The 71,018-nt window shown below is 40.5% G+C and overlaps 5 protein-coding genes and 3 long non-coding RNA genes across 18 annotated transcripts; 5 read left to right on the top strand and 3 right to left on the bottom strand.

The window, feature by feature from the left end:
• Positions 1-15,360: 15,360 nt before the first annotated feature.
• On the bottom strand, positions 15,361-20,983 carry LOC113464871 (uncharacterized). 5 transcript variants are annotated; one of them, XR_003389728.1, is made up of 4 exons: positions 20,631-20,983; positions 17,349-17,560; positions 16,893-17,106; positions 15,361-16,833 (listed from the first exon to the last, which is right to left on the bottom strand). It is a non-coding gene; the product is annotated as an uncharacterized LOC113464871 (long non-coding RNA). The 5 variants fall into 5 exon arrangements; XR_003389727.1 differs by lacking the exon at positions 20,631-20,983 and adding an exon at positions 18,277-18,418; XR_003389724.1 differs by lacking the exon at positions 20,631-20,983 and having other exon boundaries at positions 17,349-17,628.
• On the top strand, positions 17,646-20,620 carry LOC113464870 (uncharacterized). Of its 2 annotated transcripts, none has more exons than XM_026817372.1 (4): positions 17,646-17,905; positions 17,979-18,204; positions 18,340-18,615; positions 18,753-20,620. In XM_026817372.1, the coding sequence occupies exons 1-4, from the start codon at positions 17,797-17,799 to the stop codon at positions 19,420-19,422; spliced, it is 1,281 nt and encodes a 426-aa protein (XP_026673173.1). In that variant the 5' UTR covers positions 17,646-17,796; the 3' UTR covers positions 19,423-20,620. The 2 variants fall into 2 exon arrangements, with proteins under 2 accessions (XP_026673173.1, XP_026673174.1); XM_026817373.1 differs by having other exon boundaries at positions 17,647-17,896.
• Positions 20,984-32,264: 11,281 nt separating the features above from the next.
• LOC113464874 (uncharacterized) lies at positions 32,265-33,684 on the top strand. The gene is made up of 2 exons (XR_003389730.1): positions 32,265-33,357; positions 33,419-33,684. It is a non-coding gene; the product is annotated as an uncharacterized LOC113464874 (long non-coding RNA).
• LOC113464873 (uncharacterized) lies at positions 33,503-38,531 on the bottom strand. The gene is made up of 2 exons (XR_003389729.1): positions 38,365-38,531; positions 33,503-35,406 (listed from the first exon to the last, which is right to left on the bottom strand). It is a non-coding gene; the product is annotated as an uncharacterized LOC113464873 (long non-coding RNA).
• On the top strand, positions 35,402-45,290 carry ple (tyrosine hydroxylase ple). Of its 2 annotated transcripts, XM_018032279.2 has the most exons (7): positions 35,402-35,685; positions 40,362-40,473; positions 40,677-40,736; positions 40,817-40,879; positions 41,665-42,484; positions 43,249-43,612; positions 43,902-45,290. In XM_018032279.2, exons 1-7 carry the CDS (start codon positions 35,620-35,622, stop codon positions 44,064-44,066), a joined length of 1,650 nt encoding a protein of 549 aa, XP_017887768.1. In that variant the 5' UTR covers positions 35,402-35,619; the 3' UTR covers positions 44,067-45,290. The 2 variants fall into 2 exon arrangements, with proteins under 2 accessions (XP_017887768.1, XP_017887769.1); XM_018032280.2 differs by lacking the exons at positions 40,677-40,736; positions 40,817-40,879.
• Positions 45,291-45,848: 558 nt separating this feature from the next.
• Positions 45,849-48,638, top strand: LOC108629538 (uncharacterized). The gene is made up of 9 exons (XM_018032284.2): positions 45,849-46,001; positions 46,078-46,194; positions 46,602-46,854; positions 47,004-47,249; positions 47,310-47,499; positions 47,564-47,772; positions 47,842-48,031; positions 48,105-48,362; positions 48,548-48,638. The coding sequence occupies exons 1-8, from the start codon at positions 45,932-45,934 to the stop codon at positions 48,360-48,362; spliced, it is 1,533 nt and encodes a 510-aa protein (XP_017887773.2). The 5' UTR covers positions 45,849-45,931; the 3' UTR covers positions 48,548-48,638.
• A 232-nt stretch (positions 48,639-48,870) lies between these two features.
• On the top strand, positions 48,871-56,397 carry LOC108629541 (ras-related and estrogen-regulated growth inhibitor). Of its 5 annotated transcripts, none has more exons than XM_018032288.2 (6): positions 48,871-49,699; positions 50,800-50,913; positions 54,561-54,617; positions 55,196-55,269; positions 55,391-55,657; positions 55,741-56,397. In XM_018032288.2, the coding sequence occupies exons 2-6, from the start codon at positions 50,817-50,819 to the stop codon at positions 55,894-55,896; spliced, it is 651 nt and encodes a 216-aa protein (XP_017887777.1). In that variant the 5' UTR covers positions 48,871-49,699; positions 50,800-50,816; the 3' UTR covers positions 55,897-56,397. The 5 variants fall into 5 exon arrangements, with proteins under 5 accessions (XP_017887777.1, XP_026673178.1, XP_026673177.1 ...); XM_026817377.1 differs by lacking the exon at positions 48,871-49,699 and adding an exon at positions 49,847-50,320; XM_026817376.1 differs by lacking the exon at positions 48,871-49,699 and adding an exon at positions 49,848-50,320 and having other exon boundaries at positions 50,621-50,913.
• On the bottom strand, positions 56,323-57,710 carry TfIIEbeta (transcription factor IIEbeta). Its single transcript, XM_018032285.2, has 4 exons — positions 57,526-57,710; positions 57,178-57,442; positions 56,903-57,112; positions 56,323-56,825 (listed from the first exon to the last, which is right to left on the bottom strand). Exons 1-4 carry the CDS (start codon positions 57,585-57,587, stop codon positions 56,505-56,507), a joined length of 858 nt encoding a protein of 285 aa, XP_017887774.1. The 5' UTR covers positions 57,588-57,710; the 3' UTR covers positions 56,323-56,504.
• Positions 57,711-71,018: the final 13,308 nt, after the last annotated feature.

Here is a 71,018-nt window from a genome sequence, read left to right as displayed (position 1 = left end):
CATTCCATCGACGCCATGCACTAGGCGACGTATCAAGAAGTGAATGCACCTCCGCTCCGCGCCGAGAGGCCTTTAAGGCCGTCGCGCGGCGTAGGAATTAATTCGTACCGAAGGAATTTCCTGGTAGGAGCGTAGGTGTCCGAGAATGGCGGTGAAAGTCCATCGAGATCCAAATCCAATTGATCGATTTCGAATCGATATCATTATAAATACCGACCGGTCCGAACGTGACTCGAGTTTCCACGATAAGGTAAGAATGGAATCCGCGCAGAGAGATATTAATTAAAACCTCAGTCTTCATGAACTTTTTAATGGAACTTGTAAAACATGTAAGTCAAAACACGCGTGGCATCGTTGAGAAAGATCAGATGTCACCATATTTAAAAAACATTGTCACATTTTGTCCATAAAAAATATGGATACCGTCGTACCAGAGATTTTTATTTTTAATTTTTTCCTCGATCGGTTCGAATGAGGGGCAGTTTGACTAGTAACGAGGCCTACGTCGCGCGTTATCTCAGTGAAAATATGGTCGATCAGAACGTGCATCATAATTCGTCGCTAATCACCGCTTGCAGAAGGTGTGGGAGGCAAGGCACTGCATGAGAATGTCAGTGAAAGTCTATCTCGGCGATCGTTCCTCTAAGTACGACGATTGTCGACCCACGTATGTATTCTCGCCGCCGCCGCCGCCGCCGCGTGATACGACAATCGCTTCCTGATGAAGCGAACGAGCCATTCGATAGCGCCAAGAAAGATTCCGTTGCCGTCTAAAACAGCGATCCCCCAAGCGATTGTTACTGTCACAGCTACGCGCAACCGACTTAAAGCTTGGTAATGGGATTCCCTAAACATCGTTTAACCGGTATTATACCGCCTTAGAAATATGACTAATACACTGGGAATTTAAGAGCTTCCTCGTTTGCTAACAAATGTCACTGATTTCTATATTATTTCATTTTTTGGATTTCTTCCTAAATCCACTGTACGCCCATGTGTTATAAGAATAACAAAGATACCCTTTGAAGTACATGATTTTTTATTTCTTCAGACCTATACATACGTAATATATACAGTTTTTAATACTTTTTCTGATAGTCGATTGGCACTTCGACATCCTGCATTAACACTGACATAAAAAATGCTTTATTATGTTGTAAAGATAGCACGCGTCGTGTGTGGTTAATGCAGGGACCAAAAAAATTGCAACAATGGATTGCAAAGCTTTTCCTCCTCCGCCTTATTCATTGTATCCCTCCGGCGCACATAAATTACCATACGAGTTTGGCTCGAGTCAATTATACCTCGCGTTAATAAATGAAAACTCTCATAGGTACCCATCACTTTTACTCTCAGTGACACAGGCCCGAGAGAATTCATTCGAGCAAATTCAGTACACGCCTAGAGGAGATCGTTCTCTTTTAAATATACATGTTAAAAACGATCGAATATCGCCAAGTCTCTTTAAAACTGTCGATGATTCGTCGATCGAAATCGGTTCGAATTGCTCTTCGAGCAGAACACGATCAACGTAAGTCAACTGAACAAACAAGCTAGTACTCGATCGATTTGATACCGCGACGGAAACGAGTCCCGCGTTGCGTTTGCAATCGATCCTGATTTATCGATTCCACCGATGGACACGATCGCTCGACCGTAATTTGCATCGGACCACACTGCGATTTGTAACGCGTTCGCGTATAGACGCACGCCCCCCAAAGCTTGTCTGATTTATGAGAATAATTAGAAAACGTATCTGCACGAGACATTCGCGAATATTCTCGCCACGTATACACGCACTTATGCATGTTTATGTACATATACATATATAGTACAATATATATATTTAACCATAGTTAAAACGAATCCGGACGGAAAGGTTCGACGGCTCGAAGGCGGTGGCCTAGGAATTAGTACGCGCGCCTATTAGCCAAGCGCGTCTATAAATAGATAGGCATTAGTAGGTGTAACAAAGGGATGCCAGCGTAAGCGGCCGAGCCCATGCCTAGCTAGAAACCCCGAGTATTCGCGTGCACGCGCGCTCACGCCCGCGATTATCTTCTGCGGGGACCGTCGTTCACGCTTCCTGGCTGAAGCAACGCGAAGCAACGCGCTCTGTTGTAGGTAGGCAGTCAAGGTGGGCAGGGTCAGGAATTCCTAGGCGTGCGAGAGTGTCTGGCACATATCGGCAAGTCGCGCAGCCCGGAAACCAGCCGGAGCTTTCTCGAGGCCGTTCACCAGCGTCCCGCAAGGACGTTGTTACTCGGAGAGGACTTTCGCACCGTCCACGCTAGGATCCTCCTATCGCGAGCTCATAAACGCTCGGCCAATTGCTTGAACATTCCTCGCGGCCACTTTTGTAAATATCGGCGTATAATTTTAGCCACAGTCTCATCTCGTGATAAATAAAAATAGGGAGGAATAAAATTCTTATAAAATTGCTACTTCCTGTTCCTAGAATAAATTTTTTTCCAAATTTTCTTTATGTAACTCCTGATTTCTGTAAATTGTTTTATCGCTTGTTAATTGTTTATTAACGCCCGGAGATAGAAGATTTCGTTAGAATTTGGGTTTTCCCGCCTGGCACCCTCGCGAACTCTGGATTTGCCGCGGACATACTGTTGGCAATAAATACCTGGATGCAACATAATTCTCTAGGTGGACGCTATGCGTCATGCTAGATTGGTATCGGAGACGTGTTATCGCTCGGCGCAACTTTACGGTATAACCTTATACCTTACACGTGGTACTGGAGAAGGGCCCGCCACCCTTCAAGCACCGCGTCGTTCCCGCGACGGTGCCTTAAAATATGTCGCCGGTCCGTTGTATATTTCACGTGTTGAACCTGGATCTAGAACCTAGACAAAAGACTCGTAACGTCCTCTGGATATTTATTTTCTAGGTCTTCTCTTATCTCACTCATATAAAATAACGATTCTACTGCAGATAGAATCCTATCGATGTACCAATTATATAAAATAATGTAATTTTAGGAATTTTAGGAATATTTCATATATGCAATTGTAAATGTTTTATTAAACGAATTATATTGTTAAGAAAATAATATAACTGTTTGCTGATTATAAACAAATAAAGACTGACGAAATGCAAAAATGCTTAATCGGTGATAAAAAGATTGAGAAAATTGAGAAGCCAGAAAAGCAGAGAAGTTTATCATTAAAGAAACGGAATTGATCGCCCATTTGGGAAATCAAGAGGTTCCCGGGTACCAGATGGGCCGCAAAAGCGAGCCGGAGGGGCGGAGGAATTCGAGGTACCTGGCCGCGGCCGATGGAATCGGCGGAATAGCAAAGGGTACCGAAAGCCGTTCTTCCAGCGACTCTGCAAAGGAAGGGACCGCTGTCCGGCACGTTTTTCCAAGCCGCGGGGCCGCGGTTTACAAAAGCCGATGTCAGTTACGCCGATAGAGAGATTCCATTCGGCCGCTCTCTTCTGGCGCGCTGCTGCCGAGCAATATCGATGAACGACGATCTACCCAATTAGTAACCATCGCGAATTCCCATTAGCCCATGCGAACTATCGGCCAATCTGCCCCTGCCTCGATCCACCGCTCTCCGCGTACATTCGTCACCGAAAGTGCACGCGAACACGAAACCGTTTCATGCAGTATTAACCATTTGCCTATATGTAACATAATACGGGATACAAAAAATATGGGAAACAAGAGCCTTCGATGCTTAAACAATACCCTATTTAATATTTGATAAGGAAGAAGTATAAGGATGCTCGTTTTTTTATCTTTTTGCCGAAGGGATGCATGCAAGTGTCTTCATTCGCCTTTATTGGTGCCGACGGTTTTGGCAAATGATGAATGCGCTTGTCAGTATGTCACTGTCAATCCCTGAACCGTTCGTATAGTTACCTCTGTACTTTTGTTAACGAGATACAAGATTATGACCGTAACAATCGGCCCGAATACAACCTAAGGGTACCTTCATACCAGAACTGAAACTGTCACAACGTCCTAAAGTATAATACTAACTATTTTCTATATCATCAAACTCCACAAGGAGTAGATTGACCATTCTGTATAAAATATAGACAATTTCGGTTTGAGGGCTCTCGAAAATGTTGGACTTTTAATAAGAAGAGTCGCTGTGAAGACGACTTAACGAAGTTTGGTCGGCAAAGAAGAAAGTTCGCAATGTCTTCGGGAACGTAGTCGTTGTCCAGTTGGCTCGGCAGATTGTTGACCGTGATTGCAATTAGTAACCCGGCGGGGGCCCTGTATGCCTCGGAAAGGCGCGCCTTTCTTGTCCTCTTTCTCTCTTCTGGCTAATACCACGCCGCTGCCCCCCTTTCTTCTTTCGGCCCTGGCCGCCCCCGAACATGTCAACTCGGGCAACGGGTGACCGGCGCGGCACGGAGCGGCGGACGTTCGACCGGGGCCCAAGAAGAGAAGACGACTGTAATGGACATTTGTTAGGAGAGAAACGACCGATCGAATTGCTCGTCCGGGATTACTCGTCGCATCGGCTCCTCTCCTTCCCTGGAGGCCAACAGACATCGAGATACCGAATCTATTCCGCGTAATTACCTGGAAAGACGCCGACTACGCTTTCAGGCCGCGTAACGTCGCTCACGCATGCAGCCGCCACCGCTGCCGCGGTGAGAAACTCTCTGCCTCGCATTGCCTTCCGAATGCGACGACATGGTCGCGTTTCTCACGTACAAAAAGTTCTTATCGTTAGTTCTAATTTTATTAGATATAATAATGTGAGAATATGAGTTTTTCGAACACAATGAAGCTTCCAGTCGGTTATGAACGACATAGACAGTAGCCTGTGAAGCAAAAAGTAGGTGCCGGGCGTGAAAAGATCAGTAGATATTTAACTTGCAATGCGAGACGATCATACGCGAAATCGATTCGCTCTGGATACACGTTCGACGGGTCTACCGGCGAATGAAATATTGGAACGGTCTTTTATATGCATCGTTCTCCGGTAGTTGGCCTCCGTCAGGGTGAGCACACACGTAACGCGAACGCGTGAGTACAGGTGCACACGCGCGCGCTGCGTAGGCAGGCCCGGTAACGAACAATCAGCGGCGCCCGTTACAACCACGATTTTATGTTCCAATTTGCAAACGTGACGTTAAAGGCTCTCTGCGACGTCGACAGCCGCCAACACCGTGCACCACCGTCATCAGCTCCGTCGTTGTCCTTCAGCGTCCCTCTCCGCCTCCGCTTTCTCGCGGTACCTGAGTACCATCGGCGGCCGTGAGAAGAGATTATATACCAGCCGAAGCACCGTTCTGCCGCGCAAGAAGCGTCGTAATGTTCCCGGTGGAAATAATAGCGCGGCGAATTAACGAGTCCCTACGATGTTCATATGAGGTCTGGAAACTGGATCAATTGCGAGGAACAAGAGAATAACAAGGGAATTGTTTGTTGCTTGAAGAATATACCTGAAGAGTATTCCAGATCTTCCAATAAAAATCTAGTCCAATAAATATTTACTTAATTGTACAGATATAATTAATATTTCTTATGTACAACTGTTAATATTTTATATTACATTACAAGTTTGTCTGTCAAATGATTAGATTGATAGAATATTTGTTTTATAACAGACAAGGTTTTAATTAATTTATCATCTTAATCAACGAGACGCTGATTGGAGGGCACAGGGGAGCAGTAGTTGAGGGCAGGCAAAGAAATAAAATTTAACGGAAACGCATCTGATCTCGTCGTACTCTTCGAATCACGTACAGAATCTGGAACGTATGCTCGTGGATCTAGGAATTCGAGAAAGAAACTTGAAATGTTGCGCGACGGGATCTCGCAAGAAGGTTCATCTAGATCTAGATCAAAGGCTCCGTTGACCCTCTGGCTAACGAAACGTTGGATTTATACCGGCGTTCTCCACTGCCTTTTAAACACGGATGTATGTATGTACGTATTCTTATAATGTACAGCTACGAGGATATAAAGAATTGTATATAGTGAATAAAAAAAATTAATAAAAAATAATCAATTACATGATTTTAAAATATATTAATGATTAATCAGGTTAACAATTGATAATCAAAATATAATATGAAATTGCTTGATTTTAAATGTTGTTTCATACGCGTAAAATGATCGAATTAATTAAATTAAATAAATTGTGCAGTAATTCGCTTCTCTTTCGTGATTATCAATCACGTTATTTTATCAAAGACGTTATCAATCTGCACTGGAAACGGGATTATAGCGGGGAAGTGTCTCCGAGGTACAGACGTCGCGGTCCATTTGCAATTCGGAATTGTTTTGGAAACTAATTTCTACGTCGGAATACAGGGAAAACCGGCGCGTCTGCGAGGTTACACTGTCGTGTACAGAAGCCTCCGAGTAAATTAGATTAGTTCGGATGTTCGTTACAATCGCGAGGACTCGCGTTACTTCGTTACTACGACGGACCACGCGTCAAACTCACCCGGGAGTTACCTGCCTCGGGTTTGTCAGGAGTTTCCCAATTTTTACTTATTCCTATGGAAGTTATCGCCCGGCGAAAGTTTAGATTGAAATAGAAAAAAGGGTGGGACAGGCTTCATTACAAGTTAAATTGTGTGTCTCGTGGACCGCCAGAGGAACGCATTTAGAAGTACAACGGGCAGTCAAAATCAGATATTGAAAACAAGTCTACATTAATCGCTAAGATTGTAATATTTTCATTTTTAATAATAATTTACATTTTAAATTTCATGTAACAAAATCTAAAAAAAGAGATTATTACTAACAGTCATTTATAAAATAACACGTATATCTTATTACTTTAATGAGTGATTTTCTATACCTCTTCAGGAAATAGATATGTATATCGATATAAAGCGTTATTTCACATTTCCCTAGAATTTACACGCTGTAAGTTTGTAAATTAAGCCGTAAACTAATTCCGGCCGCAGAATCGTGAGGGACCGCGGTGTAATCAAACTTCCGGGCGTGAAACTCCGCGGAAGCCACAGGAATACGGGATTGATCACCTCACGCGCGCGCTTCGATTTCTATAAACCCTCGCGTGTATTCGACACTCGACGCTGCGGCGACCGCTCGATGTAATCTGACAATTACAAACGGAATTGCAAACTTTTCTCGTTGTACACAGTATCGACAAAACGAAACTTGCATTGAACTTCCGATCGCGTAGTATACAGCATATACCTACTGCATCTCGTTCTAAGGAAAGAGTCGCTCGGTGATCGATATAAAAATGAAATAAAAATGAAACCTGTACCGAGGGGGATGGTTTACCGACGGCCCTGTAGGACAGCGTGTTCTTGTTCATGTCTTGTCCCGACCGCGCAGTAGCAAAAAAAGGGCGGGGAGAAAGAATCTAAAAAAAAAAAAAGAATAAAAGAGAATGGAAGGCGAGCGGAGTCGGAGATTCGCGACAGCTCGAAGCGCTTGCACGATTTATCTGGCCGACCGTGGTCGCGTTCCAGTCGTGGTCGACCATTAATCGATTAATCAATTAAGCGGCCGATTAATTATCGAAGCCGGTGCGCCGCGCCGGTGTGAAGGCGGCCACGGGGGAGGGGAGGAACCGCCGGTAATTAAATCGTCGCGTCGAGACCAATCGGACGCGCTCGAGGGACCCCGACGAGAAGCCACAAATGATTTTGTCGTAACGAAGCCGAGGAGCACCCTGGCTGGACCGACTCTGCCCAGCTAATTAAGTCTTAGCCGTCTCCGTTTGCTCCTTTTGCCCGATGATCGCGTTCATTCGTTCGGGCTAACCGGCTCGAAAGTCACCACTTCAAGGTTGGTTCACACGAGGCGACACCCCGCCGACCACCGCCGCGAGAGAGAAGTACGTACTTATACTGGTAGCGTACATTGAAATATTATCGCGCTACGGTATCTCGAGTACGCTCTTGTTCTAACCGGGCATTTGCATGTTTCTCATTTGACCGCGACGCCGATCGCAGCTTTTTCTTCACCGCTTCTTGTTACGCTTTCAACGCGCGCGCTCGTTGCATGCGCGGACTACGTTCAGTGAAAACCTCGCGAGCAACTACTTACATACGTCTGTACACAAAATCGTTTTTGTGTAAGGAATAGTAACAAACGAGAACCGTCACATAGAGTAAAATAAAGATTTCTTATTTTACAAATAGAGTAAACAATAAAATGTTAATTTAGAAAACATTTCTTAAAACTTGGAATAACATTTGTAAATAATTAAATTTACAATTAGGCGTTTCCTTAGACTGGAAAGTAATTTGTTTGCAGTTCATGAAGTACAATTTGTTATACTATTTATACAGCAGTTCACCTGTTGATCAAGTCAATATTCTTAAGAAAGTGAGAGGAGAACCCCTGACAGCGAGGAGTTGAACAAAGAAAGACCGATCGTGACGTTGCGTTGTGACCCGCGCTCTGGCTGGCTCGTATCGCGGGGGGTCGACTTTCGCGATAAGTAAAACGGAGACGATAATGCGAAAGAGCGTCGAAAAATGCAGGGATATGCGCGCCCACCACGGCCGTGGGAACCGCAAATAGGGGGCTTTTATCGCCTCGTACAAAAGACGATAACGTTTCTTTTCTCCTCGTCACACGATTTCGCGATGATCCCGAAGTAAACGGGTACTATGTTAATCGACGAATCTGCTGTGATTACTGAACCGTGAGATCTTAAAAGTCGCACCGGTTTCATGCTCGCCCGATCGCGATCTGCGAGTCCCACCGACCGGAGCACACCTGGGACCGCTTCGAAACAGTGAGGGCGCAATCGATTAACAGAAATGCGGGACAGGACCTTATTGTGTTTGATCTTATCGAATCAAGTATTATTTGCACATGCTGATTTTTATGTGCCAACAAGCTGACCTGTTTGATCGTGATTGCTTTCAAACATTTGCTTTTATTACATCCCCTTTACAAAACCGTATTATAAATTATTAAACAAATGCAGTAAAATTATATTATCATTTATAATTGTGATTGGGACAACATTTGCAGGAATATTTGCATAGTCAATATTAATCTAAACAGATATTGCTATTTTGTTTTCTTTCACTTTAGATGTATTTTTTATTGATTTGTAAATTAAATACAGACTGTATGGCAGTCTCTTGTAAACCAATTCCGCAGAGAGTTCGCTTGACCATCTGGTGTCTGCGATTTCCTGTCGGTTGTTGTTTTAGAACAGGACTCGCGGCACCGAACCAAACCAAAGAGGGTGATCGTAAAGGCGCGTTCGCCGCCCGAGGGCCTATGATAAATTTCTCGCGAAATGTCTGACATTAAACCACGACGAAGTTCATCGCCCAGGGCGCGTGCCGTGTGGCGCGTATATTTGTAATTCTAATGGCGAGAGTGTTCGCGGAGAGACTCGAGCGTCGCTCGCCCGATAATGGTCCCGAATGGAATTCGGGCCTCGGAGCTCGAGGCCCTCCGAGGAAGGAGCATCTTCCAAATAGATGTATACCGTACTTAGCCGCGCAGAACGTCCAGGAGGGTAACCACGCGCCCACTCTTTTACGTGAAACCTCGCCGGCTGAAACGCCAGCCAGCCGAAGCCTTTCATCAGTCACGCACTTTTCGAAACCGCGTCGCGTAGCGCCACGTCGTCGGCTCGATTCCATTTAACGGTTTCATAATACGTAGCCGTGTAATATAAACATTACATGGACGCTAATGGCAAGTTTAATATAATAATAAACGATCGGGTATAACAAGCACGGGAAAGAATAATTTATTGTGTGTATGTACGTACATACAAGTAAATAGAATACGAGCCATGCTAGTTACGGTCTAAAGAGGCGCGGTGAGAATTATGCATGTATTATGCATTCATTGTAGAGAAAACGTAACCGACGAATATACGCTGAACCTCAACAGGTTGAAATATGTTCGCTAATATCTATGTAATATAATTTCTATATTTACGTTCTGATACCATATTCATCGCACTTAAATACATGTGTTATTATTATTCAGTATCGAAATTATTTACAGATACCGTGTTCACCCACGACTACTATGAATTGAGTGTACATACTGTGACGCGTCCCGCGTGCTTATCAGAAAGCTTTAACACGGGAACCTTCAACGCCTGAGCAAGAACATCAGCGATATCGATGAGAAAAATCGTGTTTTAACTCGACGATAAATAAAAGATTATTGCGCCGCGTTCAGCGGCACCGGGTCGGCGAGCGGTTGGCCCCCGAGGTTCCCATAAGTGGGACAACTTTACGCAAGTTTTTATATCCCGTGCATTGTCACGGGGAGGACCGGCCCCTTTCTCTCGTTCCCTCGATGCACGCATCTTCCTTTAGGCCAGTCATTGATATACGCCGACCGTAAAAGCGCGGTGCCATGCCGCATGCTGGATAATGCGAAAGAGGAAACTCGGAGGAGAGGGACGAGAGAAAAGGGCGACGAAGGAGACGAAGGCAGAAGGGACGACATAAATAAGGGTCGTTGGTAGTGCGTGCGCAAGTATAACTGTTCTCGAAGCACATGGACCTATTTAAGTGTATTTGTCTCCCTGCAATCCTACTTCTCCTGTGTGTAATCTAATGAAAAATACGATGAGTTAACGTTGTTAAAGATAATATTGCTTTGCTACTCTTTATATTCTTCTGTTTATTATTTCTTTGCTTTAGTAATTAATTACAGTAATATATTTATCAATATACGTATACAAATTGATTATTGATGCTAACGAATTAGCCCCTGATTATTGACATTAACATTCCTTATTGTATAAATCACCACATGTATGAAATAAATGGGAAAGGTATTCTAGTGTAAAATGGCTATAATTCTTAACGTCACTATCCTTCTATTAATCTTTCTTTTACTATAAATAAGCAATAAAATTATGTATAAGCATTAAATGCCCACAACTTTAAATTCCACTTATAATAGATAAAATATTTATCATTAATGTAAGAATTATTATTACAAGCACTGAGACGAACCTACTAGTTATACACGTTACATAGTTCCATGACAGGAATTGGTTGTTCCCAACATGAAATTATATGTTTTTTATCGTTCGAAGTGAAATTTGATTAACGTTGAATAGAATTTAATTAACACTTGGAACATTTTCATAGCCAAGCATTTAATTAAACGATCTTTGATGCTTCTTAAAGTAGATAGAAGTTATCTGAAGGCAAGCGATCTTATGTAGTTAGTAACATTTTCCGATGGGATTGTGATGTCTCATAAAGAGACGATTTATTCGAATTCCTAGTGACAGCCGGGATTCGGTAGGCTCGGTCGAGAATTAAAAGATTATTAATTACGTGTATCGAGAGAGATGTACGCTGTAGGGGGCTCGAAGCAGGAAACGGCTAACGGACGTCCAGTTGGATTATCGTCTTTCCGTGAATTTCCATTTAATCAGGTTCTTATCGGGCCGACTAATCTCACGAGTTTTTAGTTGGGTCGTAAGGACGAATCCAAGCGTGAAGCTGTGAAATTCATGAAAATCCACAAGTGGTAAAACTGCTAACTCTAATATTCACCCACTCTAATATTCTTTCTCTCTCTATTACGCAAGCGTTGACTAAGCGAAGAATAACGTAATAATAATGACTAATCTGAAAGATTTAGTGGCGAACGGTTATGATCGGCACGTGAAAACCTCGCAAAGTTAAATCCTTCGAACAAAAACGTGATGGAACGCTGGAATCTAGTACCAGTATCAAATTTCCAATTGCATTCTTTGGGTCGTCCGATTAATTTTTATGCACGACATATTTTATTTCATTCACCCATTCTCATATCAACGACCGCAAGTATTCTTTCTATGTTCGTGCTTGTCGGAACGATTACTTCCAATTTAATTTAATAAATTAAATTCTTATAATATTATCTACTAATATTGTTGAATATGTTGAACGTACGCTAAATGTTAATGGATAATTTCTACAGAATATCAAATCAAAATTCATTTCCAAATCATCTCTGTATTGCCCTCTCGGTGCTCCGGACAGAAACTGCACAGTAATGATTCCTTACCAACAAGTGCTAAAGCGAATCTCTGACAATCTATCACAGGTATGGTTGCTCTGATTCTGCCGCAGACAAGATAGAAAGTAATATTAACACCTCATGTTAAATATTCAATATTAACGAGCTAATATTTCTTACTTTTGTGCTCCACTAGGTAGCGTGGATATTTGAATTTAATTATACCAAGGAGAGATTACTAGAAGTAAATGCATTCATTTATAGATTACAAAATATAAATATAGTAATTTGTAATTAATATTGTATAGTATGTATTCAAATATATTTAATTTTTGCTGGGAGAACTATATACTATATAACTATTTCTAGAGAACTATATGTTATAGAACTATATAACTATTTCTGGAATTTTAACTGAAAATCAGTACGTAAGATTAAATTGTTAGTAAAACATAATGGCAGAAATAGGAAGTAAACAGTAGAAGTGAGCTGGACTAGTTTCATGTTTACTTAACATCTTTGTAAAAAATTTATGTATGTACATATTGATTGGTAAATGCAATCTTTTCAACTTATCGCTGTCACCGTACATGGACATAGCATGTACCTATCTATCGTTTAAGTATTACAATTTTTTATGAAGTGTATCATTTATGCACCAGTAATATACGCAGTAGGAATTATACACATTGCGTGGCGTTCGCATATTATTAAAAGCAACATGCTTCGCATTAGTCTGCCATTCGTATATATCTTTAGATTTTTATAAGTGATCTGCATTCTCCCACGAAGGTCCTTCCTATTTAATTAAATATAATCGAACTATGTACTTCAATGTCTCTCTTAAATAACTCCTTCTTTACAATCACATACACGTTTGTCGACTTGTTTGTTTAAATTTCGTATTACATCGTTCGCTCGAAGATCTCTGCAGTAGTCCCAGTATTTTCAGAGGGATATTAATATGAATCTTTTAAATCGCTTTCTAGCCGTGTTACGAAATCGTCTCATCAATGAAAACATATCCGGATTATACTCGCTTTCTAAATATAATAATCATACAATTAAATGTTAATATAAAGTTTGATTAAAAAAAAAACTAAGTCCTTTTTCTTTCACGTGCAATAATATAACGTAATGAATATAGTACAGAAGGAACTTAATTGCTCGAAGACAAAGATAAATAAATCCGTAAGGAAATCCTCTTATCTGTCTCCCACTTCGTTTCCCTGAGAGAGTCATCCGTAATACTTCTCAGAATAAGGAGGAGGGTATGGTTCCTGTACTTATGCCTCTGGATTACCTGTCCCTTCATGCACAACGGTAATTACGAATTGCGAATCGATATTCCTTCTTCTCTCCTCTCTCTTCCCTTCTGTCGTTCTTCCTCTCTCTGCTGAACGAGCGGTACATAATCTCGTCTACATATGTATTTCGCCCGCGTTACCAATCGTGATATGCGTTTTCCAGCGGACGTCATCCTGAACCGAGCCATAATTCCTCCGAGGTGGACAGTTAACACGCATACGGCCGATGATTTTTCTCCTGAGCGAGCTGCCCGATGATCTTATTGGTCACTATCCAGGCAGGCCTCCGGTACGTGATATTGTAGCAATCTTATTTGAATTGTTAATACGCGTTGAAAAAATCGCGACACGCCAATGGGTGTGTACGATTCACGTGATTACACGAGCCGACGTTAATTACCGAAGGTGCGATCTCCACCTGTTACCTCGCATGCGTACACTATCCTTATTTCTGCAATTTTTATTATAACCTGATAATAAAAAACGTAATGCAAATTATGACGTCTCATTTGTCAAGTGCCAGGAATGATACTTTAAACGTCAAGTTGTAAATCATAGTCTACGCTAGTTTAGAATATGTCTTAATTTAAGCTGGTTGCATATCACGATAAATATTCACAGCATAGTAATCGCCCTTGATAACTTACCTAGACTGTACCTTTTTTTCCAGAGCAATTAATAATGCATGTATAGTACCATTTGATGCAAATTCTTTTCATTTTAATAGAAGGGTAAATGACGTATTATTTTAATAATTTATCTGTAAGTTTTCCTTTATCATGGAATAATCATCTGTCGTCTTGTTTGACTAATGAAAACCAGTCTTGTATATCTGTTGAAGTATTCTGATTAAATGTGACATTTTTATTGTTCTCTTTGTTTTATAGTAATACGTAAATCATGAATGTGTTCGTTCGTCACGAGTCTAAACATAGAATGAGATCGGGGATAATAAATTACCAGCACGTGAGAGAACTTTAACGGTGAGAAAGACGGATTTATGATGGATATCGTTAAAACCATATCCCTGTTGCATGTGGGTCGGTGATTTAGGAGCAGAAACAGTAGGACGTAACGTATAAGTATTAGCTCCTTCGGTACGATATTGTAATTTTCGTTTCAACAATAATACGGAAAATTGATAGTTAAAAATTGTGCACGCTATTAATTTATTTATACAATTCAATCATTTAAAATATAAGATTCCTATGCTTGTTTATTTAAATATGATTTATTTACTTAATCGTTTCATTATAAATGAAACACCATTCTCCAGTAATTGAAAATGATAGGATTGATTTATGTGCTATGATAATCATTTCTATATTATTATTACACTGAATAATTTCATTAGGAAAACCGAGAAAACTAATAAATAGTAAATCCTACGTATTGACATATTCTCAATCAGATAAAAATCTATCCTTGCATCGCAGGTAGGGCATCTATATAGACTACTTTTAATGTGTGATTTTTATGCCGATATCGCGTCGTTGCAATGTGAGTAACTTCGTCCGGCCGAGTCCCACTCATTACTAACAGTAATTCTAAAATTGTGCTCCGTGCCGTTCAACTCGCACGCACTGTATCTAAACAATTGAATCCGCTTCAGACGCGCTGCTTAACTAATTATGATAATCGCAGCGCGAGTCGATATAATACATAGCAAAGCGAACGCAACTTGCGAGGAGCAATTAGAATAAGCCGTGGCGAAAAGATTTTAATCGGCGTTCGAGTAATATCGTAAAGATTTGGCGGTAAAAAAAAAGGAAACTCCGTGGTGCAATAATACTGCCCTTGTTCTACATCGTTTCTTTGAACAATCTGCGTTCAACCTCGGGCTAAACCGGAGAACAGGAACCCAGGTAGGAGGGGAAAAGCAGTGCGTCTACAGTGTTGAAACTTGCGGCGATCGAAACTCGATGCATTACACGGAACATTAAGAAATTAAGGCCGATGACTGTAGATAAAGTGTAGAATAAAAATCTGATCAAGCAGATCTAAAAACGCTTTTAGCAAGGACATTTGGATCGGGACTGGCTGTGGCAAAGTGGCCGAACAAACGTGAGGCCTACCCGTGCATGGCGATCCTTGGTATAATAATTAATTATTAATTAACTCGATTCATTTATCATTGGCACTTAGGTATATCGATCCTCCCACGGGAGATATTTTGTAATGTACATACCTCGTGTACCTCGAGGCCGTCGGTTATGTAAAACAGACGATAAAAACGATCATTCTATATGAAGGAGCGAGTATTTAAATGTAGATTAATCATCGAGGTATACCTATGTCAGTCGTAATGATACTTATAATATTTGTTCGGTAATTTAGAACCGCAATGAGTTCTTTAAGACACACATTATTTGTATACTCATAATAAAGACGTGCAACTCGTGCACTATTAATTCATATCATATATTCATAATATTCATAATAGTACATAGAAAACATTTATATGCTTTTAATGCCGCGTATTCCATGTAATTAACTGGAAGATTTAATGATTTAGCTCGTTGGATGGAAAGCGTTTCGCACCTTGAAACGTGACGTTAACTTCCGAGATACGATCTTGATTCGTTCGTCTGTACAGTTCCTTTACTCGTATGCTTGGACATCCGTAGTTAGCACGGTAATTAATCCTTTCGATTCTCCTTTCCATGTTTAATGCACAGGGTATCCTCGGTTTTCAACGTTTCTATAATTTTATCGTTCGGTTTCATTCAGTGAAATCATCGTGCGAATACAGATTGCAAGCCTGCTTATTGTACACGAAGGACGATTAATCGTATGTTCTCCGACGAACATTATCGCAATTTTTCTTATTATGCTATTCTATTAATGCACTCTTCTTGAGATTATGCAATACTATCAATTGACGCGTGGCTTTGTTCCATGTAACGCGAAAGCTAGAGAACATCGCAGTCGGATTAAGATGTTCAATGATTCATCCACGCCGACTGATGAATTACCTTCGATAGTTTGCTTTCTCCACAATCTGCTAATTTATACGTTTCATGAAAGATTGATACTAGCTGTAATAGGTAACGTTCTTAACTATGATACTATGTTTAATTTAAATAATTCTATTTGTAATAAATGTTCATTCTACTTTATTGTTCTCAATTTTTTAAACGTATCTCTATTACATTCCATTATCATGAGTACAATAATTCTTTTAAATTTAAATTATATAAAATTTATTTATTTTCATCAATAAGGGAGTTAAGCAAAATTTAAGGAAAACGTGTAATGTAAGTTTTGATGCACTTTTGATTTGAGTTGCAAAAAGTTTACGGTTGTTGCACGTGTTACAGAGAACTGTAGGTATGTGTGGACGTGAGTGTAGGAACGGAAACGTAGCCGATCGCATACGATACCGTTCCACGACATTCACTCGTCTATGAATAATATTAATTATACCAATCACCTCTTCCTTTTGCATAATTACCTTGGGATATTCCTCTGGTTGCATATATTACAGATTAATTCCATGCATAAATAATTAAAATTCGTTTGCCTTTGCACGAGAGTATACATGCACCGAGGAACAAGGCACGTTACCCTTTCCCTTTGAGCGTAATAAAAGTTTAGCTGAAATTCAAATTGGAGTACGTGCAAAAGTGCAAAGTTAATTAATTTTTCAGACTTACCACATAATTAAAAATGAAATTCGCCGGCAATAATTTTCTAAGGGAGAAACTCGAGGGGTTTCAACCTCGACTTCAAATTTAACAGAACAATAGCGCTACGGTTTATTTCACGTAACTCGTTTCTTCAAGGCAAGTGAAAATTTCGTGATTTCTTTTTTTGTTTCACATCTTAATTAATAACGATTTTCCTTTTTCAGTTTCTCCTTTTTAGCTGCTACGTAAATGAAACTATATGAAGTACTTCTTTTGAATTTTTGAAGATATTTTAAAAAATATATCGTACACTCAAGCGTTACAAATATTTATTTGTGATTGACACGTAATTATTGCAATATGTAAAAATGTTAATTAAATTCTAATAACCGATGGCGACGGAAAAATGTTTTCAGTTCTAAATTCCATAAATTCTACGTTTTTCTCGCTGAACTTATACATATTTACATATGTATTACTCACCATCTGTTGTATAATCACGTTGATTATCATAAATTGGTGACTGTTTTTTTGCCACTAGCGATCGCGCATTTGTTCATAACTCACTATACTCTTACATCACACAAAATTAAGAGTACTCCTTAATTGTCATTGCGCAATCACAGTTCTTCAGCATAATTTTTCGCTAGATCGTGACGCAAATTTCAAGCTAACATTTGTATTTTTTTCTTCTCCTGTAATTGTCACGAATCAGTGATTGACAATTATTATTACGCATTGATTCCGAGAAATATAGTTAGATGTATAAATCAAGTAATGTGAGCACAGTATACAATATTTATCAATTCGACATTGACTGCTTCCCTTTCTCCTTTCTCCTCATAATATGCTAGTGCTCGTGAATTTCTAGCGTTGTGAATCAGTTCGTGAGTGTGAAACATCATAGAATGATCAACTACGATAATACAAGATGATTCTCTTTTTCGGAGGCGTATTGGTAGCGTGTGTAGTGTTTGTAGCCTGCATCACTCCACCGTATTGCAGGAGTATACAACGACAGCACAGTGAACGTTCGACAAGTTTATTTTATTAATAATCCAAATCAAAATACATCATCCAAATTATGTATTACTTAGACGGATACACTTTTAGATGAAAACGAGTCGAGTGAAGATGAATCAACTTTGGTTCAGATTCAAGTAACAGATTTAGGAGCAAATGCAGTACACAGCAAAAAGACCACCGGAGAATCGAATAGGGAACACAGCGCAGTCGATTCGAACAAAAATAAAGAGCAAAATGAAATTGCGAGTAATTCAGTTTATTCTGGAGAAGCGCGAATTGTACCAGTTAAAGTTTATACTTATAAACAGCATAGGTACTGTGGAAATAATTGAATAATAAATTTGTTAATACTTAAACTACGTAAATCTGACAACGCAATAAGTACTTCAGTTTTTCGTATTGCATTTGAAGCAAAACAGCATTAATGATTGTTTTTAAAATGCTGCAGAGTATCTGGAGGAATCTGGTCGTCCGTTTTGAAGGATCAGCTCCAGAATATTACGAATTCATCCTCAGAAGTGCATGGAAGCAGAAGAATCGTTCGGGCTCAGATCGAAAGGAATCCTACAAGTTCTAGTTCGATCGAACCCATCGATGCTGTTGTTAATAATCACAATTGTTCAGGACGCGTTCCGATACCGAGCCATGTAACGGATCAAGAAGCCAGGAAGCTGCCATCATCATCCGCCATCATCAAGAGACTGAAAAAAATACTTCGTCGAAGGTTTACATGCGACCTCTTTTATAATCAGCGTAATTTTGCTTTCAGCTTGAAATCTGAGATTTAACAATTCTACTAAAAGACATCAGCTCTTTCGCTTGAATACAATTTTTTTATTTTTATTTTATTGCCATTTTTAGATCCCAGAAAGCATTAAGTAAGCATGTAAAATCTGATGGTAATCAGAGTGTTCCTACTCAGACGTTAAATCAATGCTCGCCCCTGAAACGAAAAAGTGTGTCGACCTCCACGAGGTTAAGCGTGAACGGATCGAACGTAAAAACGCGTAACGGCGAAGTTATCATCAGGCATGATAGCGATAATGACGAAACTGTGAGACATTTGCGGCCTGATTCACATCAATCAAATACAGGACCGTTTCAGGAAATGGTATCCTTGATCAAACGTGAATCAACGAACGGGAATTCGGTCTGCGATTTAAGGATAAGAGGCTTGGTGGTGAACCAGTCTCAATTATTGGAATTATTTAATGCGGCCGAGGGAGTCAGCCGAAATGCGTCGATCGTCACAACCGAGGAGGCGTCGGTACTCACTATAAAGTTCAACCGTCGTAGGGAAAGCAGCGAAGGGTCTTTCACGAGAAACACTTCTTTCTACGAGTGTCCATTAGTGAAATTTTACAGAAATTTACCCCAGATATTTGAGGATTTATCGATCTCCAAATTGTTTCATTCGCAAGATGTGTCTAACAATCCTCAACACGACAGTTGTAATAATCACTTGAGGAACGATAGTTCCTACAAATCATTCCCTAAGATCACCAACAGATTCGAAAAACATGTTCGATAGGAAAAAAATGGTTTATTCAACCGCAGTCGCGTCGAAATTCGATGAAGGATGACGAATATAAGACATCCGTCACATATATGTTTTTATCATTAAGCAGAACTCATTGTCAGAAACATTTTATTCGACGAAGCAATTGTTTTTTTCGTTTTATTCTCCGAACCAGAACAGGAATCCCAACTAAGATTCCTGGTTCTCTTTGCACATTTTCAGATCATATATGTTATGAATTATTATTAACAAAGCGTAAGAATTCTTATGAAAATTCTTGTCATATTCTCGCCTCGCGGATGCTATTAATTAACAACGAGAATGTAAAAGAATAACATTAATACTAATCATGTCAATTAAATATAATGCATATGCTACGTACTTATAAATTAATATTATGTTAAAAATATTTTTATATGATCTTAACAGATATAAAGTTATTAGTTTTACATATCCATTGACTTTGCAAGTTAGACAGCGATAGCGTAGTTAGATAGCGATGACATCCATGATTTAAAATTGTTAGAATACTACGAATTATTAATAAACGATTAACACGTCAAGCATTCGATCATTTTCATTCACTCGTTTTTGCACCTTCCACGTGTATGCGACAATTATTTCGAAGATTCCAACAAACGCAACCAGTGTTGTTTGATCGTAATTAAAAGTCAACAGGATAAAAATTACAATAGAAATCTCCCTTTTTGCTTCGATCCTAACACGTCGCATTGAACGTTATGTAAACTTCAATCAATCGCATTACAATGTACGCTCGCGGCTCGAAAAAATGCCGATTGTGTAATGATAGCACGCGTGCACCGTCTTTTCGCATTGTCTTCTCGTTGAACTATCCTGACAAGATACACAATTAATTAATCGAGACGAGAACACGTTACAGGTATTCTCATTGTTAAGTAACTGGTAACGGTTCTCCTTCCTCGACTACGTTTCTCTCTTTTCAACTTACGTGTCGTCAGAATATTCTATGCGAGAAGAGACGGGAAATTGAATACTTTTATCAATTTAATTAATTATGTTGATCGGCCAAGAGATAACTCGCGTTTCTATCCACACTGACACGATCAGATAATGAGACGCTAACAATCTGAAAACGAATTCCTCTTCGCATACTAGCTCTAAATGGTGATCGATGCTTTTTAATTATGCCGTTTGATAGGAATCAAACCAAAGTGGAACAAACTGTGCGTTTGACCTACCTACTTAAAATACAGAATTTTTTCCTTCTTTTGAAACATCTCCAGTCGGTTTCAATCCTCTCTCGCAGAGTGACACTCCAGTTGTGTAGAGTTACTACGGTTAATGTTGTCAGTATTCAAGATTATATCGACCTACACACCTCCGATCTCGTTACGCAATCACAACCATCCCGACATGAAATATAATGTAAAACATCGATCGTAATATCACATGCAAATAAAACTTCAGAATCGAAGCTTCGTGTCTTCATGCAAATCGCATTGTACAATTAATCAGACTACACGATCTTAATTAATTTAAACCACGCGGAAGGAAGTGATTATAATTATCACTTTTTGCACTTCGCACCTTACGCCTTTATATAATTTTTATATTCATACTTGCATTTGCATTTTTCCATAACATTGCGAATATTATAATCAATGATAATAAGAGGCTTAATTACTAGAAGCAACAAGGATTTTCATTAAAATTTGTGATTGGCAAAATATGTTCAAGGGTCTTTAATTCTTTACGACACGTCTGTGCTTCAATAGCGTTTCCTGCTCAGTCTTAAGTCTGTGAACGTCGTTTCTAGAATGATCACGAGAGTTTGATGGCCATTTTTCTTTGATAATTATCTTTGTTGCTTATACTAACAGCCGCAAGCCGCGGGCTAACAGGTGTGTCATCACAATACTTTGTGGCTAACTCATCTAAGTCGTTCTAGGAAGGGAATACTGATTACTGAGAGATCGACATAGATTCGATCACGTACGCTTGAAACATTTATTCCGTAATTATCGTACAAAGAAATCCAAGATACATTACATAATTAATTTATCTTATTAAATATTGGCAAAAGTTATTAATTTATATTATTTATAAAATAGTGGAATTAATAATAATTCTTGGTTACTCTATTACACATTATTTAAATACTAATATATAAATTTAACTAATATTAAATACTAATAATACTAAGGGCATTGTTTAAACGCGTTTTGTAAGAATCTGATTTTGTTTAAAAATGCCCTAGTAATCTCATTTGGTATTAGAAAAACGTCTGACAAGTAAGATCGTAATAAATTTATATTATCTCCAGAATACATTCCGAAGGTTACAGGAACAGTTATCGAACCTCGTTATCCGACACTTTTTTCAATCTTCGCTTCGCTTTGTGGTTGCACGCTTCACTAGCGTTTCCTGTTCCGGTTTGTCATGGAGTAACAAACAGCTTGCTAAGCGATAGATTTCAGGACCCGTTGCAAATTGGTAACAAATAATCCTTGCCAATATTTGTTTTTGCCAGGAGGGAAAGGCGAAGTGGAATAATGTATCCTTTACTTTGTGTGAGAATTAAACCAACAATTATTTTTATGGACAGTGGATATTGCAAAATTATCGTTTTAAAGCATGTAATTGTATACATCATACAAAGTTACAAACATTCAGTAATACTTTTGTATATTCTTAATTACCAAGAGTTGCGTAATTATGAGTAAACAGGTTATTAAGAAACATAAATCATTTGGATTAATTGCAGAAAAGGATGCAATAAAAAGTTATGTGCGATTCCACTGAAAAATATAATATAATATATAAATAAAATATAATAAATAATAATATTAAAATTTTATTTGTATGTTCATGTCAGTAAATTAAATTTTAATCAATTATGAAATTATTTACTGCTGCTATCAAGGATCATTCCCTACTTCAAAATAATAAATTTTATTACAATAACCAGAAAAGAAAATTCGCTTATTGAATTAGTTTGGAATTAAGTTACATTGCCAATGGACATGATAATTCGCGGTGAACTTGTCGATCAATACTGGTGCGAAGTGTTACGTAATTGATTTATTTCCTTCTAACGATCGATAAGGATAATACACTGCGGTTACCCATTATTATTGTGATATTTTCTCTTTCCCTCTTTTTCTGAGCTAACGCACGTGATTTCAAGACAGCTTGAACGTGGACGTAGGCAGACTTGTCTTGCAGCTGTCCGGACAGGCCCCCTTCGCAGACCTTGAATTCTCTTATCCCGGTTAGGTGCTTGATCTTCCATAGATGGTCGCTTATCTGTTCTTTGTCCATTTATTTAGTTTACCATTACCAGTTTACCGATTCGAGTTTCGTACGATCTAATCCTGAGACACCGTCCACGTTCCGTATCCTTGAAAATTATTAATACTGCTTCGATTGATTATCGATCTCTTCTCTTCTCCTTGAACGTGTCGTTTGTTGATACTCTGTAATTACAGGAGTTACAAGAAGTATTTAAATCCTGTGACGATATTTACGAGCGTGCTGGTTTATTCTCTAACGTTCTAACGGCTGTGACTTGTGTAAGGATATGTATTAAGTTTGCTTCGAAGGGGATAAAACGTTAAACAAGACTCGTCATAATCATTTTCTCAGTACTTCCATTCCCGGATAATTCGTGCATGCATCGGTGTATTTCTTCGTATCAAAAAATATTGCATCTAGTTTTGCAATATCTTGTAATGAAGGTGCAATGTGCATAAGTCTTTATAGTCACGTTTTTCTCTGTTCACTAAACGTCAATATCGTCAAATACATATCTTGTCTTTAATCAATCACCGAACGGAATTATTTAGAATTCACGTCATGCAGCTACACAATTATAAAGTGTCATCGTTGAAAATGTCATCTCCTCTAGAACTCGTTAAACGCGTGGAATTTTTGATCCTTGAAGAGTCCGTTGCCTCGTCGCATTTCCAGGGGGTTGCTGCAACTGGTAACCTTGACAGACTCGTGAATGCAGGTTTTTCGCACACCTCCAACCGCAGTGGGCAAGTAAGAATTGAACATTCCGAATGTGTGATTCCTCGAACACGGTTTCATGGCAGAGGAAGATGATAATAATTATCACAGAAGCTGGGGAATACCCGGAAAGATGGGATTCACCTGTGCGACGAGGGCGGTCAATTTTATTCACATCTCGTTATGGATTCTCGTTACGATGCGATCAATCTTTATTCGGAGCGATTATATCTTTCTCTAGCTTCGCATTCGTAAGAGATCTATTCGTGTGACACGCGTTATTTATAGCAGTGCCTTCGTGTTCCTTGTAATCGATGGCAATTAAAAGGAAATAACAGCGTAAACTGATGAGAAAAAGATTGATCGTTGATTTTTTTTATTCTACGGAATAAAAACGAAAATAGAGACCGACAAGTACTTTTCATTTGCTATTAGTTATCATTTGATGTGAAAAATAAATAGAAGGTGGCATCAGGAAAATGCTAACATCGATCTGCGCTTGGAGAACCATGGAATTCCTCAGTATAGAGTCAACGACCGGTTGATGAAGAGTAGCCATGAAACGAAGTCATTTTCAGGTGGATGTAACTCGAACGATTAAACAGATTTTATTGGCCAATCGTATTACTTGATATCGTGATTAACTTTATCACGTGAATAAAACATCGTTATGGATGACGCATAATTTATCTTTACATAAAAATAGTTTCTTTCACTTGAATTTCGTGACTCACGCCTGTCCATCCAACTGGATCGAATTAATCTCGTTTGTCCTCGAACAATATTCACTACTATCTTCTAACGTTCAACAGTTTTTATAAACAAATTTTTTAATTGCTTTTCTCTTCCTGCTGTTTAACTGACAGAGCAACAAATAAATGTCCTTTACCGAGTTCGAACGATACAACCCAGAAACCTGTTTACCAGCGTAGATACAGCCTGTCGGTGAACTGCTTTAATTGGTCATGCATTTGCACGTGAACGTGAACGACAAGCTACAGGCCCGAATTCCCTTTTTCTGACACGCTGCCACTCGAACTAAGTCACCGACGTACAATTCATCGCCAGTGGAACTAATTTCGATTTGCATACAATTTGTTAACCTGCCTTTCGATACTGGCGAACGAGGTTTATTACCATTTTTTTGCCGCGATGTAATTCCTCATTAATACCACTATCAAACGACTATGGATTGCGAAATGGAATTCATGAACGAACAAATAAATTGTTAGATTTTGTTTATCGACTTGACGAACAAAACTCTTCAACTGGCGTTCGATCGTGTTTAACCGAGCGTGCCGCAACGCTCGGCGATCACATACATTCTAAATAATTACAATAATTAACGATCGATTTGCATCTCTTACTGTCTTGGGTTTCACTCGAGATCCACGCAAGGTCGCCAGGCACACACAGCACGCGTGTATCGTTATATCACAGTCCCGTATTAGTATTATCGCTAGTGCGCTATACAAATAGAGTGGAACTTTGTGATTCTGTTTTTATTTTTACAGATAATCCGTGAATTAATATTAATATTAAATTTACCATAAAATTATCATGTAAGTGTAATGCACCTGTTGATAAGGTTCATTTTCATTTCAATGCACGATCGATTGATTAGCTCCTCTGACAATCATTTAAAGAAATCTATTTTATGACAAGTAAAAATAAAAATGCTAAATGACCAATAAAACACGTAAGCAGCACGTGTCCGATCTCTTTGTCTTCACGCGATGCCTGCCAGCCTTTTACCTGTACGTTCTCACTAACAAAAACGTACAGCAATAATGATTAACATATTGGTCATTGATTTTCACATCACTTTTACTAATAATATAATTCGTCCTTTCGCAACAGCTTCACGGTGCAACGTATCCGTACCTTTTTTGCATTTTAAATAAAATCCAAGTGTGTCGCAGAAGCAAGTGGTATTGAATTGAGATAAAGTGGAGACACGGGATTTCAATGAAACATTTGATTAAAAGAATAAGTTATCTTTTTTATTCGTTTTTATTCCCTGCCTCTTTAATTGTAATCCGTCGTTCCACGGTATTTTGAGCAATCAGCTGATTTCGTAACGCGACAGTGACAGAACACGGGTTTCCGTTGCGAGTCAGAAACCTCGACAGTGGTTGCTTATCTGGAATAAGTGGCTCGTGATCCCTCCGCGAGAATCCTTATGAAATATGCCGAGTCTTAACGGGCTGCGTCTCTTCGTGGCGACCATGAAATCTGCCGACATTCCACGGGCTCAACTCGCTCACCAACGGAATTATCGTCGGATCATGGAAACGTTACGGAAAGCTTTTCCAACGTTCACTCGACTTCTCGCTTAATAGCTATTATTATCGTCATCTCGTGCATCAACTTTGTCTCCTTTTATCTGATATAAAAACTTTCCCGACGATTTTACTTAGTATTTATGGGATTTCGAAGTCTCGATCGCTAATCGATCTCTGGAAAAATATCACGCATCGGTGCCCGACGATTAGTCGCACGCGAGACAATGACAGGTTTAAAAGTAGGATGAGCGCACCTTGAACTCGATGAATCGGTAGACACGATCTCCGTCGGTGGTCTGAACGAGTCGCGAAAACTATGGTTTCGTTCGGTACGGGTTACGTAAGGAGACTGGCGCAACGCGTCAATGAAACGTGCAAAAAATCGCGGTAGCAACTGTTTTGCGAATGAGACTCGTTTCCTTCTTTATTTCACTAAGTGGTTTCGGTTCGGTCTCGGCTGAATGGTAGATGACACGGCAGTAAACGAGGCCTACCTTAACCCGAAATCCATTCCGATGACATTGAAACACGAGTGAAAGAACTGGACGGCGTGACAGGTGCTCTTTCGGGAAGTCACGAATCGAACGGATAAATGCGGAGTCAAGGGCAACAAATAGAAGTAAATTGGCGCGGTAAATAGTAGTCAAATACTGAGAACATTCATTCTATTTTTAGGTATTTAAAAAAAAAATAATTATTATCAAATTGCCGTGATTTCTATATAAATAATTTAATTTATAATAAATTTAAATCAATAATTATTAAATCAAACTGTAATTCATAACATATAATTCATTCACGTATGAATTACTTCAAAAATTCTACAAATCTTCCACATTAAATATTTTTCTCAAAAATATTGTTTCTTAAATAAAATAGTTTTGCGCAATTTTTTACTAGTGTAGATTGGAATCCAAACAAGCATTCTATTCTTCGTGTTAACAGAATTCAGATGTGAATGAATTCCGAAAGAATGCTGCCGGATACTACGAACTTGCTCCATTAGTCAATTATGTTTTTAAAATAGCCTAGGTCTTTTAAAAATAGTCAGAGCGTGAATTCGAACTATGCATCCGATTAGCATACTCATTAATTCGCTGATCCTACAACAATAATGCCACGACGACGCAATAAAGGTGCCAAAAAAACACTAAAAACTATATAAAATATAATAAAAAGCTGGTATTTTAATTATGTTCTACGGCTGTAAAATATATAATTCCACACGATATATCTACAAACGCACGTATTTATGTACTCACGAATGCCCGCGTTTACATATACATATACTTCCATTATCGCTACAGGTCCGCCTTGATTGTCGATGTCGTTCACGCAGAGCCACAGGTCGTTCGGTTTCGAATCTATCGTCGCATGGCGATGGCGAACCCTCGTAATTATTAAAATCCTCTCGCGCCGACCTGACAGAGTGGTCCTCGTGCCACTGGCACGCTTATTGTTAGCGCGTCAATCTCAGGGCAATTCCCCGCGTTGTGGAAACGAGTTCGACTTCGATTGTACACGCAGTATCGACCGTGAAGATGTTTGGATATGTGCAAAAAAATATATTCGTATAAACAAGCTGGCAATTAACCTGAAGGAGGGTTCCGTCATTTCAGGAATACTGAATCCTCTCTGAAATCGATTACGTTCAGATGAAGAGTTGATATTTATAAGAATGTACGTTAACAGTTTTACTTTCTTTTATTATACATAAAAAATACGTCAAACACTCCAAAACTACGAGATGAATGCTTGCACAATTCTTTTCAATTCGATGGGAAATATATTCTCTGTCTCTTCAAATCAGTATTCCAATAAATATGTATTTTAATAGTATTAGAAAAATAGTAGTCGGTTAAGGCTTGATACGGAATGGCCAGAATGAATCAGCGGAGATTTGCGAGATCGCCGATATCTAAATATAGCGCGATGGAAAGGATGATGCAAATATCGTCTACGCGTAGCGATTGAAGATTTGCTTACGACGTTCACCGGGTTGTTGACTCGCGTCGTTTTCCTTTACGCAAGTAAGTACAGATTACAAAGAATCCAATGGAGCGACCTTCCGCTAAGAAGACATATCGTTGTGTTACGCGCGTCGAATGAGTTCTCTAGGGTTTTCCCCATGAAACGGTACAGAGTCAGCTATGGAAGTACCTTTCCGCTGATGAATTTTCATGAATTGCAAATTGCTCTAACAGATAAGGAAAATAATTTTTAAATGAAATTCGGTGAAGATCGGCTGACGATGACGTTGATTGTCGAATTGGGGAATGAAAGAAACAAGAATTCTTCATTATCAGGCTTTTTAAATGTAATGAATATCAATTGTTAAAAAGAATTCTAAGAAATCGAATATTTCATTCCTCCTTCCTCATCTCCACTTCTCGAGACACTTCAAGCAGCAAGCAGATCTTTCAATCGCATAGAAAGGACAGTAAAAAGGGAAGACGAAGGAAGGGAAGGAACAGAATAGATCAGACGGAAATTAAAACGGAACCCGGTCCAAACAGTAGCGAAACGAATCGACCGTTAGATATCCGTCCTACCAATCGCTGGATAATAATTGGTCCTTGAGTTTGGTTCCGGCCGAAGTCGGCTTGCTTTCTGTTTCGCGTTAATCGCCCCGCCCGAACGTGAGTAATCGTCCAGCGGCGATCGATGCATGTGGCACTGGTTACATGGAAGCCGGTACAAACCATCGTCATCGTCAGTTCCAAAGAGAGCGGCAGAGGCATTGAACTCACCCAGACCTCATTCGGTGAATAAAGTTTCGTTTCCTCCGTTAAAAAACTCCGCGTTCGTTTCACATATTTGCATACATCCTTCGTCACTGCGTACGGGAATTTCCTTTCTCGCTTTCGATTCCTGCAATCGTTTTAAACGGCGACCGAATTCCGAGCGTCAATTTATTTCCTTAATAATACAATTCGTCGATATGGAATCGGAACGGAACGATTATCATACTCGATTGGGCACGCGCCATCCTGCTCAAACACTTGATGTCACAAATTCCCGACCTTGTGACTGAGACCTGGTAGAATTCCGCGCAGAATGCTGCTAGGTAGGTGATAACGTTTCTGGTTCGCGAGCGCGGGGGGCTCGTTGCATTTTTTATGCGGTTCCGCCTCGATTCGATTCGCGTCGACACCGACACCGACACCGGTTTCTTTGTCCGATCTAATCGTAAAAAACGCTACCTCTCTCTTTCCGCGGAGTGCGCGCTCATTAGTCAATCCTCGCCATTTGTATTAGTTATGCTTATGAATAAACCGTGCACTTTGAGTACACATATATTATGCTTATAAATCAACGGGTCGTATTAATATATTCGTCGTTCGCGCGTGTCAAACGCGATCCCCGCATGTACTTCGCGTGAAACGTTGGTGTGTCAACTTCGCCCAACCGCGACGATTGAATTAAATGCATGATTTGTGTAACTCTCGGACGACGTCGAACGTTGATCAATTGAGTATTAAACGATATCGCTATTATGCAGCTCGTTGGTTCGATCGCTCTTACATATCCACGCGATAGATTTCGCGAATATATGTTTCAATATCAGCCACTTATGAATCCCGGCGGTTTACACACCCTCCATAATGAATAGTAATGCCGACGTGGATTAACCGGCGACATTAAGTATGCCTAACGGATATACTTACACGTTACGGATACCAACAGAGGCGTAATTGGAGATTTTATCCGATTAAAGGCGACCGAACGTGAACACGAAACGAGCTCTGCGCCCCGTCGTTTGTTATCTTATCCAACAGTTTGAACTCGCAAGTTTGAACCGTTTGTGCCTATATGTTTCTCATTACTTCATACCTTGTGAACTTACGTACATACGTCGTGCACGTGTGCATCGAGAGTAATTTACGATAGACACGATATACAATATACACTCCTATTCATAAGTTACGATTATACTACACAAAATGCATATGTTCCATACGAAATAAATCTTTGATCCCAAAGATTAAAAGAAAGACAAGTTGAAAAAGAGAAATAGATCTCATTTCGACATACAATTTTCATTGATATCCAATATTCTAAATACAATAAAAAAAAAACCCAAGTATTACAAAATTCTTATACAATTTGTTTTAATAAAATGATTAAGAAATTATTTGTATATACCAAAAATCTCATGGCTCCTTGATACAGTTTTATTCATCGGACGATTTGACAATCAGCTGACTTGTGAACGGGAATGTACAACCTTTGGAACAAAGTAGCGAACGTATTGCGTTCGTATGGATTTTTATCGCACATGCGATTCGAATCGCGTATCGCTTCGTGTATACATGTTACGTCTCTACGTGTAATTACGCGAGAGCGCAGAGTTACTTGCCCGTGTTTGCCGTAATAGTCGCCGATCGTCGTAATCGGGGAGTGAAACCTTTTATTCGATCAGGAATCGAAGATATGTCTGGCGTTTTAAACTTCCAGTACTCGGACGTTCCCTGAAACCTGACTTTTCCATTTCTCCAAGAATTGAGTGAAGTAAATCCGACAATTATACCAAAAAGAAAACGAGAATTAATCTTAGAATACAAACTGTGACAATTTTTGCAAATTTAATAAATCTTACGTTTCAAGGACTTTGCAGATTTGTTAGTCTAATGTTAATAATTGGTATTTACTGCAGCTATTCTCAGATAGATTTTTTTATATCCTATTTTCCTTCAATGTTAATTATAAAACTGATAAAACATCTGACAATCATCTAATTTTTGACGAGCCTAAGTATATGCATGCATCAAGTGAATATCAAGTCAAGTAAGATTTGCAATGTCGTATGAAAACAATATGCCGAGATCGGAATCTTTCTGTTACATTATATGAATTTTAAGTAGGCATTGGTGACTAAGATTCTAACGATAGACGATAAGATTCTGTGAATGTGGAATAGTAATGAAGATCTGATTGTTGTTTAACAATAGGCGCACGGGCTTAACTAACGGTACTTAGAGTGATTACGTAATCGAGCTAGGATATTAAAAGTAGAATGCCAAATGGACGAGTTTACTACCGGTGTAATTAGCATAATCGAGCCCCCGTGTTAATAGCTCCGTCGCGTTCAAGGCCCGCTCTTAGATGATCGATTCATATTAGCGAACTAATTACCCTACCTATTGTATAAGTTATTTTTTGCTTCCAACCAATACGAACGTCGTATTACTTGTACAATCATAATGTAAACGGATTAAGCGTTTGTGTTGGAACAAGGTGAGATAATGTAGGAGGAGGATCGTTAACGATAAGCGTATAAATTGCAGATATTCAGGAGATATCTAGAATCAGATCTTACCATTCTGACTTTGATTTTGAATGAAAACAAGAAATTAATGAGTTATGCGCATTTAAGACGACCTTAAACGCTTTTCCGCGATCTCGTTCGGTAATTGAACGTTCCGAGGCATACCGCGAGTTCCAACGTCAGTAACGCATATTCGAGCACGCGCTTTTCGGAAATGTGCAACAAAATAAAACTCTTTGTGCTCTAGCAGCGGAGCGTTGATCAAGGCCTCACGTAATTCCTGTCCGCGCGTTGAAAGAAAGAAATAGGAAACTTTTGCACTCTTCCGTGGAAACAATTAGTGTCGCACGTACGTATGTATTTCGTAGACACATCAATCAGTGGTAATCCCGAGAGACGCGAATCATGAGTTAAATGAATCATGTGATAAAAAAAATTACGAAATACAGCGGGGAATAATCGTGTTCTCGAGAAACATGCGATCGTATTAATTTGATCGTTATTTCCTCAAAGGTATCGAGTCCAACCGGTCGTCCTTTTATTCTTCGATGATTTAGAAGGAAAGTTCACGATAAAAAAGATCGACATTTTTGCGTGGACGTCATCGGTGGACGTTAATAACAGGAAAAAGCGGAAAGAGCGAGTACCGGGCCTCCCCGCGTCAATGAGAAAAGGGATCATTGCAACAGCTTCGGAAACCTGTTGACTGCGTCATCAAGATATATTAATACACTCGGGGTGTGAAACATGCCCGTCGAGTTGGCAAGTCATTAGACTTTCGGACAGGCTATTCAGTCACTATGCTTGTTGTTTTCTTGCAAAAAACTACGACCAATTAAAAATTATCTTCGCAGTTATCTGGAAATATTCATAGGATCCCTGGACGTTTCCATGGAAGTTAGTGGCACGTAAACAACAAGGCACATGGAAATTTCTGTTCACTATCGTGGAGATTCAAGCCTCATTTAATTCATTATTCATTGTACGCCTTTTTTGAGGGGATAAATCAAAATACGTATTACGAGACTTGTTCGTAATTTTGCAATAAATACTCGTATTTGGGTACTTCCTTTAAAATACCATTTAATTAATCCTCATCGACTTCTGGTCCCATAATTTTTTGTGAGATCAAAATAAACGAATCCTAAAAACAGGTAGTGGGAACAGGTATCAGAGTGCCGTTGCCAAAAAGGGAGGATATACTTACATCGTTTATTAAAAAAAAAATATTAAAATCAATTATGAGAACAGATAATTATGATTGTAACAGATGAATCATTAATAGGATATATATTGCATTTTATGTAATACATATAAATTTTTAATATTCACTTAATTTCAACTGTAGCATTTACTGACATAAAAATGTACAACAGAAAATAATAATTTACATATTATGTAAACGAATCAGCTTAATATCAGTTTTTAACGATATGCAAAGTATAAGTCCTTTTATGGTATTTTATATTCTGTATTATATTCGTCGTATGATAATCGTTCATAAATAATGTAGTTTATATAATAATATATTTCATCTTACATTAACAATCACCGCGTGACACCATTCTTGCGCCCAGACGTCACAGAAAGATGCACGTTACAAACGTACAAACATACTTTTTCCCTAGTTAAGAAACTTCTCAGATTTTTATTATCGAAATACCGCGCTATGAAGTATGCGTGTATTTCGTAAAGGCATCGTGCACGTGTTAAAAAAAAATCGGTAAGGCAATTAACATTTCTCTGTTATCACGGTTGACGATTTTCGCGTCGTGATGCACCGATGCCACTCATTCTCTTTCATTCCAATTCTTTGTCCAGTTAAATCGTCATTGCAAACCATTATGAATTTCGATACTCACATCTGCGCATACAATATACACGTCCACAACTTTTTCGTAGTTCGTTGATTCGTTCATTATCCTTCTATGGAAACCAGGTGACTGATTGCCAGATGTGATTCTACTACAAAGACTTTGTACTTCACAAATGCATTTTTCAATTACATTTAATGATGTAATTTAATGAACCGACGCGTGCTCTAAGGTAAATGTAGACAGTCTTCCTCATTTATCGAAGATGTAAAAAGCACCGGAGTAGTTAACAAAGCTATTGTCTAGTGTCTGATTATTTTTTTTGCATCGATGTCATTGATTTCTTTCTTACCCTTTGTCTAAGTACTCAAAGTATTCGTAATATGCGAATCGTTAAGCACCTGCTTCTTGACGTGGGATTTACCTAGAGGAAAAGGAGGAAAAGGGGGAAGAAAACTTAGACGCATAGACCGGTTTATGGAACTGGGTAATTCGGTAATCGTTAGATTACGCGCGTCCCATCGCCCTGACGCAGAGCAAGTGCCGCACAGTTTTCGTGCTGTTAGAACGGCCTTGTCGGATGAAAGTAAGTAAGATCTCGTCTTATTTAGAACAACGCCACGTTGGTGGATATGATATCATTGCAGGTACTCAAGGTATCGTCGCAATTCCATATTCATAATGTAGAGTAATTAGTACAGAGAAAGAGAAGGCTGTACCAGAGCTTCCGGTTTGTTATCAATAAAAATATCTAAAATTTATTGCAAAAAATAATCATATTTCGATGTTCTCAGTACCTTACCACCACCTGTATTTTTTTAATTCATTTCATTTCTAGGATATCAAGTAATGTACATTGACATGTTAAAGAATATAGTTGTAAAATGAAATAATAAACTGTAAGATGAGATGACATGAAGATTCCTCTTTTAAACCTTTTCTTATGAACAGACATATATCTATCAATATATTTTTAATTAATTAATATATTTATGATAAACAAAAGATAATACAAGCTTTTCGGTCACGTTTCTTCCTCCGGTTTCACCTGGAATCACCTGGAATTTCCAGAATCGCGTCAACGCGGAACAGGTGTGTAACAATGCGATGATAATGCTTAATCGTCGATCCAGATCGTGATTAACGCGTCAGTGTATATCGTACAGGTGGATCGGTCGCGAGCGCGAGCGCGAGTACGGCGACGTGACTGGCTCCCGCTGGAGATAGAATGGGAAACTGGTCCCTTTTGTCCTCTTCTTTCCGTCGGCCGAGGAACGAGATCAATTCCTGCGAACTTCGCGCTCGGGGCTCGGGGAATTCACAGTGAGAGTGCGAGAGTGGAACGAACCGTCTACCCGAGGGATCGGGACGTGGAGTGGAATTCGCTAAGCGCACTTGGGAACTTCCCAAATGCTCGCACGCGCCTTCGACCACTAGTGACGTTGTTGGTGACGTAGATCGCGGCACGCGGCCACACGGAAACGCGACGCAAGGAAAATTTCCTTCTGGCTCGACAAGAAATGACGTTTCACCACCGTGAATACCGTGCACGCTATTTATAGATTTTCCTGCTTTCCTGCGATTTTCTCGCGTTACTTATAAATTAATCTACGCTCAGATTGATTATCTATTGTTTAAAGAATTCAGAATACCGAAAAAGTAAATAAAATACAGGACCCACACCTACGGAGGTATGTCGTTTATGCAAATATCGGTGTAATTAATACGTCCGACTCGTTTTAATTCTTGCTCAGTTTTATTCCTCGCATAATTGACTTCCGATTCCTGACTACAATTCATCTAGTTTTTCCATGAGGTTCTTTTTTATGCTATACCAGCAGTGAAGTCGCTCCATATTCAAGATCTATAAAGTGCATTCTCAAAGTGCTTTGTTAAACGTTCTTCACTCTCTTTAATTCAATGTTTCTAAGTGACATTTTTTAACACCGTATAAACTAGTAAAGCCATTTGAATAAATTAAACTTGACTCTGAACGTTCAAGAACTTTCATATACAAATTACTAAATTTGAAAAATAAAAATCATTGAAGAATGAATAATTGTTGGTAGCATGTTTTAGAATATAGTTATATAAAAAGTGGAACGTAATTAAGCAATTTTTTTTAAACTAATCTCTATTATCAATGAGAGATTCAGTCATGTAAGTGTCGCCTAAGGGTTAACCTCGGTAGATACCGACGAGATTCATGGAATCGTCGAACCACCTCGTGGTATTCGAAAAGCTGGTCTGCGCGACTGGTGGAAGCGGCGGTGTCGGAACGGCGATGACGCGATGGTGGTGGCGGCGGCGGTGTTGGTGGTGGCGGCGGCTGCAGCCGATGGACCACCCGAAACGAGGGTGGGGTGGGGGCACCCCTGACCCCGACATTAGCCGGCGGTGAAGGGAGGCAACGTTTATATGCGGCGGCAATCCGCCCCGTAGGCGCATTCGCTCGTACGCTTCATCCAAAGCGGAGTAATACCAAGAAGAGATCCGCTGTTATCGTCAACGTCGTCGTCGTCTTCGTCGTCGTTGTTCTCGTTGCCATCGAGCCGAAGCAGACGAAGATCGGAACTAATCGTCCAGACTGAGTCAGAGAAGTTGCAGTGCAAAGCCGTAGCAAGTCGTCGGATTGCTGGAAGCAGAAAATAAAGGAAATCCATCGAGGAGATACTTCGGTGGTTGGTGACAAACCTCAGATTAAAGACTCAGCGACCATTCACTGTCATTCCGGCGAGTTAACTCCGATAGGCAGACAGAGCGATTCTTGATTCCCCAAGGGATACGAATTAGTCGATTCTTTCTGACTCGAAGAGATTTTACAAAGAAGAACACCACGGCGGACACGATGGCAGTCGCAGCAGCTCAAAAGAACCGTGAAATGTTCGCGATCAAGAAGTCCTACAGTATTGAGGTGAGTACTTCATCGATTTAATGTCGTTGCGAATGAATGGTAGTTTCGATGATTCTTTTCAGTAAAAATTTAAACAGTTCTGATCTTGCGTAAGATGTTAGTAAATTTTTGTGAGTGACTGCCGAGTTATAGGCGAGGTCGAGTGTCAATCGAAGGTGGATAGCAAGAAATCGCGGGAACTTAGCCGCACGTTTAAATTGCTACGAATCTCGCGCGTCACGCCGTAATTCCAAGTAGCTAATATTCCACTCCGCCAATTATTTCACTTTCCCCGGTTTAGTATTATTAACTTATTACACGGCGGCTTTCGATAACGGTGATTCTTCGCCGATACAAATCCTTGTGAATTCGAAACGTTTACTTTCTTTTCTACGACACTTATGAAAGTTCATTTAAAGCAGGAAATATTTAAGTATCCAAACCTTGACGTTGCAGAAATTCATTTATGTTTCTTTCAAATTTTATGATTGTTTAATCGAGTGAAAACGAGTGCTAAAAAATAAGATAATTTCTTTCCGTGAGAATCTTTGAAACTTTCTTACGCGAAAGAATCTTCTCTCATGGTTGTCTACGTGACTCTCGTGATATAAACCCGGCGTATTTCGCAACAGGTAAAAAACTAAATAGCAACCCGTCTTTGTATATAACCGTGTATATATAAACATATATACACGAATGTTTAACTCTTCCTACGGCCAAGCCGTGCGAGTGAAATTCTCAGGCTGACAGTGAGGAAGCCGAAAAGTATAGAGAAAGTACGCGATCAATAATTATTACGATGGTTGCGTAATATTAATGACCTTGCCGTTCGGTTGGAATGCATTGTCCCATCTACAGATTATCGTCTTTCATTAAAAAATCAGAGATTTCGTAACGAAAGAGATCAAGATATCTCCCACTCATCGCCCCGATCGCGGAAGTCCGTAGATTTTAATTAAAAATCCCATAATGCGAGAAGGGAAATCATCGACGAAGCTAAAAAAATGTATAACCCTGCTCTTTCAGTTTAATATAATGCATGTTCCCATCGTTAGGAATTTTTGATAAATTTCTAATGAACAATTTCTTGCGACTTGCAGCTTGAGCTTTCGTAACGATCTTCCCGTTAGTCTCCCGGCATTGGTTAACGCTAGTTAAAGCGTATCGAAGTGACGATAAATTATGTCGCCGCGTCTGTAATTACGGTCTCGTAACGTTGCGATTCCACGTCGAACGCGTAATTTTGAATTCTTCGTCAGGAAATCGCGTGCGCAGCGTCTCGTTCCTGTAGACTCTACGCGGCAGCGCGAACCTCTCTTATGTCGTTAGAAGAACAAGTCGCGCAGTAACGACTTTCAATCGAAGCCTCCTGTCGAGGCCGCGATTTTTTTTTCCATTCATAAGAGCCGCGGGAACAGAGTCAGTCCAGCTCTGGGCAGGTCCTCCGAGAATTAGAATTACAAGGACGTGTCCCTGTGCACTTTTCCAACCGGCGCGCGCGCGCTCGCGCTCTATTTTCTTTTTCTAAATCGCACAGTAACACGGTTTAATTGGTATCCCGGCAAGGTCTGCCAGAAACTTTTTCATTCATGCAGTTCTTCACCGTGGAACGCACGCACTTTAAGCTGAACATTCTTTCTGTTCTTTCTTTCAGTCTCAATGATTTTTAAACATTTTTGCATGATAATGTAAAATATATAAATTCTCTGAATATTGCAGCGATGTTCGTTACTGTTAGTTTCTTGCAAGTAGACAGAGCGAGCCGTTGAGAACGAAAAGTCAAATTTTATTCAAGTACCACGTGAAATTTATCGCTGACGCTTTTCACCGGTGTCGCTCTGTTGGCCCATTTGACTTTCTCCGCATATCATAAATTCTATGAGCTCGAATATTTCCGAGCTAACACGTGTATACGTGTTTATATTTAAATTGGGTAACCGCGGATCAACGAGGCTGATGAAATTTTAGGAATCTTCCTATCATGCACATACGTCTAGTTTTCTTTTGGAGATGCAAACGGTATTCAATGGTAATACAAGTTTCACCCGGTGAATTACGTACTCCGGTACATAATGAGACATTTTACACGTCGCGCTTACATTCACGGCTGTACTGTATTAACGACAATAGCAAACGACCGCGACGGTAGCTCTGACTCACTAGTACGGAACTCGAGAGCGCGCCGGATCTAGATCCAAGATCGAATCCGCTATTCGCGTGCTCGTTCGATCTTTATCGAGACGTGTTCGCGTTACATTGTACCGAGGGATGAAAAATGATCCGACCTTGATCACGTTGCTCGCTAGGCATTCCCGGCGAACTGTTTCATATTGCATCTCGCAAGATTTTTTTTCAATCACTCTCTGGAAACGCGAGCTTATAATGCAGGAGTACGCAAACTGCAATAATTAATTTGAATTTGTTGCCAACTCCGATCGCCGGACTTAATTAACGATAACTAATCGACCGATTAAATCGACCGCGTGCATGAAACTACCGACGTGTGTACCGATTCGTGAAAAGATTTCTGATTAACTTAAATCCTCCTTAACGAGAGCTGCAGGTATATGTTAGAGCGCTGCGGAGGAGAGATCACGTAATCGTATCGCGTTGCAAAATCGTGCGACCTCGGCTCCCGCATGATAATTATGAATATCTTATAAATATGAGAACGGAGTGATTGTAAAGTCTGATGGTTACCGAGAGAGGCGCGGTGAGGCCCTGAACGTTGCGCTCTAAACTCCGTTATTCACCTTTGGAGGCTCGCCACACGCGCGACAGTGCCACTAACCACTTATCGAACACCCGACGCGACGGTCAATCGCAAAACGCGAAGCGTTACGCGGCTATATACATACACACACGCACACAGCTGCCGTGACGTTCCCGTCTGTCCGTCGATTCCACTATGATAATCGTTCTATTTAAATGACCTGTTTTGTCCGAAGAGCACCGAGAACGATATCTCTCGATCGACTTGAAAAAAAAAAATCGTATTAATACAGCAGATGCATAATGCATACTCATTGCGTAACATACTTGCTCTGTCATTTTTCTATTTTTTTTAATCGGATTCCGATGCAGCTACGTGAATTTTCATCTTGCTTGATATCAATCATTGAATATCAAAGTAATTTCTTTTAGCGGAAATTTCTTGCAAACGGATACGACCTGCGAATAATTGCTGTATAGAATTGATCGATTGATCTGACATTTGTTGAAAAACTTAGCTCGTTGTTTAACCGGTAGCTACACTTCTGTATCGCATAATAGGTGTTACGTCGCGAGATCCGTATAAACGTATAGAATAATGTTAGAGCAGCTGTGATTTTAATGGCTAAATAATGATCAACCTTGATGGTATGCATTTGTCACGCATCATCAAGTCGCTTTAGCAGCAGTAAGTATCGATCATATGGGAATATTCCTGATAAACGCGAGATCAGCTTTCGCCACGCTTGAAATGCCGTACCAACTTCTTGAATTGCATTATATCAACGCACACACTTTTTCTAATAAGCTAATTGATCTATCATTGAAATTATAGAAAACTATCTAGCGTTCGAATCAGAATTTGACGTATACATGTTTGATAACTACAATTTTTCTGTATTATTAAAGATAAATTAATTAAATTTTTTATGTAAATGTTCTGACTGAATTATTAATGTGAATAGTACAGAAATTGATTTTTCTTATTCAGATCATTCGATATTTTTCAATTAGCGCCATTTCTTTTTTACTTTTCGACAATAATAGCGTTCAATTACTTCTTTGTATGATTTGTATAATAATACAAAACTAAGGAATTGTAACGCAGGTGCATAAACATGCATGTGCACGTGATTCACTCACACACAGATGACAATAATTAACCAGGTGACATGATCGAGCCTCGATCGTTAAAGGATGGAATTGGTCAATGCCGAGCGTTTTTCTTCTCGCTGCATCGTGTAGGACAATTTTTTTTCAAATCGTTTCGCCGTCGTTCTGAGTGATGCAATTGCCCGATAGAGTCATCGGTCATCTATCTGTTTCATCGTCGAAGTACTTGGCCCACTTTGGAGCGACATGTTGTTAAGGGATTACTACACGTTTTCTCTAAACCGTGCCAGCGGCTTTGCACGCTCGGAAAATGGAACTGGGTTCCACCTTGCGTGCGCCATTCATGAAAAGCAGTCGTTTAGAATTTGAATGCCACTTCTGTTGCATCGATGCGGCAACGTCTGCGAATTCCTAAAGAGATTCTTAATCATTTAATTGTCGAAGTCTCCCATGCGTCTTGCGAACTATTTTTAGCGGCAATTCGTTCCCATTTCTTTGTTGTCTCCCGTGCTGGCTGTATTGTGGGAATTCTCGTATCGCGGTCTTTTTTGAAAAAAGTGAGAACGCTTTGTGTGTCTTTCCTCAGGATGTGCCAATTTCCGATCCTTCAACGGCAGCCGGACGGAACGTTAATTTCCGTATCTCAAAATCTTTATCAGGGTTCGTTACCTGTTCTTTGCCCATCTGACCTTAGAGAGTTGAGTAAACTTTGACTCGACGAAGAGAGATTTCACACGGCGATGGAATCGGGATATCTGATCATTTTAAACTTTTTCCACGACCAGTCTGAAAGATTGCCACGCGTGTTCTTTATAACGATTCCTAATGGAATACTACTTAATGAATAATATTTTATTTCTTGGTTTGTTTAGAATGGCTACCCGTCGAGAAGGCGGTCTCTTGTGGATGATGCTCGCTTCGAATCGTTAGTCGTGAAGCAAACGAAACAGAGCGTTCTGGAAGAAGCACGTCAACGAGCGAATGGTAAGTACTAAATCATTATTCTATTCAATGTTTTTACTGCCTGCATTTTTTACTTGATGTTCCTATTGCACGATTGACGAATAGATATTTTTTAATAATCTCTGATATTCGTTTGAAACAAAAATTGTCCATTCCTTTGTTTCTTTAATTTATTATAATGTTCGGTAGTATCGATGTTGCATGATCTTTTTGTTTTCGCTTAGATGATCAGTCGAGCGATGATGAACAGGTGGAATCATTGGCCTGCGCAGCCAAGGACGGAGGTTTGTATTTCTTTTAATTGAATTATTAATTTTTGTAAATTGTTTATGCATGAGCACGTAATTATTTATTTAATTTACAGAAGCCAAAGCTGAAGTTTCGTCGGATAGCGATATCGGCAAAGCAGATGAGGATTATGATGATGGTAAGTTCAATCATTGTTTCCGAACATATATTTTTATGTGTTTAATTGCAAGTACTTTATGTAAGTAAATTTATTCTGCTTTGACTGGATTATATGCATACCAATATTTATACTTCAAAAATTAATTGTACAATCTATAATAAATTCGTAATAAGATACAAAATCATTAATAATTTCACGCGAACAGAAAATTAAATTACGTTTTATATATGATAAATTGAAACAAAAATTCTGAGAGATGATAAAGACAGAGTGAATAGAGAATGAAAGACACCTTATTGTGGAGAGTTTTACCAATACTCGGCTAAATTACTGCGGGACGACCTTTTTACCTTTTCCTGGCTCTTTGCTCCAACCCTTCGTCATTTTCCCGAATCCGCTTTGTGCATTTAGAATCGTATTAGCCGGGGACCACTTTCCACCGTTTCTGAAACGCTTTCGTGCGTCCACAATAAATGTATAACACCGTTATTCCTTTTTTACCGTCTCCGCTCGCTCCGAAGCCGGCCACGTTCGTGGGCGACAATAAGAGCTACTTTATTCTATCCCTATTTTCTCCATCGGCTAAGAACCGACGTCCATATAAAAGTAAAAAGTACGCGCCGGCAGACATCTCGCGGAAATGGACTTTGAATTGCCCGATTATTACCCCGGGTAGAACTCGCTTAACGGAGAGTTTGAAGAAAGAGTGCTCGAGTTCGATAATCTTGGAATTCGAAGCATTACCACAATGCGATTCTCAGATAATTTTCGGAATTTCATTCAATGGACGCGGTTTCTTTCAGACGCCGGGTTGACCGAAGAGGAAGTAGTGCTGGCAAAGACGATCGCTGAGAGTCCGGAGAGCGAATACAGCGTGCAAAAAGCGGCGCTGGTCCTGCGTATGAGAGAAGGAATCGGTTCCCTGGCGAGGATCTTGAAGACGATCGAGAATTTTAAGGGAACGGTGACCCATGTCGAGTCTCGAGCCTCAAAGAAGGAAGGGATAAAGTTTGACGTACTGGTGAAGGTCGATATGACCAAGCAGAGTCTGCTTCAACTGATCAGGAACCTCCGTCAGAGCGTCGCGTTGGACGGCGTCACTTTGCTCGCGGACAACTCCGTCAGCATCAAGGATCCTTGGTTCCCCAGGCACGCGTCCGATCTGGACAACTGCAACCACTTGATGACCAAATACGAGCCCGATCTCGACATGAACCATCCCGGATTCGCTGACAAGGAGTACCGTGCTCGTAGGAAGGTGATCGCAGAAATCGCGTTCGCGTACAAGTACGGCGACCCGATACCCAACATCCCTTACACCGAAACGGAGAACGAGACTTGGTCCCGCGTGTTCAACACGCTGATTGATCTGGTCCCGAAGCACGCTTGTATAGAGTATCAAAAAGTGTTCAAGAAGATGCAGGAGGAGAAAATCTTCGAACCGCACCGTATACCGCAACTGCAGGAAGTCAGCGAATTCTTGAAGAAGAACACCGGATTCAGCTTGAGACCTGCGGCTGGCTTGCTCACCGCCAGGGACTTCTTGTCCAGTCTCGCCTTCAGAGTGTTCCAGAGCACTCAATACGTCCGTCATATCAACAGCCCGTACCATACTCCTGAACCGTTAGTATACCATTATTCTCTTTTCTTTATACAATTCACTATTCTAATTATTTTCAATTGTTTTTCAACGGTTAAGTGTTATTAGTCCGTCTCGTGTTTTATAACGCTTTTTCAATTTATATCCGGAAGATCATTTCACGCGAAGGTACACGGTGGTAATCGATACTGGGTTATGATGAGGGCGACCTCCTGTTACATAGAGAACGATATTAATGGAATTACCGTGGCTCTCTAAGCTCCTAATGGAGCTCTAATTGGCTTTTAACGACACGATGGCGTTGATAACGCAGTTTCACAGTTGCGAACTCATTTCACCCCCGAAACAGCTTCCGCGTTCAATACTGAGATACCGAATTTAAACTGGTCCATCATTGTCTTCTATTATTAAGAAAGTTTTAATCAATCCGAATTCTTCGCGAAAAAATCGAAATGTTGGATACACGTTTTTGCACTTTTTATATCATTTTTATTTTCATATATGAAGAATTATAATAGCGTAGAATCGCTCTATATCTACGGGCAGATAGACGTTGTTCCAACGAGAATTTTCAGATAATGAAATCACATGCTATTATTAGTTCCGAGATGAAAGCTCAGCTCCCTCCGTATTCACTTTCAAGAGAATTTTCACTCTACTTTCAGCTTATTCTATTACCTAGTGACATTTGCTTAAATTACCGTCCTTTCAATATCGCAGAATATAGAAAAGCAATAAGTAGTCTAATTAGCGAGACATCTTCAATTCGTATTCATTTCATTTACAGAGATTGCATCCACGAACTCTTGGGACACATGCCGCTACTTGCCGATGCTAGCTTCGCACAATTCTCCCAAGAGATCGGGCTGGCTTCTCTCGGCGCCTCAGACGAGGAAATTGAGAAATTATCCACCATTTACTGGTTCACCATCGAGTTCGGTTTATGCAAGGAGGGTTCGGAAGTGAAAGCTTATGGCGCAGGACTTCTGTCCGCTTATGGAGAACTCCTTCACTCGGTGAGCGATAAGTGCGAGCATCGACCGTTCGATCCAGCTACCACCGCTCTTCAAAAGTATCAGGATCAAGAATACCAGCCGATTTACTACGTAGCGGAGAGCTTCGCAGACGCCAAAGAGAAATTCCGTCGTTGGGTAAGCGTTTGCTCGATACCGGAAATTCCAATGCCTGGAATGTGCTATCATCGTGTCATGTCGTTTAGCTTAATCACAAATTGTGACCCATTGTTTCTAAATTTCTATTTTTACTGAATTTCACGATTATGTTCTTCAATTGTATGTAAAAGTATTTGTCATGTTTCACATATTATTTTCTAGAAGATTGTTTATTATAAAAACTAGTAATGATTTATAAGCTCATTGAAATTCCCACAATGCACAGTTATCAAGGACGTATTTATCTAACGTTCAATTTCCATTTCAGGTGGCCACCATGAGCAGACCCTTCGAAGTTAGATACAATCCGCACACTCAACGCGTCGAGGTGCTCGACAGCGTTGATAGGTTGGAAGGCTTGGTCTCCCAGCTGAACACGGAGATGACCCATCTCACGAATGCCATCAACAAGTTAAAGGGTTCCTTCGCGTAAATCACCCTATAACGCAACACGACTACTCCTCTCTCGCAGAAAATCATCGAGTTCTCAAACCCAACCTCTCTCCTCGAGACCCGTAGAAAATGCTCATGTTAAATTCAGTTCAAGTCAACCGCAGACCCAACTTCAGTTATCCTAAATGCGCATATAGGTATAATTATAAATTTCGTTGAAAAATCGAGATCTTGACTCGGTGATCTATACGTGACGTCATTCGCATCATTGTTCGCATTAAGTCTCACTCTGTGTATAAAGTCGCCCATCCGCGTAGCTGAACGCGCGAGCGCGTATTCCAATTCGGTGTTCAAATTAGATTACTCGTATTATTCACAATACGAGCGACGCCGACGTGTTTAACCGCGCCTCACGTGTTATTTATTGAATTCGCGTTCTCTTGCAAGGAAGAAAGTATTATTGGAGGATCTCCGTGTCTGAACGGGCCAACGGGCTCGGTTCCGGTACGCCTTAAACGTTTCGCGCGTGTATATTTCGTAACGTCATACTGTGTTGTATTTTATTCTATTGTATTAATTATTATTATTACGTTGAACATGAAGTAATCGCGTAGTCGCGTTCCAATTTTTGCTTCATCCAGCCGTTTTCATTAGAACGTAATCGACGTTGCGCTGTCCTCGCCTATTAGCTGTGTAGCAGGACGGCTAGTATTATAAAGCAATGTAGGTTCTTTATATTAGATAATTATTAACGAACGGATAGCTCTTGAGAAACGCGTCCGTCCTCCGGCGCGATAGACAATAATCGAAGGTAAACGATCATTTGCGGTGCACTCATGCTAATCGACAATCGTACAAGGCAGAGAATTACTTTTATTTTTATATACATGTGTACGGCTCAGTTTTGAAATAGCATATACGATCGTTCGATGAGAACGAAGAACGGGGGACGGCGTTTACCTTTCTCGAGATGCTCATTGACCATTCGCCGGCAATAACTTCGATAATGAAGTCCGTGTTGTATTTAGAGACGCACCAAGTCTAGCGTGTAGTGAGAATTCTCGCTTGTACGCACCCTGCACTACTTTTTCTCTCCTCCCGGTCGCTAACTCGTACCAAATGCGATTTCCCGCGTTCACGTCGACGCGCACCTACAGCGCGTTTCCGTTCACCTGTAGAAGACGTCCGACGCGTTCGCTAGATTTTCTTTGTATTATATTGTAAAGTATTCAGAGCATAATAAAAGTCTAAGATATGAATCTTATACAATTTATCTTTATTACTCCCATTCTTATAAAACGTACGTTCTACGAAAATAGTTGGATAATATTGAGTAACGTGATGATTTAATTCTAATCACTTTTAGAAATAAAATATTGCGTTTTTTGAAAAATTATAGTGTCTTAAAAGTTGCATGTACTCTTATGGTAATCAGCAGTAACCCAAAGAAAACTTTCTGGTATTTGGTGTGTATGCGCGAAGTTGGAAGAAACAACTGACTTGAGGAAATACAAGCCTAAAAAGTCTGGTATTTTTGACGCTTTTTAGAATATATTTCGATATTTTTCGATATTTTCACAAAAAAAAATTTGTCGAGATTTTTCCAAGGGGTACCCCTTCAGATTTTGCGAAATTTTCGTTTTTTGCCAATAACTCTTNGCCAATACATCCTTAAGAGATTACAAGGGAAACTGATAGCTTTCTTATTATAAAAATCACTCGTTTATCCATATAAATCGAAGTGAAATTCGCTGGCCTCGGGGCGAACGTCGGATCGAAGATACCCGTTGCCATCTTCCGTTTCCGCATCGTCCACTGAAAACATCATGGCGATTATCATGTAAGCTCGAAACCGAATCTCAGCCAATAAACGGCAAACGGGCACTCGCGTCCCATTTGGAGATCATGAAATTCTTGACGGTGCTTGCCGCGCTTATGATACAATGCGCCGCAACGAAATCATGGAACAGTGACAGTAAGTGAAAGCGCGCGTCACGTTGAGCACGTATTTACGTCGGTGCCCCGGAGTCACTTCCTCATTCGCTCGTCAGGTTATTCGGAGGATACGTTCTTCGTGTTCAGCTGGTTCAGCTACCTGAAACGATTCTCTATAATAGCGTTGATGTTGTCCGGTGTCATACTGTACTACGTCCCAGAATCGCGGCCACGTGAGTAAGAAATAGGAAGGCAGGTCGAGAGTGAAATGCGAGAAATTTGTTTTTACTAACTGCATGTGAAATTTGAAAGTAAAACTAGTCTCATTTGTACATGGTATTCCCTCCGATTTAACGTAATCAACAGAGGAAGAATTGATCTTCTGTTACAATACCATGCGACATAACATACACGTAAAACTATTTTTAGATTAAGGTTTTTCTTGCATACGATCATTATTACACTGCATTTTAGCATTAGACATTATTCTATTATAATAATAAATGTCAATTTTTTGTCATAATTTCAATGCGCATAAAAATCATATGAAATAAGATCGACGTATCTTTAAATAAATTGATACCAGTTTCAACACGAATTAAATATATGCAGTTTGTATGTTAATAAAACATATATTTAGACGCGCGCAGAATTTGTTACACATTGATCGATGTCACGGCGAACGGATTGAAATCAGCACTGAGCACGCGCGAGAGTGAGTTCCTCTACGAGAAAATTAAATCCAAGTACCAGCGTGCCCGATATGAACAAGCGTTAGCAATACAGAAGCACGTTCTGCATGAAGTGCCGACTGACGATGAGAATGTTGGAATAGTGCAAAAGAATTCAATTAAGAAGTCGAAGATCTTTGTCAGCGGCGATGATGCATTGGGGTCAGTTGAAATATATTAATAGCAACATTTAAAATCATTTTATGTCTTATATTGAAAGAATATTTTTAAAGTATTTATATATTAATTTATTTAATTTATTATTGAATATTTCTGGAATAATGTTTCTCTTACATGTACACAATTTATAGTAGTAAGGAGAAGAAAAAGAGTAATAAAGCATTAAAGGAGCACCGACAATCCCGTCATCGTTTTCGTAACAATGGCATTAAAGACGTCCAAGTTGAACCTTGCATGGAGATTAGCAAGCCAGTCTATCTTTACACGAATAAATCGGACGAGTATCCAAAGTATATGAAAAAAAATTCGCACAAACATGTGGTCAGCACGAAAGGAAGCAGCGGATCAGCTGTCGAGAATTACGCGCTTTTAATCAGGTACGAATATGACAAATTTAAAACTATAATTATTAAATTCGTTTTTATTATTCATTGCAGTGGCAGTCCACAACAATTAGCGATGATCGATCAGAAATATGACAAGGAAGACGTGGTAATTGTCCAAGATCCTTATTTGAAGATAGAATACAAGGAATGTGGTACCACTACTGATAAAGTCTCGTCGAAAGCTTCAAGCTCGGAACAAGAAGGACCGACTAGAGACCATGACTACAATATGACAGATTCAGTAATTATACTAATTTTGTTTCTATTGTCTATTTATAACTTTTCCATTCTCGTTGTTAATGTAGGCAATGGAAACGTACTTGAAAGAAATTGAACTGAACTCTACTGATATCGCGAAATACTCTGTCGCCAATTCGCTAAACGAAGGAAGCCAATATTGTGGCGGTGTATGTTGTGGGACCAACGGATGCTTCGTACAGGGAGTCAGTAATAAAGATCTCAATAACAAGACTCACGTGACGATGGCCCCGCTCGATGTTAAGAATGTACTAAAGTAAATGACGTGCAATATAAATTGCACATTTTTATACGAACATCGTAATCGCATAAATCAACGTTTAAGATCGTCCCGCAGCATGGTGAATCCCAAGACGTACAAAAAAATGGAGGAGACCAACGAGAACGTGTATATGGTTGATTACAATCATTACAATCCTGAGGGCGACAGGGTGAAAAAACCAATTAACGTGAGCAATAGCCGTAAAGTAGAGTTCCAGAAAGATGTGAATGATCGCGATAAAATTCGTATGCAGGTAACCAGACATTTTGAACTTATAAATAAATTCTGACAGTGAAAAGAATTTGTAAATGTTGAATTCTTACTAGAAACACGAAGAAAGTGTTAAATCGCGTAATAAGAAATTCCAAAATAATGACATGGCAGCGAATTTCTGTTGCACTAATTATCACAATGACCGAGGTGGGGAAGCAGATGATGAGAATTCTCAATTTGGGAAGCTCAATCTCGGGGCGAAACCACAAAAGGAAAATCTGCTACTTCAAAGATCTTCGGATGATTCGATTTTCGATTATGATTTTTATAATGAACCTATTTTAAAAAGTACGTCCAGTCCTGTTATCTGAGTAAGCAATTTTTTATTCAAATAAAAATTGATACGTTTTTATTCTATATTCTATAACATTGAATTTTAAACTAAATAATGCAAAACAGTTGATATTTGGGTATTAGAATTTATTTCGATGAAACAATCAATGGATATTTTTTTATCTATGTTTCATACATATGCAAAATTGTTTTAACTATTCAGATCGATTAAAGCCAGCCCTGGTACGAGCAGTGAACTGGATTTTCGGTGGATGTCCGGAAGCGTGTAGAAGAGCTGAACAGAATCGCGAAGTCGGGAAGGAAGAGAGCCGGGAGTTCACCGACGAGTGGCTCCTCTAGCCGTGGACGTGAAACTCGCGAGCGCAGCCTGACGATCCGCCGGGAAAACCAGGACTCTGTTCCACCGAACATTCGCGATCGCGTTAAATTTTGTTTAATTTACAAGAACTTGAGAAATCGCCCACTCCCACCGCGAGCAGCAATAAAATTTGATGTACAACCGCGGCTTCGTTTGCTTACTTTTCTCAAAGGAACTCTAACATTCCGTATAAGCTCGAAATAACAACCGATCTATCCGTTCGATTCCGCGAACTGCTCAATTTACAAACAGACTTCCGTCCGATTCCCATGTACTCAGCTGGGAGCGTGCGAACCTCGCGGTTTCCGTAAAACGTTGGTTTTACGATCGTGACCGTGGCACATTCACAGCAGTCAATATTTGCCCCAATTCCGCGGAATCCAGAAGCTTTATACAACACGCCACGGCCATCGTTAACGGGAGCGTGCAGGAAATGTGGTACGAGTTTTCGAGACGCGGCCTTCTCTCTTCGACGCGCGCTCCGTAACCGGAAGTGGATATCGCGCGTACGTGGCTTAAGAGCAATAAAGGAGGCCCGACTCGGTGAGCCGCTAAAAGAGAATGGGGAGAGACAGTCGCGCGGAGACCAAGAACCGCGTCGGATCAGGCAACGTGAAATTGTCAAAAATCACGTGACAACGTGTACCGAGGTGAACGCGCACCGATTCAAATTCAGTTTCGACCTGTTACCCTTTTCATCATTCCTCGGGACACCGTCGAGGATTTCCGATATCGATCCCTTCCGCCCTGTTTCGCGCGGTTAATCGCGGCTCAACTCTCTTCGCGGCATTGTCTTCGAAAAGGTAACTTGCAAGCCGATAGTAGGAACGAAAGTATCGTGGTGAGTTCACGTGCACCGTACGTACTTTTTCCCTTTCGTTCGAAACGGGAATTGAGAGAACGCGATATGGTGGAGGACCACCGCACGAGCTGATAGAAAGTGCATCGAGGAATGCTGAGGGAACGGTACATCGGTGTGTTCTAGGCGAGTGATAAGTAAGTATGGGATTGTACTCCTATCAGACATTTCATTAAAATTTCAACATACAAAATCTTTTATTTTAATCAGCTTTTTTTAATCGTCTTTCCTTATCTTCGTTTATTTTTTATATTGAAGTATTTTTTATTTTATGTATTTTAAAAATGTGATCTGCGATGCTTTATAAATGAAAATTAGGAATCAGGAAATTGATTCGAGAAACTGGGACGTCCAGAGGTGCAACTTTCGCGACCAAAACACGGTCATGCCCAATCTAGCAGGCCGGGTTCACCCGTAACATGACTTTACATGCCGCGATTGTACATTGTTAGACGCACGGAGTACATTCCTCGGATTCCACGGGACATGTGCAAACTGTTCTATTAATGTACCCATCGCGTATTCCCATCTCCTTCCCGTCGATGCCCGCACACGCACCTCGATTCCCGCTCTTTCTCCGCTCCGTTTCCACCGCTTCTGCCCCTCTTCGTCTTCTTTCACTGGCGACGCGGCGCCGTCGGAACAGAAGAGTGCGGTGTATTTAAACTTTCGTTCGAAAGGGAGCACGAAGTTCGCGCGCGCGCGCGCGCGCGCCTCGGTCCCGTTTTCATCTGGATCAGGAAGACACGAGACACCCGGTAAATGGAACCGCGTGTTCGATATTCAAAGAATCGTTCATTTCTAAATGGTTTCTCTCGTCTTTATAGTTCTCATTGAACGTACTATGAGTTATTGACGGCATAAACGATCAGTAATTTCGTATTCAGTTATTCATGGATAAAATTTGTTATTGTTCACGTCGGTGAACGTTGTTTAACTGACTGTTTACGAATGTACAATTCTCGACGGCGATGTTTTCGTTGGCAGACAATCAGCGGACACCGGCTCGCTGACTTACCTGCGTTGGTGTATTCAAACGTGTTGTACGAAATCCGCAGGCGTTATCGACGCTCGTGGAAGCCGGCCAAGGAAAGATGTAATCACGACAAAATTTCGCGTTCTATCGTTTCGTGCACGCACACGAATATCCCTCGCCCTCCGCGTTCTACTAGCTCGCGGGCACCTCTGTTTTGCGACCACGCTAATCGGTAACACGATTCTGTTACGCTTTGTGCAGCGACAAATGCGCGGACTATGACGTCAAATGCAATTAGGGGTATTCGGAGGAAAAAGAGTTCGCTGTGCGAGGTAAAGGTGGCTGTGATTGGAGCACCAGCTGTCGGAAAAAGCGGTATGTGTTACGATTCATTTTAAATAAAACACTTTGCTTAGAATCGAAAAGGATACTAACGTTTAATCTGTCTCAGTTTACGTAGTTACGTAAAATGCACTTATGTTCGTTTGATATTGCCTGTTGTATTATAATGCGAGAGCTTCCTTCGTCCTTTCACTAAATCCCATCATGCATAATTCGAGAAACTGGGACGTCCAGAGGTGCAACTTTCGCGACCAAAACACGGTCATGCCCAATCTAGCAGGCCGGGTTCACCCGTAACATGACTTTACATGCCGCGATTGTACATTGTTAGACGCACGGAGTACATTCCTCGGATTCCACGGGACATGTGCAAACTGTTCTATTAATGTACCCATCGCGTATTCCCATCTCCTTCCCGTCGATGCCCGCACACGCACCTCGATTCCCGCTCTTTCTCCGCTCCGTTTCCACCGCTTCTGCCCCTCTTCGTCTTCTTTCACTGGCGACGCGGCGCCGTCGGAACAGAAGAGTGCGGTGTATTTAAACTTTCGTTCGAAAGGGAGCACGAAGTTCGCGCGCGCGCGCGCGCGCGCCTCGGTCCCGTTTTCATCTGGATCAGGAAGACACGAGACACCCGGTAAATGGAACCGCGTGTTCGATATTCAAAGAATCGTTCATTTCTAAATGGTTTCTCTCGTCTTTATAGTTCTCATTGAACGTACTATGAGTTATTGACGGCATAAACGATCAGTAATTTCGTATTCAGTTATTCATGGATAAAATTTGTTATTGTTCACGTCGGTGAACGTTGTTTAACTGACTGTTTACGAATGTACAATTCTCGACGGCGATGTTTTCGTTGGCAGACAATCAGCGGACACCGGCTCGCTGACTTACCTGCGTTGGTGTATTCAAACGTGTTGTACGAAATCCGCAGGCGTTATCGACGCTCGTGGAAGCCGGCCAAGGAAAGATGTAATCACGACAAAATTTCGCGTTCTATCGTTTCGTGCACGCACACGAATATCCCTCGCCCTCCGCGTTCTACTAGCTCGCGGGCACCTCTGTTTTGCGACCACGCTAATCGGTAACACGATTCTGTTACGCTTTGTGCAGCGACAAATGCGCGGACTATGACGTCAAATGCAATTAGGGGTATTCGGAGGAAAAAGAGTTCGCTGTGCGAGGTAAAGGTGGCTGTGATTGGAGCACCAGCTGTCGGAAAAAGCGGTATGTGTTACGATTCATTTTAAATAAAACACTTTGCTTAGAATCGAAAAGGATACTAACGTTTAATCTGTCTCAGTTTACGTAGTTACGTAAAATGCACTTATGTTCGTTTGATATTGCCTGTTGTATTATAATGCGAGAGCTTCCTTCGTCCTTTCACTAAATCCCATCATGCATTAACATATATTATTTAATTTCTTTACAAGTGTTTGGTTGCATTGTAATTAAATAAATAGTAAAATAACAGGAAGTGTTAACGAAAATATGAGTTTTTATAACAAGTGTTTGGTTGCATTGTAATTAAATAAATAGTAAAATAACAGGAAGTGTTAACGAAAATATGAGTTTTTATAACAAGTGTTTGGTTGCATTGTAATTAAATAAATAGTAAAATAACAGGAAGTGTTAACGAAAATATGAGTTTTTATAACAAGTGTTTGGTTGCATTGTAATTAAATAAATAGTAAAATAACAGGAAGTGTTAACGAAAATATGAGTTTTTATAACAAGTGTTTGGTTGCATTGTAATTAAATAAATAGTAAAATAACAGGAAGTGTTAACGAAAATATGAGTTTTTATAACAAGTGTTTGGTTGCATTGTAATTAAATAAATAGTAAAATAACAGGAAGTGTTAACGAAAATATGAGTTTTTATATGGGATATTAATCTAGGAGACCATCTGTTGTTAAGGAGGTACAGTTAGTCCATACGTTGTATAAATGAATCATTTTAGTAGCACCCATTAAAACTGACAAGATTGACCAATAAAAAGGCTTCAAGTGCAAGTGCACGCATTGCAATACGGCCATACGATGAACGCGGTTAAGTAGAACCCTGAGAGAAGCCAAACGCGCGTATTTTTAGTAATGACACGTGTACGGCACAGAGGTGAATAAATAATTGGTCGAACCCCGATTAACGTTGCGTTTCGAACTGATCGCGAACCACTCGCATTATTTATAAAATCTGCTTTCAAATCCTTGGATGTTGAACACCCACGTCGATTTTCCGCGAACGATGAGAAGGTGATCGTCGATTTCTCTATCCCGAAACAACGGCTGTACACGTCTCCCGTTTCATAGATAGTATTTTTAACTTGCCAAGTAATTGAAAGTTAAAATTTGTTGAAAGGAGGGAGATAAAAGACGGCACGGAGTAACCGAATTGATCCGCGCAGGAAATTGGCACGAAAACCGGCGAACTTTTAATGAACCACGCGAGGGAAAGCGTCCAAATGATTCGTACACAAATATACGAATCGCTGATAAATTCGTCGTTCTCTACGAACCGTCCAGATGGTTTTGTCAATCACGAATAAGATACTAGTCACTGCTACGCGGCTCGTAATTCCATCCGCGCAGTCAATTTAATTCATGTCGAAATCCAGGTTTATGATAAAAGTATAATACGTCAATTTTTTAAACGAGACTTCTTTTAGGTCCTATTAACAATTGCCTTTTAATTAGCCCTGATTTGCTTGAAAGGAACTTGTTTACGGTACTTATAAAACAGGTCGCTTTTCATCGGATTTAAGATGAAATACAGCATGGTGACGTTTAAAGCACGTGCAAGGTTTTGTGGCGCCGCGTGGCATTGCGGGTTCGAGTTCGAGGTAAAAATAGTGTGGTACACCTCGAAGCGGGTCACTAGGCTGTAGCTCTCGTTTCTCTTGATCGGATCGTGATACGTCGGAACCGCGTATATTGTATCGAGCAGGATCGCGAACGTTTCCACAATATCAGGTGGAAATTGATTTCGTTCGATTGAGAAGCCAGGAAAACCCAAAGACGGGAGCTGGGGGTTTCAAACTCGGTCACCTAAATTTTCCTTGAATCGGGATCGATAACTTACACGTTTGCGTAACGTAACGTGTTTCTCTCTTATAAATTGTTCACGTCTAATCGTGTATCTTAAGTAGCAGCACGAGCCGCCCGAATGTTTGGAACAAAGTGTAAAAATAGTACGCACGGCTCTAGGAAAATATAGGCTGATAACTTTCTAATGGGCATACGCATGGATACTGTGTTGACGAATTCACAATTTAATACGTGCCACGCATTTTGCATGTCTGTTATGATAGATGAGTATATTGAACAATTATATCAATATTAATGGAAACAGAATGGAGTACTGGTTGGGTTCGTTAAACCAGCGGTTTTAAACTCGTCACCTGATATCAGATATGTCGTAACTATATTTTTTAGATAGATTGCTTCATTCCTCTACGTAAATTGTTTTACTTCGTTAAAATTGATATATCCCGCAGAAATAGTACACGAGCTGGAATTATAATTTTCATTCAAAATTAGAAAGCGGCCCTTACAGCGATTGGAGTTTGAAACTGCTACGTTAAACGAATAAACGTACAAGGCAATAGGATGATTCACGATCGTTTCTATTAGCTGAAACAACAACGTTTCGACAACGTATATTATTCTTAAATTCCAGCGCTGACAGTGAGATTTCTGACAAGGAGATACATCGGGGAATATGATCACCAGGCAGGTATGGAGCATCTCGATTTACAATTCGCGGTTCTGTCTCCGCGGCGGTATTTTGTATCTCGATGCGGTGTAAATTACGATGCGAATAGAGTTGACAATCGAGTGACGTTTTCTTTTTCTTTTTCCCCGGTTTTTGAAAAACTGCCAGCAACTGATCCGTGGCACCTCAGGGACCGAGCGTGTATGTATGCCCTCCGTATACGCATACCTCGGCCCGCGTCTGGGCTAAATTTATCGAAGACGAATTTGACACTAGACAGGACTGGTACTAATGCGAGGTTGATACTCGAACAAAACTTCTCGTTTTGTACAAATACAGAGGCACTCGAGGAAGGAACAGGCAGCTCTTCGTGTGAGCACGTGCTCTGTCTTTAGTCTAAAACTAAACTAGACTGAAAAGATCTCACTGATCGCCGCCGCGATACTTGCCTGTCGAGTTACCTGATCATTCGATTACACGTTCTTTCGTGATAAGAATTTATTATACAATATTGTAATCTTATTATTATTCTCTACCGCATCGAGAAACTCCAAGTTAACGTTCGCATTTAAAAATACCGGCGCCCCGTTTTTTTTCAGAGAACAGATACAAGCACGAAGTGTTGGTCGATGGTGAACCCATCCTTTTCGAAATTTTGGACACCTGTCCGAAGGTAATACTTTTATCGATGATTCGCGAAATTTATATCGAACACGGTGGTTCCATTAACGATAAAACGTAATGCAAAAACGTTTTTTTTTTTTTTACGCGCGTATTCCACTCTGATGTTACAGAGCGAAGATGAATTGCCCTCCGCGGAAACCGTACAATGGGCGGATGGATTACTTTTAGTCTATTCGATAACCGACAGGGGTTCTTTCAATTTCGTGAGAAAGGCGAAAGAGACGCTCGCGGTTGTTGATCCTGAAGCAACAATGCCTCTCGCTTTGGTAGGAAACAAAGCGGACATGGTTCACTTAAGGCAAGTTAGCACCGAGGAGGGTGAGATACTGGCAAAGGATTTCGAATGCTGGTTCAGCGAAGTGTCTGCCGCAGAACAGGTATCGTTTTAATTTTACACTATTTAAAATTAAAATTATTTACGTTGAATTTATCGTAAAAAAATAAATGTGATGCTTTCTAGGTCACGCAAGTTGCCGAATCTTTCCACGAATTGTGTCGCGAGGTTTTGGCAGCTAGGAGAAGGAACAAGCAGTCTTTATTGGACAGGATGCTCGGTAGCAAAGCGACGCGCGCTTATTCACGAGGTAAAAGTGATTCTGCGCTTCCAAAAGATTAGTTCAAACGACTATTTATATAATCTACTTATACATATTATACATACATACGCACATGTATGAATTTTATAAACAAAATGTATTTCAAAATGAATTTGCGATAATATATTATGAACATGTACTTTACATGTATACGTATATTTGCTATCGGAATTGTTAGTGCCAAAGATTTATATTACATATTTAATGTTTGTCGATTTATGACGTTATGTAAATTATATACTATACGTAAACTTAGAAATTTAATATAATTTACATTCTACCAACGTAATATGTGATGTAGGCACAATTGTTTTTAGATACTCCCACGTTTTTATGAAAGAATTTTTCATCTCAATGTCAATTACTCTGCGCATATATTCAGTACAACGTATAAATGTTTTCAATCAAAACTCTATCCTAAATGTAATGCGAACACAGCTTAGAGAAAACTTGTAATAGTTAGTCTATATTTATTTTGTACTTACAATGAAGTTGACAATAAATACTCTACTTATTTATTATATCCATGTGATATGTAATATCAAATGTTAAAAATAGACGGTTTTCCTTACATACTAACGCTTATACAGTTTTTTCAGTTGATCTATATTTACAAAATTTAAATTATTTATTTATTATCATCGTACGTTTCTAAAACGTCAGCTAAATGTTCATTATCCCTTGGCTTCTTAAACTGTTTCCTCTTGCTCGTAGGTTTCTTTCTCTTAATTGGTGCTGGTTTCTTCGGACCGTGATCTTGCATAGATCGTATTCCTTGTTTTTCTAAATACTCGTCTATCTTCTGATCGTCCATTGCATCGACTGCAACTGCTCTCCATAACTTCTGAAATTCATCGTCTATTGGGAACTGGGCAGTTTTATCATTGTAGAATACAATCTTTTTCTTATCCAGTGGTCTTGTTATAAATAATATTTCATTCTGTAAACTCTGAAATTATAAATCGCAACTAATATTATCCTTTAAAATTGCACATACTCTATATTTACGATTAAGTTTTTATTCACCTTTAAATGCTTATCACAATGTGGTAGACTTTCTTGTATATCTTCTAATAATATTCCTCCGAGACCTTTCAAATCTTGTTGCTTCAACAACCTCAACAGGGATTTTTTATCTTTAATTTTGTACATAGCTTTGAATACGAATCTACCATCCGAGGTCACTTCTATCTTTGGATTTTTAATGAGAGCTTCTGTTTGAAGCCACTGTTTCACCTAATGCGAAGGTAATTTTAGAATCTTGCAAATTTATAGATTATTTAATAGATTATTAAGTTTACCTTCGATCCAACATCTAATTGATTTGTTTCATCTAAGATTTCTTCTAATGTTAAAGGATGATCATCACCCTCTTGATGCCTAGCTTTCATATGTTTTACTATTTTAGCTAACACACCAAATTTGTATTGTGTACTACCAGACATAGTCTTGTAATTGACCATGTCCAATTTTGGTCCAGTGGACACGGTGGACGGTTTTGGTTTCTTCTTAAGTGGCTCATCTCTTGTAGAATCTTTCTCCTGTTCCTTCTTCTTCTTTTCTACCCTGTAAAAGTAATATTTACCAATTATAACTCATAATACATTGTAACTTATAGGTTAGGAATAAAGATTTATGAAAATACGTACGCTGGTGTGGAGAGAGCTCGTTTTTTAAAGAGCTCTCGCTCTCTAAGCAATGCTGGATCCATTTTTATTAAATTTCAATTACACAAAACATACAAAACTGTTTGTCTCAAACTTCTCTACACCTGTCACTTCTGATGCTTCTATTTACTACGTGAACTCGAATTCGAGTTGCAGCTGCGCAGAGCCACTTTCGATATACATCTCATTCGATCATCTCAACTTGTTTCGTACTTCAGGCTATATGAATTGGATCCAAATCAAGAACTTCAGTGAAAGTGCATTTCATATAAAATAGGAAAATGAGTGAAAGTTATATGTACGAATCGTTAGGAATAATCAGTGAGTGCTGTCAATCTAAATTATTCACCGGAAGTACATAAACATCGACGCAATGCAACAATTCATTCAGTTTGGAAATCAGAATATTTTACCGGCACAGTACCGCGCGTTTTCCGTTCGTTAACCTTTGGACCTATCGATTTCGATCGCGTCATTGCTACAGGGAATCAATATTTTACGGTTCCATGTAAGCTTCTTCCGTTTTACGTTCTCAAAAGTGGTCGTAGATTTCGGACGTGCATCTACTGTCACGGTTTCTGTGAACCGTGATACTTTGCGAGCAGCACAGCCGGTTCCCTTTATTTCACAGTTTATTTCACGAACGTGGCGTCAAAATCTCTGAACAACGGCGGTCTTAAGAATAGTTCCTCTCGCGAGTTTAAAAGAGAATCAACACAGAGAGCGTATTTCCTTCATCATGAAATGTGAGATTGTAACTTTTACATGAGGTAAGAATTCACGAGTTGCGATATTACAAGTGCAGTAATATCAATTATATTCCATTTATTTATCCTCAAGAATACAATTTCCTGGATATTTCTTTGAATTCGACTTTTCCATTTGTTAACACTATATAGTTAAACGTTGTAAGTCCCTTTAGTCCGGCGAACTGAAATCTTTCTCTTAGAAAACAGAATTCTGTTTGAGGTCTCTCATATCCATGTACACAACCCTTTGAAATTTTCCAAGAGCTGTCAATATTTAATGCGGAATAAGTGTTTACGAACATGATGACCGAAAAGTCATTGTTTTCCCTTTATAGCAATCACGTGAGAATCGTCATCGGATATCGGTTACGAGGATGGGGGCGCAAAGCAAAACAATCGCTCGGTAAGGTCAACATCATTCCGAACAGATTCGCGTCGCGATGTTTGTACTCGATAACCCGGTTCGTGACTTGTTATCGCTTTCGCAAAGGGCGTGTGTACACACGCGTCTCCTGAGCATTTGATGTTTTTGTTCGTACCGGCCGGATCAGCCGCGACGCGCGTTCAGTATTCGCGACGGAAAGTAACAGGAAACGCCGCGTGCAGGGAATCGCGCGCGGTGCGCTCCGGTCGTAACATGCGCGTTAAGCGTACGCCTCCACGTCTCGGACAGAGACGGGCGAAAGAGGGAAAAAGTTGTTGCCGGAGTGAGAGGGCGAAAAGAGGGCGCGAGGGAGGATGTACGACGGGGGGGTTGGTCGGTGGAGATGGCACCGAGACCGGGATCTGTAGCGCGGAGGGATGGCAGAGGGTAGAGGATGGTTGCACGAGAGGAGAAGAGAAGCGTAGAGAGAAGGGCGACGGAGGGCAGGGAAGGGAAGGACGGTAGGGCTGGTTAAATGGCGGGTGGCACGGGGTGCGCGGGGCCTGCGAGAGGGACGGACGCTGGAGAGAGGGATGCTGGGGCGGTTCAACCGAGATCGAGTTCACGGCAAGTGGAGTACGGCAGTTTGTGTCAGACCACGGAGCGTGGAAGATGCTCCCGGTTGTTCACGAAACGGGTGGGCCACCCTCGCCGCGGCGGCGGCGACGCGCGACGATTTTTCTCGGTGCCGCGTCCGGTACGCTCGGAAACACTACGAACTTCGCGAGTTCTCCGCTACAGATCATCAGGCCGACATCCACTGCCACCATCATGACGACAGCCCTGGGCCTGCTAATGATCCTGCTGCCTGCGGCGTACCCGGACAAGATCTCCATCGGTGAGTCTCATAATCATTCTTCTACTCATCGCCGTGCGAATTTAGCGACTCGCGATCGCGGAGCGGTCTCGTAAGTGCGACGACATGGTCGGCCGTACGTTGTGCAACCACTCCAACGGTTATGGAGGGTTGTTGCACTCGACTCGGCTCGTAGGTCTCTATTCATGCTGGAATAGATGGAAGTAAATAGTCCGTTCTTGACGTGCAGTTCCCAGTGTCCGCGTGCAAGCCTTTGCACATGATTTTCTTTGACGACGCGAGTGCGAAAGGAGAGTGGATGCGATACTGACGTAAATAACGCGTTTTTCATGTGACGCGAATAATTGTTCGTAGAAACTGGTCGTGTTATGCGTTTGACCTCGGCTGCATATTCTTTATCAAATTATATTACATCTTAATAAACTGATCGTCGTTCGGACGAGGTCGGCATTAGAATAATGTCATTATTGTTTCGTTTCACACATGGCTAGAATAGTGGAATTTTTTATATAAGTCGATCTTCAATTAATTATAAAATGAAACTTTAATTGAAATGTTTACAAAGTCATTAGTACAGATAAGTGTGATGCACTGTAATTACGCTTTAATTCGTGAAACCCTAGAATCTGGCTTTATTCTATCATTATCAAGAGAGAATTACAAAATTTTCCAATTAGCTTTCTGCTCTTCAATTTTGTTCTTGCTATTAAACGCTTCCGGGTAAAAGAGACAAACAGCAGTCACGTTTTGCTAATCCTCTAAATACACATTTGATAACAAGCTTTAGAATACATACAACCTCAAATAGTGTCACAGATTAGAAAGACATACATGGTAGTCACGTTTCATAATGCAGAATACGATATTACAGGATGGAAGAAATTAATTTGCAGAACAAGTGTTTTGAATTAAGCTGTGGCATTTTTATTTTTGAAATTGATTTGAATAACGCGACGTGGAAATATACTAAAAATTAGAAGGGTGGCGATTGATGTTATTGTTACTGGTCATTTATTAGATTAACCTGAATACATTTTTACAAGGGGATTAGTCACACAACAAATAATCTGATAGAAAATCGTGAAATGCACACTCGCATTGCTATGATACGGCTTGGTCAATCTATCATTGATTACGTTTCTGGTTGAAATAACCGCGAGCGCTGAAAAATATTCATTATTCATCCAAAGGTTCCTCATGGAATGAAACACTAGTAAAAGCACGTTTTTCAACGCTTGTTGTTGCTACCACACAGGAGGCTAACGGCCGCCGTTCCCAGGAACGAACGTCCCTGGAACTTTCAATTGATCAGAATTGTTGCACTGCACCATGTTTCGTGTATATGTTCAAGTTCAGTAATGAAAAAGCGCACGTGAATGCGCCAGTCGTTTTTTGATATCACTTAATCAAAATAGTTTCCGCCAAGTTATATATTTCCAGCTTGCAATTTAATTACGTCGACTTCAAAATTATTTTGCAACAACTCCACAACAAGTTCAATATCAACTCTGTCGTTGAATGATGTCATCGTGTACAGACACCTGGAAGTTTTAACAACGCGAAGTACATGTTAATTACATTCACTCTGTCATCACGAAGTGCATGTAATTAAACAGCGAGACGAGGAACTCGTTCAAAAATGTTGGCAATGTGTGTTATAGGAATACTCGTCATTCGGAAAAAGTTTATACGAACCTTCTTCGTATTCCATTATTTTTGTCAACGTGCTAAGTTTCCTCCTCTTTAATCTTATCTCTTCTGTCTTCCCAACTGTGATTTCCACGCGATCAAAAGTCAGTTACCGAAATCTAGTGCCGCGGAAAAACCGCTATATTCGGTTGAAAGACCGGGAGATTACCATTAATACGCATCGTGGCTGTGTAACGTCAGGAGTCGCGGGAAAGGGTTGTGGGAGGAAGACGAAGAACGGCATGGGCAAGGGTAAGACGGGGAGAGGATGAGCGAGATGACGCGAGGGTGAAGAGCGAAGAAAGTGGGCGAGGGGGCGAGACGGGTGGAACGTGGGAGCATAGGGGGTTGTGGAAAGGAAGCGTTAGAGGGTGCGAGCAAGAGAGTAAAAAGTACGAGACAGAGGGGGTCGGGAGAATGAGAATGGGACGGAGAAAGAGAAATAGTAAGAGAAAGAGGAACGTTGAGCGAGGAGTGAATGATGAATGCCTATAGAAATGGTGCCGTCTCTCTCTCACCTGCCCGGCGTATAGGTATGTAGGTAGAGAACTACCGGCTAAGTCGACGAAAAGACGAGGAGGAGCAGGTCGTGGCACGAGAGGTGGTGGTGACGTTCGAAGAGGATGAGGATAGTTGGAAGGTTCGTTGCCTTGCCAAGTTATACCGCGCACGGCGGCTTTCTTTGCTACTCGAAGGACACTCCTCCGGCACTTCACCACCACTTGCTCTGTATATTTTTACAGAATTATGCGAAAGACCGCGGCGAAAATATGTCAACGGAACGCGTCATCGGTACTTGACCTCGCTTATGATACTCTCCCTCGCCCATTTACCCCTGCTGTCCCACCGTTCGCTGCAGAGGATTTTAAGAGAGTTTTCAACCGATTCCCGGGTTGCCGTCAAGTTGCGCATACGTTACGTTACGAATTCCGATATAAATTGTCGAACTAAAGTGCGCTCCGTTCATATCATTGTGTCAGCGAGGATTTACGAGGTTTTCTTTGTAACACTTTCATCGCCTCTCTTTCACGCTCGCTAAAATTGTTGCACACGCTTGCCGTCGCGCGATCGTGATGTGATTTCGTTCGCACGATATGGCGTCCTAATTAGCAAAACGCATGCGTTGCGTTCTCGTTGTCATCGACGAGTGTGCACTGTACATATACGTAATTGTTTGCCAGTAATCATTAGCGCTTTCTGGTAGTAATTTAGAATTCAGGTAAATGAATCCGGCAGCTCGGTGAAAAGCTCGGCTCGGCAGAAACTCGGTTTTTACGTAGCGCGTGTATCAGTGGGTGTACAGTAGGAATCGCGGTCAAGGTTCAGCGTATGGTAGAGTAGGTTTTTTAAGCAGTTGAACTTAATTGCGAATTTTACTTACACCGTGTACGAGGCTCTTGCGCTGGTGAACGGAGGAGACGCGAAGAAATTGCATTAAAGTCATTTTTCGTCCGCCCATCTCGGCTTTTTAACTCGCGCGCGCGCGCTTTGAATTTTAAATTTTTCAGACCTATTTTCTGTCGCCGCGTGTAACATTCTGTCAGTTCATTTAGTACAAGTATACCTTTTCCGACGGAGATCTCTGGTATCCAAGTCATATTTTGGATAGCATTCTGAAATTAAATCTCTGGGTAATTACGCTTGTTCAAATTTCGTAATGTATCTAAAAATTTTATTCAATATAAATTTAATTCAATATTTAATTTAATTTGTCAAGTCTAACAATTTGACGAATCGTTGCTGTCATATCGTTGCCTGTGAAAGTTTCAAATACTTGCATGCTTAAATGTATTTAATATACAACATTTCGTTTTATATGTTCAATTTTAATATTAACAAAATAAACGCCATTACTGTAGCAGGATATTTTCAATAAAATTTGAGAACACTTCCATTTGCTACGGATTTACATGTCGAAGCATGTTGATCCAAAGTGTACACATACATGCATGCAGGTCTCTTTATGCAGATATTTCTGTGTATACAGATGTACAACCATATATGGTCCTCTTCTGCATGGCATAAGCATACGCAGTTCAAGTCGATCTACCCGACAGACGTAGGGAACTTGTTACATTCTACGATAAACATGAATCTCTCCAAGAATTCTGTCACAATTTGCTTGTATACGTAAATACTTAGACTACATACGTATTTTTCATGCATTAATCATTGCAAAGACGTGTGAATAGGATTCTTCATCACTGAAAACCATTAGCTATACATTATATGATACCGTTTCTAATGACCACTTTGCTAACAAAATAGAATTAGAATGGCTGTGGTCAAGTGAGCCGTTTGATTCGACGGGAACACTTCTATCTTCTAGACGTGTATGTGAGGATCGTCTGGCAAGAAAGATCAGTAGCAAAGACAAGATACCTTTGTGGCTGAACGTAACGGTACCTATACCACTTCTCCGACCTAGCGTCCGACTAATGAGATTAGCAGCGCGTCGCTATCAGACAAGGGCGCAGAGTTCGTACATAGGTTCCACGTTACTATCTGCTGCAAAAGGCGAAATTGAATTTTAACGTGTCCTGGAATAAGTGCTCGATCGTAGACTCTGTGTAAAAAGTATCTCAAGACCAGTTCATAGAAGTGCTTGTTCACTTTCTACAATTTCGTCTTACAAATTAGGTTTCCGGTTAAATGATTTTTATAACGAATCTTATTTAATGAATATTAGAAAATTCTAAGAGATTGGTAGTATTAAAAATCAAATAATTCAACTTACAAGTGTAAGATCTCATACAAAGTCCAGATATGAATTCTTTTTTTAAACAAAAGTATTAAAAGTTGATACAAAAAACTAGATTACATTATATTCTTTATTAGATTTTTAAATTCGACATAGCTATCATCTTTTCCAAGAAACAACGATAATTACGTAGTATATTTCTTATCGCATCTAAGTAGACTCTCGTTAGTGTTCTGCGTATAATACACCGCAAACATAATTCAAAGCCATGCTGTTTGTGAATCGATAGCGTAGTCCTTCCCTCTTGAATTATACTAATCCGTTCGCAGAATAATCCGCACAAAAGGTCTGCATTCTGTACGGTGGAACGGCGAATGTCTCGGGTACTTGCCGCGTCCGAATGCCAATTTATTATTCGCATAATCGGGCGTAATCGGACCGCGTTATTCGCCGGGCGTGTAATGCGAGACTGGTTCGGCTGTGTTTCTATAATTGATGCATCGGTTCGCCTATTAGAATGACAAAACCGCTGCGCTGCGCCGGCTCGTGTATGCCCGTGGACGCATATTCCACCATGCTCGAACATGATGCCCAAAACCACCGCGGGCTATCTCTCCGCAGCGTGCCTCGCAATATCTCTGCCTGCATTCGTCCGCTCTCGCCATTAAAACAGCCAATCTGGAGAGATCGGCTACGTTGATATGAAAATCCGTGAAACTTCAAATTGTCATTGCTCTTTAGTTCTGACGAAACATTTATTTATCACATGTATTAATTTAGGTTATCCATGAAATAGTTATAGAGTCACAAAAGATTGATGCACCATGAAAATTTCATGAAAGCACGCGACATTATATTTAAAGACAGAGGATAAATTTAATGATAACATCTGAATGTGCAGTGGCACTCGAAACAACTCGTTGACCGTTTATAACGCATCTTCAAGGATTCTTGAGTGTCGCTATAATATAGGGGTTGTTGAAATTGTCACGGAATTGCTGTTATCATTTATGAACGCAACACTTAACTCGCCCGCGAGTGTGTCCTGGCGAGTATACAAAATATATGTAGATATGTACGAGTATACTTGATCGAGCGCATTCTACGACGTTGTTACATCGAGTAGATATCGTCGATAAATTTCGTGTCGTAAAATGTAGTCCCATCCGCCTTCCGTTCTGTTAAGTAAGAACCCGAAGACGGATACGCATTAGCGTATCTTGGCGATATTTACGTGTGAACGTTTTAAGCGTGTGAGCATGTTCGACCGTGCAACGTGTCGCTCCTGCTGTCTGGTCGTTGAGCATCAGCGTCAATGGAATGTACACCCGTTCGGTATCGGAAAATAATGTTACCCCGGCACGAGCGCGCGGGCTTTATGGTATCGCGAGGGCAGAATACATCTACCATTACGAGGGACGCAGCAATGGTAGAAGCATCAGACGCGACCGAGGGAGGGAGGGGGAGTAATCCGATATTACCGAGCCGCTTTTCCGCGTAGAGATGGGTATGTCCTCGGTGGAAGACATCCTCAGGGTTTTCAGCCGATGCCATGCTATCTTACCGTTGGGGAAAGTGCGCTCAGTAGTATAGATACGCGATATGTCGTACGTATGCTGAATTTCGTGGTCACCTCACGATACACTTACATCTCGTGGTCACTTCTCCAATATTTTTATCTTCCTATTAATTAAAACGTGCAAGAGCAATTTTATAATTCTATATTTATTATTTCTCTACTTGAACGTAGCAAGTAAAGTTTAGAATAAATCTACTTACAATGCCTGAGTTCCTCAATCAGATACATACAAACACTTGATTAATATTTTTAGGTCTGTATCGTTAGATAGTAGTTCTAACACAAAGACAAATGGTTACATCTGACATTAATCGAATACGATTCTCAGTGGGCAAAGTGGCATGTACGTCGGTACGGTTCATGCATTAATTCGACCTGGGAGTAATGTTACCTTTGACACGCAACACGGGCTTGCTCAGGGTCGTCGATACACAGTACGTTTGTGTACTAAACGTGTCGACGTATCGGCTGCCGGGTGCAAGAACCGTGCCGTTAGTTAGAATTTTGTGTGAGGAATACCGCAGGACGTCGAATTAACGATGCCCGAGTTTCTTGCCAAAGGTAACGCGAAAAGGGAGATAAAAGAGTCCTCCTATCTTGGATATTTATCTCGCGAAAGAGATGTCTACTTTGCTTTGATGCTCTCACCGAGGACACCATGGTCGTTACGAAATTCAAGTACAAAGTTACGTGTCTCTCTCTCTCTTCCTCTTTCCCTCTCTGGAAAAGAAGTTGTTTCTAGTTGCCTTTGCGATGCGGTGGTGTTCGCGTCCGCGAAAAATTTCACTGCGAGATAAGCGCATCTTGCAAAAGAAACTCGAAGTGGAAAACTTGGACCGGTATGTAACATGAGGATGAAATGGGCGACGAAATGTAAAATTCAGACTTGGAGGAAAAGAGTGATTTCCTTGGGAAATGATGTTTTATAATTGACGGATAATGTCGTACATTGACGATCTATTTAGTAGACAGGACGGGCGAGTATGAAACAGTGAAGAAGAGCTCCATGGAAGGGTGAATACCCAAGTAGAGGAACGACGAATGGTCAGACGTAACGAGAAGATAGATAAGTAGATAGACATGTCTAGTCTAGGGGAAGACGATGTATGTATGTTGTTGGTCAAAAGGAGATAGCATGAGTAACTATAACAAAATGCTATCGGAAAGGGTTAGATGTAAAATGTGTTCAAATATTCTAAGGCAATGTTGCTGGTTCTATGGGAGTAGGAAGGCGTCTAACAAAAAGAAATAGTGAGAAAAGGAGGATTGAAGAAGAAAATGGCAAGTTGGAGTGAAATGGAAGTAGGGAGATCGATGCTTGACTTCGTCGAGGCTGGATAGCCTTCTCTCTATTCGGCTTCCAGTGGGAGCGCAGCCATTTGCCAGGTTCTTCTTGCCTCGGATCCGGGATGGTTATTAAAACCTGCGTGGCTGAGCCGTTCGGTAACTGGCGTTCAACTTTTTCTTACTTTCGATTCTTTGGAATTTAATTAAAGTCTGGATAAGAAGCGCAACATCGACGTTCGTTGGGCTGGTCGTCCGATGTTTAAAGCATCGCGAATCCACCCAAGATATATTCAGGTTGCGCGCATAATGAATCGCGAACAACATAAGATTCTGTTTCAAGTGGATTAAAAAGTTTGATAATTGGATATAGCTGTTTCGCAAGATTTAGATTACTGTTTTCCCGACTTGTTCGAATAGAAATGTATCTCCTAAAATTGATCTTATTAGGGAAAGAGTACATGGAGAAGTATTCGACATAGAGTAGCAGTGAATCGAAAGAGATGCTATCATCGGTATTCAGCATGTTGCGCGTCGAATGGTTCTTCAAAACTTAAGAAATTCCAAAGTCCCAGTCGTAATTCTCCTCTTTGGTGACTCTGTTACGAGTTACCACGTGGGTTGGCAGTACGACCGGAATCCCACTTGGCAGGCCACTGTGGTTTACGAACTTGACAGGGGTGCCGTCTTCTATTTCTACAGTAGTTTTGTCGGATTCGCCCTCTTATTCAGTCCGCGATATTCCTATTTATACGTCAGAGCACGCGAACCTCAGACCATGCGTTTCCCTTCCGAGTGGTCGAATCTCTAAGGAATACAAGTTGATTTCACAGCTTTCTTCGACGCCTTCCTCGACCCTCCTTCATATATTTATTTCGAGAATGCTGTGAGGCTGCATTTAATATTAAACATTGAGATCATATATCATCTGAATTTTATAAATTCGACACCTACGAGTTTTAGTTCATACAAACATTACACGTATTATTATATATAGAGACTTATTATGCTCGTGTAATATTGTATGTCGTCTGATATTTATTTGGTAGCCTCTAATGGAGAAGATTATCCAAGAAGGTGTGTGTCGTGGAGGAGTAAATTCCACGGATGGTTAGAACTCGCCAAGGGATATTTCCTACGATATTTTATCGCCCACCGTGGGTGATACGACGGCCCATTAATCCTGTTCTTGTTCGCTCTTCTATCTCTGTCAGTTCCTGTACGACTGTTCTCAGAGCCGGAAAGATGATAACACGGTCATAGGAACAGTTTGTTACGTGGCACCAAAAAGGCGTGGATCGTACGAGGGTGAACGGTGTTCTAGGAGGGAAGGCGAACGAAGGAGAGAAACGCAGGGACTGTTCGTGTTTCGCGCGAAGTGGTTAATATTTTTAAGACGTTTACTCTATCCCTCGGAGTGGTGAGGTCGAATACGCGACTTCATACATCACTCTAGACAGTTTTATTCGAGAACAACGCAGAGTTTTATAGCCATTCGCACGCACGCTATTTGTACGGCTATCCGATAGACGTTTATGTTTCGAATACTCATGCTTTTTACTTACATCACTCTCCTCAGTCTAATTCTACGTTTCCGTGGTAAACATAAATTTTCAAACAATTGCGATTTCATTAGCACGTGTCAGTTTGATAATTATAATTTCTGTGCAGTAGTGAGTTGAGAAATTAGGTCGAACGTCGCAACTAATGGATGAAAAAGTATCTCAGATGTATTGTCTAAATAAAAGGGTCTCTAAAACGACAGAAATGCGATATAACATAAGTTAAGAGCAGTGGGTGCAGCGGGATGTGGTAAGAACGGGGAAGAGATAGTGAAAATAAAGCGATAATTATAGGGAGACGGAGGAGCCGGAGGACGATTTTGCGTACGCGTTTACACGAATCCATGGTTCCGTGTTTCATGCAGCACGCTTCATGTTTCGTGTATATGTAATGGGAGGGTAACTCGCAAGTTACGGTCCCAAAGTTGACTCTGGTTTTGCCTTTAACGCCGAATTAGTACGGCTTCGCTGGGACTCGTGGTAGCGTTTAATCATTTTCACTGCACACAGAATCCTGAAAACACTGGAACGCGTACATACATACATACATACATACATACATACATAGATACATATAGTCACGCGAGGGTGGTCGGTGACGAGGAATCGGCGGATGCGGGAATTGGAATGGGGTGTCGAAGCTTTATCCAGATTTTCTTTTCCATCGCATGGGAATTTTACTCGAATTTCTGTGTGGTACAAAATTCATTTTTCACCACGTCGCGTGGATCGTTTCCTTTTAAGAGAAATTCGCGTTATCTCGCCGATGAGAGATATAGATCAGAAAACAAATTGGAAAGATTAATTCTGAATATGACGCAACTCGTAGCAGACGGTTTTCATTTATACATGCGAGTCGGTATTTAGCTCAGATCTGTCAGTCGAATTCGCCTCTGATTTTACGTTCAACGCTGGATTCGAATGGCCTCTCTACGATTTGGGGTAGCGTTTCATCATTTTCATGTTGCGCCTTGGCATTCGACGAATGTAGGAATGATAAGAATCCATTCTTCACAGTTATGATAAATTCATATAATTGTCAAAATATTAGTTGCATTATTAAATCGAAATAGAATTCGAGAAAATGTTCAGCAATAACACGGTGAAATGTTTCACGGACATCATTTCTGTTCCACGGTTTCTTTTTTTCCTTTTGGAACTGTAGACAATGAACTCCTTAAAAACGGAAGTGGTGCAATAACGTTTGTCAGGTTCGATAATATCAAGAAATACGAACGATTATCCAAGTCGCTGTTTGAATTCATACACGTAGTTCGCCTTATGAATCGCGAAGTAGGCCATATTACATCCCAACGGGGTTTGGCGGGGGATGGCCAGGTCGAGCCAAGAGCTGTTTTGGAATTTGTATCAAGGGAGGACGCGCGGAAAATCGAGCCGGAGCGGAAAGAGTCGAAGTTTAAGTGGAAGTGGGTTCGAACGCGAAAAGGTGGCCAACTGATCGTGCCGTAAAGAGGGGAACCGGCGAGGGGATCCGGGGATTGTTTTGTATTGCACTAAAACCTAGCGAAGTTTCCCGTTGGCATGCATGTACGTTCGCTCCGTCCGTACGGGCGGAGAAATCATAAAAAGAAAAAGAACGAGGCGAGGCATAGAGACGAGGCGAGTATTGGAAAGGGGAGGATCGCGGGCGCCAGCTTTCTTCAAATCATATTATCAATGCTATTTTGCTTCCGATATGCTTTCAGTCAATGTTCCATAAAAATATATTAGAATCTAGGATTTGTTAGCCAGATAAACGACAGACCATGCCATCTTTTAAATCAAAAGAATTTAATGACGTTAAGGAGATCGCGAAATAAACAGCGCGACTATTCTAAGAACGTTGTAATTACGTTAAACTGTGCAAAGAATAAGTTAGCGATTTCGTGGGAAAATAAGAGAAGGCGAAAGAGAACTGGGGTGAGGACGAATCTGAATGTTTATTTAGTTCAGAAATTTTCAGTAGACAGTCGCAATGAATATTTTAATGACTGAATGCCCCCACGTCTCGAAGCGGTTGCAAAGTTGGTATCCGCAAGGATAGCGAGAGGTTGCTGAAAGATAGAGAGCGTAAGGGCTGGCGAGGGCGGGTGGAAAGGATCTCGGGGAAGAACAGACTGCAGCAGAAGGGAAGTCCTCGGTCTTTCCTTTCCTTGGAAATTATAATCGCGCCACTTACCGTGGCACGGCTCGTCCGCTTCTCTTCCCCTCCGTTTCATCCACCTCCAGGCCAGCTATCATTCTCACCCTTTGCCTTTACGGAACGTTGGTTTCATTTAACGGTAATTGTGTTTACGAAACGACACGCAAGTTGCGAGTCTTTGTACTTCTCTGGAATTGTCACAGGCCTTCGTTGCATCCCCCGAAGATACGCATCGAATAATTTTAACTTCGACTAAATCATCGAACCATGCGAATATGTATAGCAAATAAACAAACGTTTTATCGATTTTGTTTATAGCTTTCGTGTTTATTTATTGAGCAAGTGAAAATAGAAAAAGCGTAAGCTATCAAGAACCTGCCACTGTTATTCTAGTTTATGGCGCGTGCCGTAGGAGGGACTATTTCATTACCGAGTTGAGGATAAACGTAGTTTCGTTCTCACTTTTTCTTAATAAAAGCGACACACGTCCTGGTTCTCCTCAAAGAGAACGGCACTGGGAGATGAAT

The sequence above is a fragment of the Ceratina calcarata genome, unplaced genomic scaffold, assembly GCF_001652005.2.
Source record: "Ceratina calcarata isolate Rehan_Ccalc_2016 unplaced genomic scaffold, ASM165200v1 scaffold571.2, whole genome shotgun sequence".
Lineage (NCBI taxonomy): Eukaryota > Metazoa > Arthropoda > Insecta > Hymenoptera > Apidae > Ceratina > Ceratina calcarata.
Note: the sequence above shows the minus strand (reverse complement) of the source record. Positions and strands in the feature narration are given on the sequence as shown.

Bases quoted from the DNA above. Each gene is read 5' to 3' on its own strand.
- LOC113464870 (XM_026817372.1), top strand. From the start codon at position 17,797: ATGATTCTCTTTTTCGGAGGCGTATTGGTAGCGTGTGTAGTGTTTGTA. The intron at 17,906-17,978 runs GTTTATTTTATT...ATACACTTTTAG, and splicing joins GCACAGTGAACGTTCGACAA to ATGAAAACGAGTCGAGTGAA. The intron at 18,616-18,752 runs GTTTACATGCGA...TGCCATTTTTAG, and splicing joins AAAAAAATACTTCGTCGAAG to ATCCCAGAAAGCATTAAGTA.
- ple (XM_018032279.2), top strand. From the start codon at position 35,620: ATGGCAGTCGCAGCAGCTCAAAAGAACCGTGAAATGTTCGCGATCAAG. The intron at 35,686-40,361 runs GTGAGTACTTCA...TGGTTTGTTTAG, and splicing joins AGAAGTCCTACAGTATTGAG to AATGGCTACCCGTCGAGAAG. The intron at 40,880-41,664 runs GTAAGTTCAATC...GGTTTCTTTCAG, and splicing joins AGATGAGGATTATGATGATG to ACGCCGGGTTGACCGAAGAG.
- LOC108629538 (XM_018032284.2), top strand. From the start codon at position 45,932: ATGAAATTCTTGACGGTGCTTGCCGCGCTTATGATACAATGCGCCGCA. The intron at 47,500-47,563 runs GTAATTATACTA...TTGTTAATGTAG, and splicing joins ACTACAATATGACAGATTCA to GCAATGGAAACGTACTTGAA. The intron at 48,032-48,104 runs GTAACCAGACAT...AATTCTTACTAG, and splicing joins GCGATAAAATTCGTATGCAG to AAACACGAAGAAAGTGTTAA.
- LOC108629541 (XM_018032288.2), top strand. From the start codon at position 50,817: ATGACGTCAAATGCAATTAGGGGTATTCGGAGGAAAAAGAGTTCGCTG. The intron at 55,270-55,390 runs GTAATACTTTTA...CTGATGTTACAG, and splicing joins TTTTGGACACCTGTCCGAAG to AGCGAAGATGAATTGCCCTC. The intron at 55,658-55,740 runs GTATCGTTTTAA...GATGCTTTCTAG, and splicing joins AAGTGTCTGCCGCAGAACAG to GTCACGCAAGTTGCCGAATC.
- TfIIEbeta (XM_018032285.2), bottom strand. From the start codon at position 57,587: ATGGATCCAGCATTGCTTAGAGAGCGAGAGCTCTTTAAAAAACGAGCT. The intron at 57,443-57,525 runs GTACGTATTTTC...TTACTTTTACAG, and splicing joins CGAGCTCTCTCCACACCAGC to GGTAGAAAAGAAGAAGAAGG. The intron at 57,113-57,177 runs GTAAACTTAATA...CCTTCGCATTAG, and splicing joins AATTAGATGTTGGATCGAAG to GTGAAACAGTGGCTTCAAAC.